This window comes from Notamacropus eugenii, chromosome 2, assembly GCF_028372415.1.
Source record: "Notamacropus eugenii isolate mMacEug1 chromosome 2, mMacEug1.pri_v2, whole genome shotgun sequence".
In the NCBI taxonomy this organism is placed as follows: Eukaryota; Metazoa; Chordata; class Mammalia; order Diprotodontia; family Macropodidae; genus Notamacropus; species Notamacropus eugenii.
In genome coordinates this window covers 70,773,043-70,844,707 of record NC_092873.1, presented here as the reverse complement: position 1 = coordinate 70,844,707, position 71,665 = coordinate 70,773,043, and the positions used below count along the sequence as shown (strand labels likewise).

Here is a 71,665-nt window from a genome sequence, read left to right as displayed (position 1 = left end):
AGAGTTACAAATATTATCTTTCCATATAGGAATGTAAATAGTTCAACTTTAGTAAGTCCCTTATGATTTCTCTTTCTTGTTTACCTTTTCATATTTCTCTTGATTCTTGTGTTTGAAAGGCAAATTTTCTATTCAGCTCTGATCTTTTCATCAAAAAAGCTTGAAAGTCCTCTATTTTCATTGAATGACCATTTTTCCCCTGAAGTATTATACTCAGTTTTGCTGGGTAGGTGATTCTTGGTTTTAATCCTACCTCCTTTGACTTCTGGAATATCATATCCCAAGTCTTTTGATCCCTTAGTGCAGAAGCTGTTATATTTTGTGTTATCCTGGTGGTTTTTCCACAATTCTCAAATCATTTCTTTCTGGCTGCTTGCTATATTCTCTCCTTGACCTGGGAACTTTGGAATTTGGCTACAATATTCCTAGGAGTTTTTCTTTTGGGATCTCTTTCAGGAGATGATTGGTGGATTCTTTCAATATTTGTTTTACCCTCTGGTTCGAGAATATCAGGGCAGTTTTCCTTGATAATTTCATGAAAGATGATGTCTAGGCTCTTTTTCTGATCAGGGCTTTGGTAGTCCCATAATTTTTTAACTGTTTCTCCTGGATCTATTTTCCAGGTCAGTTGTTTTTCCAATGAGATATTTCACATTGTCTTCTATTTTTTCATTCTTTTGGTTTTGTTTTGTAATTTCTTGGTTTCTCCTAAAGTCATTATCTTCCATCTGCTCCATTATTGTTTTTAAAGAACTGTTTTCTTCAATGAGCATTTGAACCTCCTTTTCCACTTGGTTAATTCTACTTTTTAAAGCATTCTTCTCCTCATTGGCTTTTTGGGCCTCTTTAGCCATTTGAGTTAGTTTTTAAAGGTATATTTTCTTCAGCATTTTTTGGGTCTCCTTTAGCAAGCTGTTGACTTGCTTTTTGTGGTTTTCTTGCATCGTTCTCATTTCTCTTCCCAGTTTTTCCTCCACCTCTCTCTCATTTGATTTTCAAAATCTTTTTTGAGTTCTTCCAGGGCCTGAGTCCACTTCATATTTGTTTTGCAAGTTTTAGATGCAGAAGCCTTGACTTTGACATCTTCCTCTGAAGGTATGCATTGTTCTTCCTCATCCAAAAGGATGGAAGAAAATACCTGTTCATCAAGAAAGTAACCTTCTATAGTCTTATTTTTTTTTCCTTTTTTGGGCCATTTTCCCAGCCAGTTACTTGACTTTTGAGTCCTTTGTCAAGTGGAGGGTGTACTGTAGGGACCTGTAAGTTCTCAGTTCCTCCAATGTGGCACAATCAAGGGAGAGGAGTTTGCCTCTCTCCTGGTCTGCACACTGGTCAGGGAATAACCACAAGCAATCTTTTCTGTGCTGGAACTGCAAGTAAAATTCCCTCTCCAGAGCCTCCACCAGCTTTACCAGCCAGTACTCCTGCTCACCCCAGGACTGCCACTTAGGGCTGAGAACTAGATCAGCTGCTCAATTCCCCCAGGGTCTTTAGGCCAAGGGCTCCAAAAATGGATACTGCTGCTACTGCTGTTGCTGTTGCTGCTGCCATCTTGGGCCAGGGCTAGGGGAGGACCTTGCTCCCTTCTCACCCAGGAGAAAGAACTTACTCATTTACCTTTGAAGCTGTCTTTGGCATTTGTGGGTTGAGTAATCTGGGAGCTGCAACTGCTCCTGGGGATGCCCTGAAGGCTGCTCCAGTCCTGTCCCTGCCATGCTGGGGGGCCAAGGCTGGACTGTGCTCTGCTCCACGCCCTGTGTGATAGACTTTCCCACCAGTCTTCCAGGCTGCTTTGGGCTGGAAATTTCTTTCACTCTGTTGTTTTGTGGCTTCTCCTACTCTAGAATTTGTTTGGAGTCATTTTTACAGGTATTTTATGGGGTGGGGGTGGGGGCAGTTAGAGCTTCTATACATCCATCCTTCTACTCGGCCATCTTGGCTTTATCCCCAACATCAGTTCTTTTTCTTGAGGTGGATGGCATTTTTCATCATGAGACTTGGATTATTGTATTTCTATGAATAGCCACGTCATTCACAGTTCTTCATTGTACAATATTGTCATTACTGTGTACAATGTTCTCCTGGATTTGCTCACTTCACTTTGTATCAGTTCATGTATGTCTTTCCAGGTTTTTCTGAAATCATCCTAGTTGCCATTCTTTATAACACAATATAATTTCATTACAATCTTACACCACAACTTGTTTGGCCATTCTCCAACTGATGGGCATCTCCTCAATTTCCAACTCTTAGCCACCACAAAAAGAGTTGCTTATAAATATCTTTGTATGAATAGCTCCTTCCCTTCCTCTCTCCCCCCTGCCTTTTTTTTAAATCTCTGGGATATAGTCCTAGTAATGGCATTGCTGGACCAAAGGGTGTTCACATTTTTATAGCCTTTTGGAACATGGTTCCAGATTGCTCTACAGAATGATTGGATCAGTTCACAACTCCATCAACAATGCATTAGTGTCCCAGTTTTCCCACATCCCCTCCAACATTTATCATTTTCTTTTTTTGTCATATTAGCCAATCTGACAGGTATGAGGTGCTACTTTGGAGTTGTTTTAATTTACATTTCTCTAATCAAAAGTGAGTCAGAGCATTTTTTCATATGACTGGATATCTTGGATTTCTTTATCTGAAAACTGCCTATTCCTATCTTTGACCATTTTTCAAATGGATTCTTATAATTTTGACTCAGTTCTCCATATATGTGAGAAGTGAGGCCTTTATTAGAGATACATATTGTAAAAAAAATTTTCCTGCTTTTCTGCTTTCCCTCTAATCTTGGTTGCATTGGTTTTGTTTGTGCAAAAACTTTTCAATTTTGTATAATCAAAATGATCCATTTTACATTTCGTAATGCTCTCCATGTCTTGTTTGGTCCTAAATTCTTCCCTTACTCATAGATCTAGCAGGTAAACTATTTCATGTGCTTCTAATTTGCTTATGGCATCACCCTTTACATAATAAATCATGTACCTATTTTGACCTTATCTTGGTATACAGTGAAAGATGTTGGTTTACTCTACACCTAGTTTCTACCATCCTATTTTCCAGTTTTCCTAGCATTTTTTTCAAATATTGAGTTTTTGTCCCTAAAGCTTGAATATTTTGGTTTTTCAAACACTAGATTACTATGGTCAATTAATACAATGTGTTGTGTATCTCATCTTTTCCACCAATCCACCACTCTGTTTCTTAGCCAGTACCATATTGCTTCTGAACTTGGCTTAAACCACTTCACTATTTCTTTTTTCTTAATTAATTGTATTTATTTTCAGTGTTGTTCAGTTCACTACCATAGAAGTTAGATTTTCCCCCCTCCCTCCCTCCTACCTTCCTCATCCCTCCCTGAGATGGCATACAATTTTATATAGGCTCTACACATACATTCCTATTAAATACATTTTCACTATAGTCGTTCTGTGTAGAAGAATTGAATGGGAGGAATCATATAACAAACCAAAATGTAATACAAAAGAAAATGATCTCCTACATTCTGTGATTGAATTCCACAGTTCTTTTTCTGGATGTGGAAGGCATTTTGCCTTAAAAGACCACTGAAGATTTTTTTAAGTCCTTGCATTGCAATGAAGTTCCAAGTCTACCAGAAAAAAAACTCTCGCACACTGTGGTTGTTGCTGTGCACAAGTTCTTCTCCTTCTGTTTCTTTTTCTCAGCATCAGATCATATAAGTCTTTCCAGGCCTCTCTGAAGTCTTCCTGTTCATTATTTTTTATAGCACAATAGTATTCCATTACATTCATATAGCAGAATTTATTCAGCAATTCCCCAATTGATGGGCATCCCCTTGATTTCCAGTTTTTGGCCACCACAAAGGGTGCTGCTATAAATATTTTTGCACATGTGGGTCCCTTTCTCATTTTTATGATCTCTTGAGGATACAGTCCTAGAAGCAGCATTGCTGGGTCACAGGGTATGCATATTTTTGTAGTCCTTTGGGCATAGTTCCAAATTGCTCTCCAGAATGGTTGGATCAACTCACAGCTCCACCAACAATGAATTAGTGTTCCAAGTGTCCCACAACTTCTCCAACATTTATCATCTTCCTGTTTTGTCATGTTAGCCAATCTGATAGATGTGATGTGATACCTCAGAGTTGTTTTGATTTGCATCTCTCTAATCAATAGTGATTTAGAGTATTTTTCATATGACTATAGATATTTTTAATTTCTTCCTCTGAAAACTACCTATTCATATCCTTTGACCATTTATCAATTGGGGAATGACTTGTATTTTTGTACATTTGACTCAGTTCTCTATATATTTTAGAAATGATGCCTTTATCACAGATACTAGCTGCAAAAATTCTTTCCCAGTTTTTTGCTTCCCTCCTTACCTTGGTTGTATTGGGTTTGGTTGTGCAAAAATTTTTCAGTTTAATGTAATCAAAATTATCCATCTTGCACTTCATAATGCTTTTTATCTCTTCTTTAGTCAAAAATTCTTCCCTTCTCCATAAATCTGATAAATACACTATTTCTTGCTCCACCAATTTGTCCATAGTATCAATCTTTATACCGAGATTGTGTACCCATTTGTACTTTATTCTTGTGTACTGTGTCAGGCATTGGTCTATGCCTAGTTTCCCAGCCTATTCCACTTGTCTACCCTTCTGTTCCTTAGACAGTACCAAGTAGTTTTCGTAACTGCTGCTTCATAATACAATTTGAGATCTGGTAGCACTAGGCCACCTTCCCTAACATTTCTTCTCATTAATTCCCTTGATATTCTTTGGGTTTTTTTTGTTCTTCCAGATGAATTTTGATATTATTTTTTCCATCTCTAGAAAATAATTATCTGATAGTTTGATTGGTATGGCACTAAATAAGTAAATTAATTTAGGTAGAATTGTCATTTTCATTATATTGACTCAGCCAACCCATGAGCAACTGATGTTTTTCCACTTACTTACATCTGACTTTATTTGTATGAAAAATGTCTTGTAAATATGTTCATATAGTCCCTGGGTTGGTTTTGGCAGGTAAACTTCCAAATATTTCATAGTGTCTACCTTAGCTTTAAATGAGATTTCTCTTTCTATGTCTTGCTGTTGGGCTTTGTTACTAATATGTAGAAATGCAGAAGATTTGTGTGGGTTTGTTTGGTAATCTGCAACTTTGCTAAAGTTGTTTATTATTTCAAATAGTTTTTTACTTGAATCTCTGGGACTCTCTAAGTATATAATCATATCATCTGCAAAGAGTGATAACTTAGTTTCTTCTTTGCCCATTCTAATTCCTTCAATTTCTTTATCTTCTCTAATTGCTACAGCTAACATTTCTAGTACCATATTGAATAACAGTGGTGATAATGGACATCCCTGTTTCACCCCTGATCTTATTGGAAATGCATCTAGCTTATCTCCATTGCATATAATGCTGGCTGAAGGTTTTAGGTAGATATTGCTTATCATTTTATGGAAAATTCCCTTTATTTCTGTGTTCTCCAGTGTTTTTAATAGGAATGGTTGTTGTACTTTGTTAAAAGCTTTTTCTGCATCTATTGAGATAATCATGTGGTTTCTGTTAGGTTTGTTGTTGATATGATCGATAATGTTAATAGTTTTACTAATACTGAACCAGCACTGCATTCCTGGTATGAGTCTTACCTGATCATAATGTATTATGCTCATGATAAGTTGCTGTATTCTTTTTGCTAAAATCTTATTTAAAATTTTTGCATCTATATCCATTAGAGAAATTGGTCTATAATTTTCTTTCTCTGTTTTGTCTCTTCCTGGTTTAGGTATCAAAACCATATTTGTATCATAAAAAGAATTTGGGAGGACTCCTCCTTCCCCAATTTCCCCAAATAGTCTATATAATATTGGTATTAACTGTTCTCTAAATGTTTGATAGAATTCACTTGTAAATCCATCCAGCCCTGGAGCTTTTTTCCTAAGGAGTTCATTGATGGCTTGTTCAATTTCTTTTTCTGAGATGGGGTTGTTTAAGTATTCAACTTCCTCTTCTGTTAATCTGGGCAATTTATATTTTTTAAAATACTCGTCCATTTCATTTCGATTGTTGAATTCATGGGCATAAAGTTGGGCAAAGTAATTTCTAATTATTGTTTTAATTTCCTCCTCATTGCAGGTGAGTTCACTTCTTTAATTTTTGATATTGGTAATTTGTTTTTCTTCTTTCTTTTTTTAAATCAAATTGATCAAAGGTTTATCAATTTTATTAGTTTTTTCACAAATCAGCTATTAGTTTTATTCATTACTTCGATAGTTTTCTGAATTTCAATTTTATTCATCTCTCCTTTGGTTTTCAATATTTCTAATTTTGTATTTACTTGGGGAAGCCTCGGCCAAACATGCCCTAAACATCAAGCTCAAGGCCAGAGACATTGCAAAACCATGTTATCCAGACAGCCCTGGAACTCTCTTGCAAATTGCTGGGAAAAGCCCTTTTCCAAGGTGGCCAGCAGGCCTTCCACCATCCAGCAAGTATCTCTGCCATCCCCTAGCCTCCCACACTAGGAACTAGTGTGATCATAAACTGGCTAGCAGCTGGCCAGCACTCATAAGCAGCTGAGTCATCGACCTGACCCTCACCAACCTATTTAACTTGGAAAGTCCAATTGTATTTTTAAGGACTTGTTTTTCTTTGGTCAATTTTTGTCCTTCTTTTCTATTGACTCTCTCTTGCATATGTCTCATTTCTTTTCCCAATTTTTGTTCTACCTCTCTTGTTTGACTTTTAAAAATCCTTCTTGAGCTCTTCCAAGAAGGCTTTTTGACTGGAGACCAGTTTCTATTCCCCTTTCAGTGTTGGGATGTGGGATATTGATAATGCTGTCCTTTTCTGAATTTATGCCCCGATCTTCCCTGTCACCATAATAAGAATCTATGGTCATTGTTTATTTCTGCATTTTGCTCATGGTGTTTGACTATTTCCTGTCTTTTAAATTTGAGCTCTCCTGCTGGAGTTCAGGGGGAACTGACCCAAGCTTCTTGTGCTGGGAGCCCAGGACCTGGTTGCTAGTTTTGTATGCTGGGGCCTCAGGGGCTGGCAGCTAGAATCTGTAGGGATTTGGCTTACTTGAAGCTGATCTGGGGTCAACAACACTGGAAGTCTCGGAGCAAGGGTGGGGAGTCTGGCCTCCAGGGGATGCTCAGTCACCCCAGAACTTGTATTTGAATGTTTGACTGCTAGAGGATGTCTGCCAGCCTGGAGCTGTGCCTCCTGGTGCCATGCTTCTTGGAGTTGTGCTGAAGCACCAGGATATTTGGCTCCTGGAGAACATCAATCCAGGTGGCATTTTTCTGAGCTGGTGTCTACCAGTTTTCCTGCCTGTGCTGAGGCACTCAGGGGTTCCTGGTGTTGGTGCTTACCTGTTCCACCACCCTGGGCCTCAGGATCCCCCCCGGTTTGCTGAAATGGGGAGTGCCACTGGCTTGCTGGGACACCTCCTGTCCTATACTGCCCCCCTCCCCTATATTGAGAGAGGCCTTTCCAGTATATCCCCCAAGCTTCCTGGGCTAAAAGACTGCTGCACTTCATCTTTCTGCTTGCTCAGTTCCAGGATTTTTCCTTGGGGAATATTTTCTGAGCTTTCAGGGGTCAATAAGGGAGGGTGAGAATCTCTTACTTCTTGCTCCTCCATCTTGGCTCCCAGAAGTGGAAATCCTAATGCTCCAATGATCTCTTAATTGCCAAATCTAATATCCTTCTATTAATTCTCAGCCTTCTTCACACTTCTGCAGTATATGCCACTATTCATTGCCTTCTCTTGGATACCCTCTTCTATCTGTGTCTTTATTACTCTTCTTCAAATTAAATGTTATATTTTTCAGTCAACAAAAATCTACTTTCTCACATGCATAGTTCCAAATTACTTTCCAGAAGAATGAGACCAAGTCAAAGCATTACTAGCAATACATTATTGTGTCTGTTCTCAAAGAGCACCTTCAATGACTCTCATCTTTCCCATTTCACTATCTTTGTTGATATAAGAAATGCAGGGTGGAAACTCGAAATTGTTATAATTTAAATTTCTCTTGTTAGTAAGTGATTCTGAGCATTTTTTAATACCATGTAGGTAGCCTGTATTTCTTCCTTTGAAAACTGTCTTTTGACCTTTAGTTAATGGGGAATAGCTGTTGGTCTTATAAAGATGAATCAGTTCTTTAAATATCTTTATTATTAGACCTTTATCAAAATCACTCCTTCAGAGATTCCTTTTCTGGTTAACTATTTCCTTATGATTTGATTAGCATTGGTTTTGTTTGTGCATAAACTTTTAAAATTTTATGTAGTCAAAGTTATACATTTCAGCTTCTGGCATCTTTTAATCCTTGTTTGCTCATAAACTCTTTCCTCACCCATAGTTGCAAAAAGGCATTTCTTTCATACTTCTGTAATTTGTGAACTTCGAAGTCATATACCTATTTGGAATTGATCAATACTTAATTTCTGCTAGACTGCTTTTTAGGTTTCCCATCAGTTTTTGTCTTATGGAACACTCTGGTGCTGAATTTTTTTTCTTTTTAAATATATTCTTATTTTGTTAAGTATTTCCCAATTACATTTTTTAAAAACCCTAATATTCATTTTTTTAAATGTTTCAATCTGCACTCAGAATTCATCAATTCCCTCTCTGGCAGTAGATAGCATTTTTGATCATAGGTCCTTTGGAATTGTCCTAGATCATTGCCTTGATCAGAGTAGCCAAGTACTTCACAGTTGACCATCCTTACAATACTGATGTTACCGTGTACCCTGTTCTCTTGGTTCTCCTCACTTTATTTTGTTTCAGTCCATGTAAGTCTTTCCAGGTGTTTCTAAAGTCATCCTGATTGACATTGCTTACAGCATAGCAACATTCTATCACAATCCTATACTACAATTTGTTCAGCTATTCTGCAATTGATGGGCATCTCTTCCGTTTCCAATTTTTTGCCACTCCAAATAGAGCTGCTATAACTATTTTTGTGCAAATAGGTCCTTTTCCCTTTTCTTTGATCTCTTTGGGATATGCAGTTTTATAACCCTTTGGGCATAGTTCCAAATTGTTCCCCAGAATGGTTGGATGAATTCACAATTCCACCAACAGTGCATTAGTGTCTCAATTTTTCCACCTCCCCTCCAGAATTTCTCTTTTTCCTTTTCTCATGTTGGTCAATCTGATAGGTGTCAGGTAAAATCTCAGAGCTGTTTTAATTTGTATGTTTCTAATCAAAAGTGATTTAGAGATCTTTGGTCATTGAAAGAGGCCATTGACTCAATTAATTAGTGATTGCTAACTTAAGTAATAAATTGGGAAGCCAAGATGGTGGAGTAACAGCATGGACTTTCTAGAGCACTCCCTCCAAGCCCAGCCAAATACCTGTAAAAATGACTCTAAATTCTGGAGCTGCAGAACCTGCAAAATGATGGAATGAAGCAAATCTCCAGCTCAAGACAGCCTGGAAGGTTGCCAGGAAGTATCTGTTGTGCCACGCTGGGAACAGAGCACAGTTCAGCATGGGCCACACCAGCACAGACAGGACCTGAGCAGGCCTTGGGGAGACTGAATCTCTCACACCTGTGGTGGTTTCCAGACTTCATGACCCCAAAACGCTGAGGAGAAATTGGAAGGTCAGTAGGAAAAGCCTGTGGGACCACTTCAGGAGAGTGGAATGGTCTGGCCCCAGCCCCAAGGTGGCTGAGGGGGGAAGGGGTGGAGGAACCCACAGCAGCCACAGCAGTAGCAGGGGCAGCTGCAGTCACTATTTCTGGAGCTCTAAGCCCACAGATTGTAGGGGGCTCAAGTGGCTGACAGTACACCCTCTCACCCCCACTGGAAGAGAACTACCTTGACAAAGGGCTCAACAGTCAAGTAAATGGCTGGAGAAATGAGCAAAAACCAGAAAAAGAATCAGAATATAGAGTCCTACTTTGGTGACAAGGAAGACCAAAGCATGTAAACAGAAGAAAATAAAGTCAAATCTCCTCCATCTAAAGCCTCCAAGAAACATATATATTGATCTCAGGTCATGGAAGAACTCATAAAGGATTTTGAAAATCAAGTAAGAGAATTAGAGCAAAAATTGGGAAGAGAAATGAGAATGATGCAAGAAAATCATGAAAAATGAGTCAACTACTTGCTAAAGGAGACCCAAAAAATGCTGAAGAAAATAACACTTTAAAAAATAGACTAACCCAAATGGAAAAAGAGATCCAAAAAGCCAATGAGGAGAAGGATGCCCTAAAAAGTCAGAATTGGCCAGATGGAAAAGGAGGTCCTAAAGCTCACTGAAGAAAACAATTCCTTAAAGATTAGAATGAAGCAGATGGAAGCTAATGACTTCATGAAAAATCAAGAAATTATAAAACAAAACCAAAGCAATGAAAATATAGCAGACAATGTGAAATATCTCATTAGAAAAACAACTGGCCTGGGCAATAGATCCAGGAGAGATAATTTTAAAATTATGGGACTACCTGAAAGCCATGATCAAAAAAAGAGCTGAGACATCATCTTTCATGAAATTATCAAGGAAAACTGCCCTTATATTCTAGAACCAGAGGGTAAAATAAATATTGAAAGAATCCATCAATCACATCCTGAAAGAGATCCCAAAAGAAAAACTCCTTGGAATATTGTAGCCACATTCCAGAGCTCCTAGGTCAAGGTGAAAATACTGCAAGCAGCCAGAAAGAAATGATTTGAGTATTTTGGAAATACAATCAGGATAATACAAGATCTAGCAGCTTCTACATTAAGGGATCAAAGGACTCAGGATATGATATTCCGGAAGTCAAAAGAGGTAGGTTTAAAACCAAGAATCACCCTACCCAGCAAAACTGAGTATAATACTTCAGGGGAAAAATTGTCATTCAACGAAATAGAAGACTTTCAAGCATTCTTGATGAAAAGACCAGAACTGAATAGAAAATTTGCCTTTCAAACACAAGAATCAAGAGAAGCATGGAAAGGTATACAGGAAAGAGAAATCATAAGGGACTTACTAAAGTTGAAATGTTTACATTCCTACATGGAAAGATAATATTTGTAACTCTTGAGACTTTTCTCAGTATTTGGGTAGTTGGATGGATTATATACATATAGACAGAGGGCACAGGGTGAGTTGAATAGGAAAGGATGCTATCTAAAAAAAAAAAAATTAAAGTAAGGGATGAGAGAGAAATATATTGGGAATAGAAAGGGAGAAATGGAATGGGGCAATTATCTCTTATAAAAGCAGCAAGAAAAACTTTTTCAATGGAGGGGGAAAGGGGGGAGATGAGAGTGAAAAAGTGAATCTTACTTTCATCACATTCGGCTTAAGGAGGGTATAACATGCACACTCAATTTGGTATGAAAATCTATCTTACACAACATGAAAGTAGGGGAGAAGGGGATAAGTGGGGTGTGGGGGGAATGATAGAAGGGAGGGCAAATGGGAGGAGGGTGTAATTAGAAGTAAACACTTTTGGGGAGGGACAAGGTCAAAAGAGAGAATGGAATCAATGGTGGACACGATAGGATGGAGGGAAATATAGTTAGTCTTTCATAACATGACTTTTATGGAAGTCTTTTGCATAACTACACATGTATAACCTATACTGAATTGCTTGCCTTCTCAGTGGGGATGGGTTGGGAGGGAATAAGGGAGAGAAGTTGGAACTCAAACTTTTAAAAACGAATGTTAAAAATTGTTTTTGCATGCAACTGGGAAATAAGAAATACAGGTAATGGGGTATAGAAATCTCTCTTGCCCTACAAGAAAATAGAGGAGATGAGGATAAGGGAAGGGAAGGGTGTGATAGAAGGGAGGCCAGATTGGGAGAAAGGGTAATCAGAATGCACAGTGTCTTGGGGTGGGGGGAGGGGAGAGATGGGGAGAAAATTTGGAGCTCAAAATCTTGTGGAAATGAATGTTGAAAGCTAAAAATAAATAAATTTAAAAAAATAAAAAAGTGATTTAAAGCATCTTTTTCAGATGACTATTGATAGTTTTGATTTCTTCTGAAAACTGCCTGTTCATTTACTTTGACCATATATCAATTGAGAAATGACTCATATTTTTATAAATTTCGCTCAGTTCCCTTTATATTTTATCAATATTTTTATTTCATTAAATGTTTACCTATTACATGTAAAAAATATTTAACATTCATCTTTTAAAATTTTGAGTTCCAAACTCTCTCCCTCTCCTCCCTTGAGAGGACAAGCAAGTTGATATTGATTATACATGTGAAGTCATGCAGAACATTTTATATTAGCCATGTTGCAATAGAAAACACAGACAAAAGGGGAAAAAAACAAAGTAAAAAAAGTATGCTTTAATCTAAATTCAGAGTTCAACAGTTCTCTCTCTGAAGGTGAATGACATTTCATCATAGGTCCTTTGGAATTGTCCTGGATCATTATCTTGATCACAATAGCTAAGTCTTTCATAGTTGACCTTCCTTATAATATTTCTGTTACTATGCACAATGCTCTGATTTTGCCTATTTCACTTTGTACCACTTCATGTAAGCCTTTCCAAGTTTTTCTGAAAGCATGCTGATCAGTATTTCTTATAGTACTTATGGTATTATTCTAATAGTATTTCATCACCATCAGATACCACAACTTGTTCAGTGATTCCCCAGTTGATGGGTATTCTGTTTTCAATTATTTGCCACCACAAAAAAAAAGCTGCTAAAAATGTTTTCATGTCCTTTTCCCTTTCTTTTTGATCTCTTTGGGATATAGACTCAGTAGTGGTAATGCTGGGTTAAAGGGTACGCACAACCCTATCTATAGAACTTTGGACATAGTTCCAACTCTACCAACAGAGCCTTAGTATCACATCCTTTTCCATATTTGTCCACATTCTCTTCAGCATTTGTCATTTTCTTTTCTGTCATGTTAAGCAATCTGATAGGTACAAGTTGATATCTCAGATTTGTTTTAGTTTGCATTTCTCTAGTAAGTAGTGATCTACAGCCTTTTTTCATATGACTTTTCATGGCTTTAATTTCTTCTTCTGAAAACTTTTTGTTAATATCCTTTGATCATTTATCAACTGGGAAATGGCTCTTATTTTTATAAACTTAGCTCATTTTTCTATTAATTTGAGAAATGTGGCCTTTATCAGGGAAACTTTCTGTAAAATTTTTCTCCATTTCCTGTTTTCCTTCTAATTTTGACTGTATTATTTTTGTTTGTACAAAAGCCTTTTAGTTTTATATAATTAAAATGATCCATTTTACTTCCTGTGATCCTCTCTATCTCATGTTTGGTTGTAAACTCTTCTCTTATTGGCACTAAATCTTTGTTGGTGAAGTTGTGAACTGATCCAACCGTTCTGGAGAACAATTTGGAACTATACCCAAAGGGCAATCAAACTATGCATACAATTTGATCCAGCAATACCACTATAAGGTCTGTGTCTCAAAGAGTTCATAAAAAAGGGAAAAGGGCCTACATATACAAAAATATTTATAGCAGCTCTTTTTGTGATGGGAACAAATTTTATATATATACATACATACACATAAACACACATATATACTGAGATAAAAAGTCCAGAAGACAGTTTCTGGGTAATTAATAATTTATTAGTTAGGCTAGCAAATAATAAATTGAGGTCAGTGGTTTCTCTCCTTACCAAAGATCTCATATGGAAGTCACTAAATGTTTCAAGAAATGTTTAAAAGGGGGTGTCCCTGAGGGTGAAAACTCTGATTGCTGCACAATCAATGAGAGAATGAATATTATAATGAGAGGTGGGCTTTTTCTAATCAGGGGTTGGAGGGAGGGGACCCTGACTTTGATCATATTTGCACTCCTAGCTAATTCTGCTTCCTGCAATCTATAAATACAAAAGAATCTCTTTTCCACTAGGTCTTACTTGAGTTGAATAATGGTGGAATTACAGGTAGAACTCTTCCTAGATAAGAGGGTCTGGGTGAGGGGAACTTTGAGGCAAGGTCAGAAATAGCTTTGAGACACTGGACTTTGAATGAGAAAAGAGAAAAGGGGGTCTTTGGGTCCTGTATATGTAAAAGTGGTTATTAATATAGTAAGAAAATAATGATTTTTCTCATTCATCCATCTATCTCAGCTACAAATTTTCCAAGTTTATCTTTGAAATTCAAATCTTGACCTTTTCCTTTTGGCAGTTGCATTTTTTTTCCTCTGCTGTAATTAGTAACTATGTAAACCTTATCATAACTTTGTCTATGGCCCAGAGTTCATGTACAGCCTCGAACCTTGGAGCTGTCCTTACTCAAATCCTTGGAGGTCTCCATCATCTTGGTTACTTGGCATAGAATAGTTACAGCTGCTCTGTGGGGGCTCAGGCCTCTAAACTTGGACATTGTGAGTTTGAAGAAAACATGTTCTCTCCAGATTAGGGAACTTCTCAGGCTAAAACAGTGGGGTCTACATTTTACTTTCCCTCTCTACTAGCAACAACAAGAGGAAAAAGAAAGTTTGTATTTTAAAGGGGCCCTACTTTCTTACAGATTTCCTGCCAATACAGGGAGTTCTGAGACTAAGGGCAGAGAAAGGAATTTTTGACAGTCTTACCAGCCATTCTTCTTTCCTTATCTTGCCAGTTCCATTTATTGACTTTTACATTTTTTTTTGGACTAGTACCAAATGTTTGTGATGGTTGCTATTTAAAATATTGTTTGAGGTCCAGGTGTGACGTTCTCCAATCATTCCTACCCTTTTTCAGTCAATCAAGGAACATTTATGCACCTACTATGTGTCATGCACTGTGCTGTCCTCAAGGAGCTCACAGTCTAATGAGGAAGACAACATGCAAATAAGTCTACATAGACAAGCTCTGTGTGGGATAAATAGGAAATGATTAATAAAGGGAAGCACTAGAACTGAGGGGCTGGGAAGGCCTCCTGTAGAAGGTGGGATTTTAAGTGGGACCTAAAGGAAGCCAGGGAGGTCACAAGTTGGAGAAGGAAGGGGAGTGTTCTAGGCCTGGGGCAACTTTGGCCAGAGGGAATGCCCAGAGCTGAGAGAAGGAGGATCTTGTTCACAGAGGTCCTTTTCAATTATTTCCCTTGATATCCCACATAATTTCTTTCCCTAAATGAATTTTATATCCCCTTGGTATTTTGGTTAGTGTGTCACAAAATCTGTAAATAAAGTTTAGTAGTGTCTTAATCTTTGTTATGTTGACATGGCCCAGCCATGAGCTCTGGCGTTCCTCCAGATGTTTAAACTGTTCTTTAAGAAACATATTGTATTTTACAATCAGGATAACACAGGATATAGCAGCTTCTACAGTAAGGGATCAAAGGACTTGGAATATGATATTCTGGAAGTCAGAGGAGCTAGAATTGAAACCAAGAATCACCTACCCAGCAAAACTGAATTTAATGCTTCAGGGGGAATAAAATGGAATTTCAGTGAAATAGAGGACTTGCAAGCATTCTTGCTAAAAAGAGTTGAATAGAAAATTTGACTTCAGATACAAGAATCAAGAGAAGCATGAAAAGGCAAACAGGAAAAGAAATCATAAGGGACTTATTAAAATTGAACTGTTTACATTCCTACATGGAAAGATGATATTTGTAACTCATGAGACCTTTCTCAATATTAGGTTATTTCGAGGAGATAGACAGACAGGCAGACAGACATGTAGATAGATAGAGGACAAAGGGTGAGTTGAATATGAAGGGATGATATCTAAAAAATAAAATTAAGGGATAAGAGGAATATATTGAGAGAAGGAGAAAAATAGAGATAGAATGGAATAAATTATCTCACATAAAAGAGGTAAGAAAAAGGTTTCACAGTGGAGGGGAAGAGAGGAGAGGTAAGAGGGAATGAGTGAATCTTGCTCTCAGTGGATTTGGCTTAAGGTGGGAATAACATACATACTCAACTGGGTATCTTACCCTATAGGAAAGTAAGGGGAAAGGGAATGCGGGGCGGGGCAGGATAGAAAATTGGAGCAGGGGTAGTCAGAAGCAAATATTTTTGAAAAAGGACAGGGTCAAAGTTGAAAATAGAATCAGTGGGGTGATAGGATAGAGGGAAACAATAGTCTTTCTCAGCATGACTATTATGGAAGTGTCTTGCCTAACTAATATGTATAACCTATATTGTATTGCTTGCCTTCTCAGTGAGGATGGGTGTGGAGGAAAGAAGGGAGAGAATTTGGAACTCAAAGTTTTAAAAATAAATGTTAAATTGTTTTCACATGCAACTGGGAAATAAGATATATAGGCAACAGGGTATAAAAATCTATCTTGCCCTACAAGAAAGTAAGGAGGAAGGAGATAAGGAGGGGTGCTAAAAGGGAGGGCAGAATGGGGGAAGGGATAATCAGAATGCATGCCATGGGGGGTGGGGAGAGATGGGGAGAAAATCTGGAACTCAAATTCTTATGGAAATGAATATTGAAAACTAAAGGTAAATTAATAATGTGAGAACCATGCTCACTCAACCACAGAATAATACTCACTGTGAAGCCAAGAAAATTCTCTTTTTATGTTAATCAGTTATTCTATATTCCCAGTGAATGGGTCACTCCCTAGAGGAGAGGATACTTGCTCAGACAAATGTGATGCTTTTTATATGGTTCCCAATTTGAATTTCCTGCCTCCTGAACCTCCAGCTTCACGTTCTCCTTCCCAAAAGGTTCCCCTTCAAATAACTCATTAAGCCTGCTTAGAAGCTTCTGACCTTTTACCTCATCAGGAGCCTGGCACTGCTAGGTCATGATTCTGATTAGAATCAGTAACCTCTGACTTCCATTCTGCTATCACTCAAAACTGGGAGGAGTTTTATCCTGTGGAAACAGAATTCCTCCTTTTGTTCCCCACAATAAATTTAAAAAAAAAACCCCAACATGTTGTATTTTGTAATTGTATCTAAAAGTCCCGAATCTTCCAGAGTAGGATGACTTTTAGGTACTTTGTAAGTATTTTGAATACTGTTTAATTTCTAATATTTCTTCCTGGATTGTGTTGTAACTGTATAGAAATGCTTTTCTTTTTGTGAGTTTGTTTTGTAGACTAACTTTTCTGGAGCTATTGTCCCAGTTTATTTTCTTTGTTGGTTTCCTGGTATTTTCTAAGTAAATCATGAGATCATCAGCAAATGGGGAACATTTTGTCTCCTTTTTGCCTACCTTTGTACTTATCCTTTTTTTCTTATTGCTTCTAACATTTCTAGAATCATAACGGATCTCAGTAGTCTGGCAGAGGGAACAGAACCAGAACTCTTTGACCTGGCTTATGAGATTTTTTGATTCTTGATTTCCTTTTTCTTAATTTTTATTACTAGGGGAGGGGATCAGAGCCCTTTCTCCTGGTTAGGAGTCATGGAGTTGGCTGAAAGCGTCCCGTGGAAGCCCAAGGAGTCGGGAAGGATTCTCCCGAGATCCAAACTCGGTTCCCCATGGAGACACTCAGTGAGGTCACTTTCCTTCGGAGATCCTTGGGGAAACCACACCTGTGGTTTCCAAGCACAGTATTGGGGCTGCCCCTCAGGGCCTGGGATGCTCCGGGATGCTCAGCTCATGATCTTTAAGGACATACGGGGTTGTGGGGTTTTTCGTTCACTTGTACAGCCGGCAAGGACAGGCAGACTGAACCAGGAACAAGACCAGCGCTGTGATGTCATTTGCCTCTCCTGGGTCATTTGTTTCGGAGCCCTAAGCCTGTCCCCAATGATGAGGGTCAGGAAAGGTGCAGGAACTGCTAGAGATCCCTGGCAACCTAGTCTGGAAAGAATTCACTGGACTCAAGCAATCTTAAGTAAGCAAAAAAGCTTATTATTTCGCTTTTCACCGGACAGGACAAGAGTTCTTAAGGAACCTCCAATTTAAAGGAGTTATAGATAAGTTTATATAGATTATTCTATAGTAAGATACGGGCCAAGTGTGCTAACTAGATGTTTTGGGGTGGGATTAGGGAGTGGTTAGTTCTTAAAGGAATATGCACTTTTGCTATCTACTGTGCAGGTATTTTACCCAAAATCCATCAGGAAATAGCCCAAGGCGGGGTGGGGGCAGTGGGGGAGAGGTAGGTACATAGAGGTGTGGCTTTGGGCCTGAAAAGTCACTAAGTCAACAAACCATCAGGGCTGACCAGGGATAATCAGGCTCCTCTCATCAATGTCTTGTTAGACAAAATAAATGCAAGGGAGTACACATACACCTCAGTCTAGGATACGTATGATCGGTCAGTGAGCAGAAAATGTCCCATGACAGTGCACAGCCTGATCAGTCAGTACCAGCTGGCTCTAAGTGATAAGTTGTACAGGTGCAGCTGGCTACTGTGGCAGGAAGGGACATAACGGTTCCTGCTGGGGCTGGAGGGAGACTGCCTGGGGTAGTGTTTTGAGGCTAGAGAGAAATGTGATTTTAGAATTGGGCTCCAAGCACCTGCTCCCAAGCGCCCCATTACTCAAGCCCTAGGGGGTTATCTCTGGACGTTTGTCCCTAAGCGGCCCTCTGCCCGGCTCACAACCCTCACAAATAAAGTGGTCCGGGAACCAATGCAAAGGCAATGGGGAGATTAATGACGTCAGGGACCCCTGCGTGGCTCCATTTCGGGGTATTTTCTAAGAGCTTCCTTTGTGGAGTCCTGTTGTGTCCCTCCCCCCCACCTGCCCCCACCCCTCCCGCTTTCTGGACACCCGTGGTTTCCAGGCACAGTATGGGGGCTGCCCCTCACGGCCCGGGTCTGTGCCAGGACCTGAACCCACATCCTCTGACCCCGCAGCCAGCATTGCCCCACCCCGTGCCCAGGCCTTGGGCATTCGGCTCTGCAGGTCTATGGGGACGGGAGGCAAGGCAGGAGGAAAACTCGAGCAGCTCCAAGCTCAGCTTCGGTCTCGACTAAGGGGTTTCCCCAGCCCCCGCCTCCTGTCCCAAAGCGGGGCCAGGACCCCTGGGCTGCCTCGACCTGGTCCACACAGTTCCTAGCGACAGGTGCGTGGGCACTGCCCTCCCGTGCCTCAGGACTACATTTCCCAGAAAGCCCAGCGCGCCGGTGCTTGGCTGCTGTCAAGTCCGGAATGGTTGCCGTGGAAACGCCGGGACGTGACTTCCGCTTCCTCCTCCTGTCCTGTCCGGCCTCGGGTAGGACTCTGGGGTACCTGAGGGGAGCTTCTTGGTCAGTGTCGGTGGCGCCACCTCTCTCGGGCCTGTGGCCTCTGCCTGCTGCCCTCTTGCCCTCCCCCTCTTACTCCACCCTTCCTCTTCCTCCCTCCCTCACTGCTTCCCCTCCTCCCTCCCGCCTCCTCCTCTTCCCCTTTTCCTCCTCCTTCCTTCCCTCTCCCCCTCCCTCTCTCCCTCCTCCTCCTCCCCCTTCTCTTCCTCCCCCCCTCCTCCCTTCTTACCCCTCCCTTCCTCTTCCACCCTCCCTCACTGCTTCCCCTCATCCCCCTCTCCCTCCCCCTCCTCCGTTCCCTCTCCTTTCCCCTCCCTCTCCCCCTCCTTCCCCCTCCTTCCCCCTCCCTCCCTTCCTCCCTCATTGCTTCCCCTCTTCCCCTCCCCCTCTCCCTCCCCCACCTCCTCCCCAACCCCCACCTTCTGTCCCTGGGTTATTGCTCGGCCTTCCCTGTCCTGGGCAGTGGTAATAATGACGATAATAACAGTGGTAAGCACGTCGTGCTTTAAGGTTTGCCAAGCACTTGGCCGGGTGCCATGCCACACTGCCCAGAACCAACCCCCTTCATGAAAGTGGGCTCAGTCGGAGGGCCCCCGAGGACCTAGAAGGCCACACGCTGCCCCCAGCTGATGCTGATGGCCCCAGAGCCCAAACTAGGCTCCGAGGCAGGTGGGGCGTGATAGAGGTGGGATTGATCCCAAGTCTCTCCCGGCTCTCAGTCCAGTGCTCTCAGACTGTACCTTCCTGCCTCTCCTAGGGTGATGGAAGCTTCTGGAGAACAGGACGCTTCTTTTCTGCTTGTATCGCCAGCACCCAGCACCTAGTGCTGAAGAACTGAGGAGACGGCTTTTGCCCAGGTCTCCGGCCCTATGAGGCAGAACCAGCCCCACTCATGGTTTCATTTTCTTCCCCAGCGCTGCCTGCCCAGCTCTCTGCCCTTCCCCAAGAGGAGTGAGCTCTGGATGCTGGAATGGCCCCTGTGCTCCTGACAGACGTGGCTCACCAGGTGAGTGGAAGGTTCCTGCCTCCAGAAATGGCCCCCTAGCTGGGCCCAACACAGTTATGTATTGATAGCTGGAGAAGCCTCAATCATCTGAGCAGCCTGCTCCTTTTACAGATGAGGAAACTGAGGCTGTGTTCAGGGAAGCAGCTTGCCCAAGGACTTAGTCATTGTAAGTTGCAGACCTAGAATTTGAATCCAGAACCTCTGTCACATCTCCAGAGACATTCCAATACATAAGGAGAAACAAGAAAAAATATCTACATGAAACTAAATTTCTGTTAGGTACTTTGTTTATAAAATGTACATTAAATTTAACATAGTAGTAACCTTTCTGGGCTTCTTTTTGCTTTCAAAGACCCACTTTCTGCTGACACACACACACATTCTTGGAGCAGGGGTGTATGGTCACACATCTTGTTCTGAGGTCTCAGAGTTGTAGGTTACCCAGGGCAGCAGCAGGGAGAATCCTAGTTCAGTGGTGATCCACATGGCTTGAGGAGTGTTGGGAAAGAACTATGGGACCCAGACAGATGGTGAGCTCCTCAGGTGGGCAGAATGAGGGAAGGGGGATGGACAGCCTGAGAGCCTGATGTGGAAGAAGACTTGAAGGATCCTCCTTCCCTTGCCTTGGTTGGATACTCTGGGTGGGGGTGGATGAGAGAAGGCCAGGAGGAGAGGGCACCCAGGGAGGGGATCAGTCCCCAAACCAGTGAGGTCCCAGGCCCACCAAAGGGCAGAGCAGCTGGCAGGTGTCCAGTTTAAGGACCAGGAAGGGGGGCCAGGGACTCATGTCATGGGGAGAGTGGTGAAAGGAGACAGGTGTACTTTTCCTGGAGAGGCTGAGAGTTGGGGAGGCCATGATAACTGTTCCCAAGTATTTGTAGGGCATCTTGTGGAGGAGGGTTCAATAGGTTCTATTTGGGGTTGGTGTCAGGGATAGCTCCCAAGAATTAGAGCCATCCAGAAGTACTGTGGGCTTTATTAGGTAGTGAGTTCCCCAGCCCAGAGGGCATTCACTGGAGCCATGCCGACCCCTTGTTGGGAAGCCATAGAGATTTCACTCCTAGGACCTAAGTCTGCCCCTGGAAGGGACCTCTCAGGCCATCTAGTCCATCTTCCTCATTTTACAGGTGAGGAAATAGGTGCAGGGAAGTCAGAACTTAACCAAGGTCATACAAGTTGGCAGTCAGGAATGCCAGACTTGAACTCAGGCCTTGTTCCTCTAATTGTCACTGCACCAAGCTCTCTCCCGTTGTCTCTAGTGCCTCTTCCAAGCTCTGAGGCTCTGGATCCTTCCTGCATCCAGGTCCTTTCCCTTCCAAGCTGAGACTAGAGAACACCAAGAATCAATAAAGGCCAAATATTTGTGTCTTGTGTTTGCCTGGGTTGTGTCACCTGGAGTAGGTGAGAGGTCTGGCAAGCCTCCAGAAAAGGGAGTCGAAGGTTCTCTTACGGGGATCAGGGGCCCCTCTGTTCTATTCTAAACCGAAGGGCTGGGTGGGGATTCATTGAAGTTCATGTTGCCTTAGAAAGCAAAGCCATAAAACAAGTGAAGGGTGACTTAGCTTGGAGCTTTACCCATTGTGGGTTTCAGAGTTGTTTTTCTCTCTAATAGGATTAATATTTTCAGCGTTTTGCTGACCTCATTCACACTGCATCAGTTCATAGAAATCTTCCCAGTTTCTTTCTGAAGCATCCATGTTTCGTGTTTTTGCTTTTCTGCCTTCTTTTGGTCTGAGGTCTTTATGCTCTAAACACAGACATTTTTCGACTTCCATGTGTCTAGGTAGTATATAGATATAAACCCCTTTCTATTCTCATTCAGCAATCGCCAGCGCCCTTATTGTCTTTACTTTGCTTTTCTTTTTCCTTAATATTAATTAATTAATTTTTAGTTTTCCACATTCACTTCCGGCAGATTCTGATTTCTGAGCTTTCTCCTCCACTCTCTCCTCCCCACTCCCCAAGACAGTGTGCAATCTGATATGGGCTCTACTTACACATTCCTATTAAACATATTTTCACACTAGTCATGATGTAAAAAAGAATTAGGACTATTGGGAGGAACTACGAGAAAGAAGAAACACATCTTTCATTTTTTAAGGTTCTACCTAGTTAGATCCTTACCTTCATGCTAATTTTTCTTTGGGTTAGATTTGTCTTAAGTCTCAAAGTGGTGCATTAAAGTCCTCCACTACCATAGCTTTACTGTCTATTTTTGACTTTTCCTTTAAGTATTAGATGCTATAGTTCTTGTGTATATTGTATATCTATGTATATGTTTTTATATTGATTTGTCCTTAGTCATGTCTTTTGGCAGAATGTCGTTTCCTTGTCTTTTTTTGTCTTTTCTACATTAACTACTGCCTTATCTAGATAGTGATCACTACTCTGCCTGTTTTTTAGAGCTCAGTTGAAGCATCATAGATTTTGTTCCAGCCCCTCATTTTAAGTCTGTGTGAATCAATGTGTTTAAAGTTTGTATTTTTATAATTAAAACAAGCAAATGTGTTGTTGCTCTTTTTTCCATTTTATGGAAATCCCACTCGATCGTTAATTGCATGTTTTCCTTAGGTTTCCTCCCACCTCCCTCTTTCTAAATAAGAAGAAAGGAGAGTATTTTCCTGACAATGATAACACTTTAGGGTTTGCAAAGCACTTCGCACAAGTTAAGTCATAAGTGGATTTTGACCTTTTCTTCCTTTCCTTGTAATCCTCCCTTCTTGTTTTGTTTTGTTTTGTTTTGTTCTGCTTCTAACCCTCCCTTATCTGTGCTGCCCTATCTGTTAGATCTCTCTCTGCTCCTCCTTTGCCCCACCTACTCTGGTTCCCTCTTCTAGCTTAATATGTTTCTGTACTGAGATCTGTGCCTTTGGAGAGAGGTGCCCAACCGTGCATCTTCCTTCTCGTTCCTTCTCCAGGTGCACTTCATGTCCCCTGAGGTGAAATGGCAGGGGGCCTGGTGAGATGCAGAATCACCTGAGGACCAGGCCTGATCTCCCCACTGCAGTGTGGAGAGTCTCCAGTACAAAAAGGAGCAGCCTTTGCTTTGACCTCAGGCTTTCCAACTCATATTGCTTTGTGTTAGAGAAAAGGAAGGAGAAAGTCCATAGGAAATGGGACTTCCATCTCCAACTGCACCTGTTTTTCCCATTTGACCATCTGACCACCATCTCCAGCCCATCTCCAGTCTCTTGTGGGAAGGAGTGGTGCCTTCTACTTAATGGTAAACACTGACACACCTGGTCAGACCCTGCACACCCCAATGATTCGGAGCTCCTCTAGTCATCATCTAAACCCCATGTCCTTTCTTTTATCACCTGTTTGCTTATTTCGGTCCACCTCAACCTTAACTCACCCCACAGTTAGATGCCACCTACCTCTCCCAATGTCCTCTGGAATGCCTACTCCATAAGTTACAAGCTGCCCTTCAATCTAAATCTTTTCCTGTCCCACTCCTTCCATCTGCTAGCTATTTATTGCCACCCTTTCCAGTAATGGCCTCACCGAATGAGGCAGAGGAGCTGGGATATTCCTTACTTCCAATTTCTTTCCCCACCTCCAGCACTCAATAATCTTTGCTAGTCTTTTCTACCACCCAGTGAAAATCCTTTAGCTGTTGTTTACAGAGCTCCTGGTCACTCCTCTGCCTTCTTCAATAAGTTCAGTTCTGCCTTCATAGTAGGGGGCTTCAGCATGCACATTAACTCTCCCTCAAACATTGTAACATCTCATTTTTTCAATCTACTCACTTCCCATGTGCTGCTCCTCCAACCCCGCTCAGCCACACACAAAAATGGTCACACCCTTGATCTTCTCATCACCCAAAAATGTTCTACTTCCGTGTTCAAGAGCTCTGAAATCCCCTTTTCTGACCATAATCTAGGCACTTTTCTTCCTCTCCCTCCTTAACAAAACTACTCTTCCTCCAGACTTTCAGACTCCCAATCCCTCAGTTCTCTCCCAGGCCATCTCCCCCATATTAATTACTCCCCTTTTTCCTATCTTGGCCCCTTGGTGAACCAATCCAATGCCACACTGTCTTGTTTTGAACCCCTAGCCCCCTTATCAAATCACCGATTATGCCCAGCCAAGGTTCAGCTTTAGATCATTCCCATCATTTGTCACCCTCATGTCTACGTGTGGTGCTGAATAAAGGTGGAGAAAATCAGACAGACATTGTGATCACTGCAGTTTGATGTTACACCATCTCAGTTGGGCTCTCACTGCTGTTAGGCAATCCTGCTGTACCTCTCTTATAAACTCACTCTCCTGCTCCACAGCAGCTCCTCAGACCTCCCGTGCCCCACCCCTCCCTCTCTCAGCTGAGATCCTTGCCTCCTATTTTACAAAAATTGGGGCTGTTTGCTGTGTCTTATCACCCAGATGCCTTTTGCCACTCTCCTTCTTCACATCTCTGACATGATGAGGTGTCCTAAGTCCAGACTTCTCTACCTGCTTGAATGATCCCATTCCATCCTGTCTCCTCCAGCAGGTTGACCCCTCTGTCATCCCCATTCTATCCCTCATTTACTGGCTCCTCTCTACTGCCCACAGTCATGCTCCTGCCTCCCTATCATAAATAAATCCTCATTTGATCCCTCCCTGATAATTATTGCCCTATATTTTTTTGGCTTTATAGCTGAGCTCCTCAGAAGGGCCATTTATAATTGGTGCCTTCTTTCTCTCTTCTCACTCTATTCTTAATGCCTTATACCCCAGCTTTTGACCTTATCATTCCACCTCTCTCCAATGACCAGTGATCTCTTTGGGCCAAATCCAGTGGTCGTTTTTCTATCCTAATTCTTCATTGACCTCTCTGCAGGCTTTGATGTGTGTTCATCTGTTTCAGTATTGATATTCAGTATCTCCTTTCTAGATTTTCAGGACTTCCCTCTCTTCCTGCTTCTCTGACCACTCTTTCTCAGTCTTCTTTGCTGGATCCTCCTCTGGATCACACCCTCTAAGCATAGGTGGTGTCTCAGGTTCTGTCCTGGGCCCTCCTCTCCTTCTGTCTTACTTTTCCCAGTGTATCCTGGGTCATCTCCAGTCATCCTGATGAATATCTGGTCACTGGATTCAGATGACTCTGGAGGAGAAGTGAGGCTGGTGACCTTGCACAGTCCTCCCTCACTCAAAACAAAGTCAAGTGCAAGTCATGTCATCATTTCTCTGATGGCATGGTCTTCTTTGGCAACAAAGGATGAACACAACTTTACTCGGTGATGTTATCAGTTCTCATGGATTTAATTGCCTTCTCTAAGCTGATGATTCTCAAATCTTATCCTGTCCCAGTCTCTGCTGACCTCTAGTATTGCATTTCCAACTGGCCTTTCAGACATCTCAAACCAGATGTCCAGTGGACGTTTTAAACTCAGTATATCTAAAACAAATCATTTCTTTCCCCAAACTCTCCCTTCCTACCTTCCCTATTAATGTAGAGGGCAGCACCCTCCTCTCAGTTACTCAGGCTCCCAGCCTAGGAGTCATTCCTTGCTCCCCATTGCTCTCCCCCACCCCATATCCAAGCTATTGATTTCTCCTGCCACCCCTGGGTACAGGCCTTCGTTATCTCCTGATTGGACCATTGAAATATCCTGGTTATCAGTTGGCCTGCCTCATCATCTATTCACCCACCAGAGTGACTTTCCTAAAGTACAGGTCCAGATATGTCACCCTCTACCCAATAGAGTGGCTCCCTAGCACCTCTAGGAGCAAATACAAAATGTTCTCTGGACTTCAGAGTCCTCCATATCCTAATCTTCTCTTCCCTTTCCCTTCTTAAACCTTATTTCCTAACATGTACTCTTTTATCCAATAACACTGACCTCCTTGTTGTTAGATAAACAAGACCTCCATGTCTTGGCTCTAGGGATTCTCATTGGCCATCCCTCATGTGTGGAATGCTCTCCCTCCTCATCTTCACAGAGTGATCTCCCTGGCTTCCACTGGAAGCCTTTCCCAACCCCTCTTTATTATTCCATCTCATTTATTTCCTATTTATCTTTCTTGTTTGTACAGTTTTGTTTATTGTCTCCTCATTTAGATTGTGAGCTCTTTGAGGGCAAGAACTGTCTTTTGTTTCTTTTTGCATCTGCTGTACTTAGCATAGTGCCCAGCCCATGGTAGGTGCCTAGTAAATATTCATTGAGAAACTGGCTGTGATTTTACTCAGTTTTCCTTTATCCTATTCAGATGATATTATGATTCACCCCTTCCATGACTGTACTCTGCCTTCTAAAATAATTAAAACAGAACAGAACCATGCACAGACACTCACTTATTTTAACTTTTCTCTATAATTCTTAAAGATATTAGGACTCTGAGAGGATATTTGTGATATCCCCTTTTGACTTGTATACAATTCATTCTCACATATTCCCTTTCAGGTATACAAATAGGTGAAATTTTTTATGTTTTTCATGGCACCTGCATTTCCATTTCCAGATCTCTACTCAGTTCTGTTTATTTTTTCATCAGGAACAATTGGAATTCCTCTCTTCTATTAAAGGTCCATTTTCCGCCTGTAGGTTTATGCTTAAGTTTGCTGGATAGGTCAGTCTTGGTTGTAAACCTTTATCTCTTAACTGTTAGAAAATTCTGAGTTCCCTTTCTGTACTGTTGTGACTGCTAAATCTTGTATAATCCTTGTTGTGATTCCTTGATATTTGAACTCCTTTCTGGCTGCTTGGAGTATTTTTTTTCTTTAACCTAGATGCTTTTGATTTTAGCTAATGTTCCTGGGAGTTTTCACTTTGGGGTTTCTTTCTAGAGTTGACCAATAAATTCTTTCTATTTTCACTTTGCTCTCTTCGTGAATTCTGGGCAGTTTTACTAAAATTTCCTGAAAGCTAGGTTGTCCAGGGTGTAGAGTGCTTGCCCTGGAGTCAGAAGGAGCTGAGTTCAAATCTGACCTTGGACACATATTAGCTGTTTGACCCTGAACAGGTCACTTCTTCTTCATCTGTAAAAGGAGCTGAAGAAGGAAATGGCAAACTGCTCAGTATCTTTGCCAAGAAAACCCCAAAGAGAGAGATTTGAACATGACTGAAAAATGACTGCACAACAACAAAAAAGTCTGATATTTTCTTTTGTTCATAATATTCAGTTTAAGGCTAGGTAAGAAATGAGGCAAAGCGTGGCCTCTTGATCCTCTTTGATAATGAAGAACAAACAATATTTTGATAGTCTAGTCAAGGAGACCAGGTTGGTTGTTGTGGTACATTTTTCCTTCCTTCCGTCTTTCCTTCTTCTTTCTTTTTTCTTTCTTTCTTCATAGTTTTCATTGTGTTGTTGAATCATTGTCTTGTGTACCCTATTCAAAATTTCAGGGCATTCAGTTCTTGTGTGAAGTTTTCTGCCATCTGTTCTAAGACCAGTTTTGTATCTCTTGTTTCATTTTTTATGAGGCTTTCCCCAGTCTTGCTGAGAGACCACTATCATCTTTCTGATTTATCTCTTTATGTTTTTCTCCAACTAATGTATCACCTCATGGTACTCAGTGTTTGCTTTGATTTGCTTACAGAAAGATGAGATTGTACTTTGGTCAAGTTATGCAACTGTAGGCTAGGGTCTGCAGGACCCTGAGTAGAATGGGCCAGGCTAGGTCCCTCCTTCAGTAGACTTTAGGTCTCTTCCTGGGGGCTCCATTCAATCCTAGGTTTCTCATGGGGTTCTTCATTCCTTCTACTGAGCTTGGAATATTCTCATACAGGGTTCTGGCCATTTGCTTCTCAGGCTGGATTTTGCCTGGAGTCTTTCTCCCTCTGAGGTTTCTTGGAGCCTTCCCCAGAAGTTCTGAGGCTGGGGTCTCTGCTTGGCTGGGTTGGGGCCCTGTTAGTACTGGGTTGGCCTCAGGCTCTTTGTTTTAGAGCATTGCACTGGATCTTCCCCAAGGCTAGGAGCCTTGGAATCACCCTGAAGACTCTGCTCTTTGTGCTTAGCTCTCAACATGGCCCAGCAGCTCATTTCTCCCACAGTCTCTAAAAGGAATGCAGGGGACTTTCTGTGGATGCCTGGACTAGATAGAGGTGCCTGGAGATAATTCTTTCTATGGTCTAGCCAGGAGAGAGCCCTGATGGAGCCCTTGTGGGGGGCTTGAATCATCACACCTCTTCCCTGAAAGAACAAAAAGTAGAAATATGAGAATCACTTGATGTTGAATCTTTGTTCTTGAGCTGGAATGATGATTATTAACCCCTGCTTCTTTTAGGTGAGGAAACTGAAGTCTAGGGAGATTGGGTGATTTGTCTGAAGTCACCCAGGCAAAAAATAGCATAGCCAGGATTTGAACCCAGGCCTTCTAACTTCAAATCCAACCTTCTACCACTCTGCTGTTCCTCTCACAGTGATTAAGCTGTTACAGACTGAAACATTGATAAATATTTGACTTGCATTATCGTAAGGCTAGAACCCTGAGAACTACACAGCCCTCCCCCATTCTCTGGGCCCTTTACTCCCAGGTCCATTCGAGGGCTGATCCCTGGACAAACACATATAAAAGCATTTGGTCTTTCAGGAGCCAGTGACCTTCCAGGATGTGGCAGTGGTCTTCACGCAGGAGCAGTGGGCTTATCTGGACCCTTCTCAGAAGGAGCTATACCGGGATGTGATGCTAGAGACCTACCAGAACCTGCTCTGCTTGGGTAAGAACGGCTTCCCTTTGGGATTCAGGGTCTGCCTCCCCCTCTCCAGCCCCCAGAAGTGTCCTTAGGTCCTTCCTTGGTAAAAGGCTTGGAGGCAACTATTTGACCTTCAGAGGATGGGGAATTCTCATCCTCTTTGGTCCAGAGGAATCATTCATTTGTGATTCTGCTTCTTGTACTTCAGCAGAAGTGTGATAGATTTATGTTCTGTTCCTATGTTTTAATTCTGTGCATATCTTTCTGCTTCAAGTATGTATCTCATAAATAATATGTTGATGGCTTCTTACAATTAATAAAATATCAATGATTTCTGGGGGTCTGGATGAGGGTCCTAGGGGGACAGTCAGAGTAGTTTTTGTGTAGAACAGGGCGCTCAGACTCAGGCTGGGAAGGATGCCCAGTGTGGGCATTCTGACCCTAAATGTGCCCTCTTAGTTCAGATTTGATGTTAGCACAGAGGGAGCCACTCGGTCTCATGTGGTGACTTGGGACCCACTTGCATGACAGGAGGAAGCCAAGGAGGATGCCATGTCATCCAGAGGGAGCAAGGGTTCCACAAGAACCAGTCAGTGGAAGGGCAAGGCAGGAAGGGTTGGAACCCAGAACAGAGAAGCCCTTTTTCTATTTTTTTTTTTTTCAGCTAAAACAGGTTTTATTGTATTTATTTATTTGCATAATAAACCCATTTTGCAGTCTGGTGAATTGCTATCAAGAACAATATTTTTTTTTATTTTTTTCTTTCATTTATTTTTGGTGTTCTACAATCACTACCATATAACTTACATTTTTTTCCCTCCCTCCCCCCTACCTCCCACCTCCCTCCTCAAGACGGCATACAGTTTTATGTAGGCTCTACGCATATATTCCTATTAAATACATTTTCACCATAATCATGTTGTATAGAAGAATTAAAATGAATGGGAGAAATCATATAACAAACCAAAATGTAATACAAAAGAAAATGATCTGCTACGTTCTGTGACTGAATTCCATGATTCTTTCTCTGGATATGGAAGGCATTTTGCCTTAAAAGACCATTGGGAATTCCTTGAGTCCTTGCATTGCAATGAAGTTCTAAGTCTACCAGAAAAAATCCTTGCATACTGTGGTTGTTGCTGTGTAAGCCCTTTCTCTTTTGCTTCATTTCTGCACCCATCCTTGTGTCTCTACTGGGACTCAGGGGATTCTGATCTCCTGGGTTTATCCCTCGGGTTGTGTACGCCTCTTCTTTTGGTTATTCATGGCTTCATTCCCCAAACTGAGGCCTTCTGCCTAGGCCAGGCTCTGCCCTCTGCATCCTTCCTGGATGAAATGTTTAGCCCAAGTCCCTTGCATGCACAGAGTCAGGAGATGAAACATCAGGCCAGTGCCAGACTCCCTGACTTATCTCTGACCAGAACATCCACAGGCTCCAGCCATCTCTTTGAATGGAAGTTTTCTCTTTAGTTTTTCTTGAATCCCTGCATTGTCTGGTATTCGTTTCACCTTTGCTGGGGTGAGGTTTGGGGCAACCAAGCTTGATTGGAACCTTTTTTATCTCCATCTTTACCCAAGATTCCCACTTCCTTTGAGCAGGACTGGCCATATCTAAGCCCCAGGTGATCCACCAGCTAGAGCAAGGGAAAGTGCCTTGGATGCCAGAAAGGAGAGTCCCAGGGAGCAGCTGTCCAGGTGAGTGAGTGACTGACCCCCCAGGCAGGGGAATCCTTGACAACAGTGTCTCCACAGGTCAATCAGTGCAATCCCTTCGATAGAGTTGGACAGGAGCCTCTGCTCAGAGCTGCCCTGGCCTCTGGAGAAAAGCCCTCACTGTGCATCAGCCAAAGGAAGTTAGCACACCTCAGTCAGCCACCTCAGCAAATCAGTCTCCCAGTCTCAGAGAAGGCTCTTGGGATCCCAGATGTGGGGGCTGGCAGGGCCCTCAGGGGGCACCTGTTCTGACCCCTTCATGTGACTTGGCCAAGGTTATACAGACAGCCAGAGGCAGAGCTAGCCAACCCCAAAGCCAAGCCAGGATGTATCCTATATCTGTCCCTCCTTTTTGTGATGGAATATCCTTAGCACTCCTCCTGTTTTAATTTCTGTTTCTTTTTTATGTGTATGACTTTGACAAAATCATAACAAATATCTTGCCTATTCATACCATATTGAAATAAAATTAAAATGAAATCACATGAATAAAAGTGTAAAACTTCATGGAAAGTGAAGTTATTAAACTGGGGTTAAGTAATTGGTCAGAATGACAGCTGCCTATCGAAAGGCTAGCAGCAGTGGTAACACATTTCTGTCCTTAATGGGAGGAATCCAAAGCTATTCTTAGATGCAGACTAAGACATCTCTGAATGCCTCCATAGGAGAGGAAAGAGGCATTTGGTAGTTGGCTTACCACTGGCAAGAGATAAGATAAATGACATGGAGATGACCCAGTAATGTGGAGAAAGCCTGCTATTTTCAACTCAAAAAAATTAATGGGAACCCTAAATTAGGACCTCAAGGAACAGGGTACAAAATCATACTCACCTCTGTGATTTACTCATCATGAGGACCAAGAAGGCATTCCCAAAAAGAGAACCCTGTTGGGAATAAAAATCAAAGCCATCCCACCTGTGGGAATTGACCTAGGCAGGAGTGCATCGGACTTGTACAAAGGCAGCTGCAAAATGCTGTAAGTGATAATATAAAACCATGTCGAAGCTAAATACTGAGAGGGAATTCAGTGTTCATAGGTGTCTCCTCCCCCTCCCCATTAGAGTAAAGAGGACAGTGCTTTGAACAGTGATTTGCAGGGCTGTGCAGCCACTTTTGGTTTCTTCTTGTTCCCCACCTCTTACCATGGCTCCAAGAAGCCGTAGCACACACAGGAGCTACACCCTAGTAAACCATCTTGGTAGACAGGTTAGACCAGATTGAGGACAACAACCCATCAGTGAGTTAGGGTGCCCAAGCACATGAAGACTTCCCCTGGTAGAATGGACGGATGTGGACAGTTTGTTTCAGCAGCCATGAAAGCAACTGAAGTAGGTGATGTGGAGCACTTTGAGCTTAGTCAGACATTGGAGATGCCAAGGTCATCCCCTGCCTGCCAGGCCATCACCAGTTATCCTGACTTTTGTCTTGCCACTGGACTTTGATGACTCTGGAAGAGAGAGATGCTGAGGACTTTGTGCAACTCTGCCTCATTTTGATACAATTCATGTGCAAGTCAAGATATCACCTCGTGATGGTCTTTTCAAAATGAAGGACAAACAACATAGAATGCTGTACCAATGAAGATACCTAGGAGTTTGTTCATGGAATTAAACACAACTCTTAAGAAAATTCATGTAGAGAAACAGACAGGCAAGAATTGTAGCAAAACTGAAAACAAAAAGCAGAGCTAGTTACTCCTGCAATAATTTATTAATTGCCTGCTGTGCATCAGTTAATTGCTCTGGGCTTAGTGCTGGGGATACAAACTCTTAAAATGACATTATTCTTACTCTAGGATCTGCCATTTTTGTGAGGGAGAACACATACATGAGCATCAGTATATACACAATAAATAAGAATAGAATATGTATAAAATACATGTAAGGTTGTTAATACAAGACAGTTGAAAAGAGAAGGCAGAAGCAGTTGAAGGAGCAAGAATCCTCATCATGTTGACCATAAAGCTATGTTCATCACTCCAGTATTCATCCTGGCAATTATTCAAATCTAAATTAAAATTTGATCCATGTCTTCAGTAAAACCTACCACTAACCTGCAGTTATGCCTTTGCAAGTCATATACTGAGTTCCCTAATACATAGAAAAGAAGCTGGATTAACTAGTCCCAGTATTACTTTCATCATTCTAAGCAGCAAGAAGACTTAGGATCTGAATCCGTGATTGTCAGTGAAATTGAGGGGCAATCCTGTTGGCCTCCTACTTAATGCAGGCATTTTCCCTAGATAACCCCTGACTGATGGTCATCTAGCTAATGCTTAATTATTTCCAAGCACTTTGAGCTTTGCTGCATTACATGGAGCACAATGTGACAAAGAGACTGTGAGGATGATCCATGTTCTTGTTCTTCTACTAGTTAATTGTGTGACAGTGGGGAACTCAGAACATTTCTCCAGGCCTCAAGTTTTCTGTTAGAAACTATAATAAATATCTTCCCTCCTTTTCTCTCTCAAAAACTTATGAGGATCAACAGAAAGCTTTTTTAAAAAGTGAACTATCAATGAGCATACAAACAAGATATAATTTGGTTTATTTAATGTTTAACAATAATTGTTTTAGGAAGAAGCACAAAATAGGACCAAAGAATATAGCAAGTGGGTATAGAGGATATTTCCATTTTCCTTCTTTCCTTTTTTCTTTTCTTCTTTTTTTTTTTCAGATTGGGAAACTAGGCCTGAAACCAAGAAGTCCGATCCCAAACTGGGCATTTCTGTAGAGCAACTGTCCCAGAACAGACTCACAAGAGATGGATTCTCTTTTTCCAGCTTGAAAGAAGCCTGGGCACATGATGTAACATTAGGGTGGCATCAGAGCATTGAGGAGAAAACGTCTCAGCAAATAAAGATTGCCCAGAGGAAAATTGCCAATGATGTGAGAGGCTGTGAAGATAGTAATTATGGCCAACGCATCAGTCTGGAACCAGAGCTTTTGGTGCAACCGAGAGTATCTATAGGAGAGGATCTTCTCAAATGTGATTCTGGTAGAAAGAATTTCATTCTGTCTGCAGAACCAAGGAAGTGTCATAGAATTTGCTTTAGGGAGATGGATTCTAGGTATAATGAATGTGAGGAATCCCTCACTTCTCAATCAGACTTTATTGTGCATCACAGACTCTATCCTAGAAAGGAACCTGATGATTCTTATGAATATGGGAAAGCTGTCAACTTCAGCCCATATATTAATTCCCATCAGAATGTTGATATTGAAAAGAAAGTCCCTAAATATAATAAACTTGAGAAGGCTTCCATCAAAACTATACAGCTAATTGAACATCAGATAGTTCACACTGGAGAGACACTGGAATATAGTGAATATGGGGAGCCTTTCAACCCTGGTTCTTTCCTTACTTCGCATCAGAGAATTTACACTGAGAAAAAACCTAATCATTGTTTGAAGTCCTTCTTCCAAAGTTCACAGCTCCCTCATCACCAGCCAATTTATGCTGGAGAGAAACTTTTTGAATGTAATCAATGTGGGAAGGCCTTCCACCGGAAAGGACAGCTTACTCAGCATCAGAAAATTCATACTGGAGAGAAACCTTTTGAGTGTAATGACTGTGGGAAGGCTTTCCGCCTGAGAGAACACCTTACTCGACATCAGAGGATTCACACTGGGGAGAAACCTTATGAATGTAATGAATGTGGGAAGGCCTTCCACCTGAGAGAACTTCTTACTCTCCATCAAAGTATTCATACTGGAGAAAAACCTCATAAATGTGATGAATGTGGAAAAGCCTTTAGCCAGAGAGGACATCTTAATCTACATCAGAGAATTCACACTGGAGAAAAACCTTATAAATGTAATGATTGTGGGAAGCTCTTTCGTCTGAAAGAACACCTCACTCGACATCAGAGAATTCATACTGGAGAGAAACCTTATGAATGCACTGAATGTGGGAAGTTTTTCAGACGGAGAGGACTCCTTACTCGACATCAGATTATTCATACTGGGGAGAAACCTTACAAATGTAATGAATGTGGGAAGGCCTTTAGCCTAAGAGAATCCTTTACTCGACATCAAACTATTCATACTGGAGAGAAGCCTTATGAATGTAATGAATGTGGGAAAGTCTTCAGCCTGAGAGGATCATTTACTCGACATCAGAGTATTCATACTGGAGAGAAACCTTATGAATGCAATGAATGTGGGAAAGCTTTCCACCTGAGTACAGAGCTTACTCGACATCAGAGAATTCATACTGGAGAGAAACCTTATGAGTGTAATAAATGTGGAAAAGCCTTTCATGTGAGCACAGAGCTTACCAGACATCAGAGGATTCATACTGGAGAGAAACCTTATGAGTGTAATGAATGTGGAAAGGCCTTCCACCTGAGAGAATACCTTACTCGGCATCAGAGGATCCATACTGGAGAGAAACCTTATGAATGTAATGACTGTGGGAAGGCCTTCCGCCTAAGAGAACACCTTACTCGACATCAGAGGATTCATACTGGAGAGAAACCTTATGAATGCAATCAATGTGGGAAGGCCTTCCACTTAAAAGAACTCCTTACTCTCCACTGGAGTATTCATACTGGACAGAAACCTCATAAATGTAATGAATGCGGGAAGGCTTTTAGCCAGAGAGGACACCTTACTGTACATCAGAGGATTCATACTGGAGAGAAACCTTATGAATGTAATCAATGTGGAAAGGCATTCCATGCAAGAGAACTCCTTACTCTCCATCAGAGTATTCATACTGGAGAGACACCTTATAAATGTAATGAATGTGGGAAGTTCTTCAGCCAGAGAGGACATCTTACTGGACATCAGAGAATTCATACTGGTGAGAAACCTTATGAATGTAATGACTGTGGAAAGGTTTTTCGTCTGAAGGAACATCTTACTCAGCATCATAGAATTCATACTGGAGAGAAGCCTCATAAATGTACTGAATGTGGAAAGGCCTTCAGCCGGAGGGAACACCTTACTCGACATCAGACAATTCATACTGGAGAGAAACCTTTTGAGTGTAGTGAATGTGGGAAGGCCTTCAGCCTGAGAGGATCACTTACTCGACATCAGAGTAATAAATGTCATCCCATATTTGGGAATTAAGCTAAGATTTTGTAAGACCTGAATATAGACAACTATAAAATTCTGAGAAGTGAATTAAGGAGCTAAGTAATTGATTAGGATTCAGTATTCATGGTTTTTCCTGACTACTACAATAAAAATTACTTTTCAAAATAATTTACAGAGTTCATAGAATACTCATCAAAATACCAAAAATTTCTTCAAACCTTTTGATTCAGTTATCCAAGTACTGGGCATATGCCAAGATCACTAGGAAAAAAGTCTCATGTTCTTATTCAATCATTTTAGTTGCATCTGACTTTTCATGACCGTTATTTGGGGGTGTTAGAGTGGTTTGCCGTCTTCTTCTCTAGCTCATTTTACAGATGAGGAAACAGGGTTACACAGTTATTAAGTATCTGAGGGCAGATTTGAATTCAGGTCTATCCACTGCACCACCTATGCCCAAAGGTCCCACAGATAACATTTATAGCATCCTTGTGTATGCAATGGGTAGCAAGAAACTAGAAACAAATTATGTATACGTCATTTGTGGAATGGCTGCACAAATTTTGGGGTGTACTTGAACTAGAATATTACTGTGCAACAAGAAATGATAAATATGAGAAATTCAGAGAGCCCTGGAAAGATTGTATGAACTGATACAGAAAAAAAGAACCAGAAGAACATGAGGCAGAGTGATTACAACAGTTAAAATGAAACCATTTCTAAAATGCTGCAGATTAATTATCTTAACCTACTTTGTTCCCAGAGAAAAGAAGAGGAAGTGGACCTCCAGCTTATCACTAGAGAAGTGGGAGCCAGGGGTATAGACTATTGCATACACTGTCAGATGTGGTTGCTTTGGCTGCTGGGTATTATGTAATTGTTTTCTTGGTTAGAAAAGAGGATCTTATGTGGATGGTATATTTGGAAGTTATTCTGGTGATTGTAAAAAGCATAAATTAATTAATAGGGGGCAATTTGACATAAACACCTCTCTGTCTACATGTCTTAGAACAAGGTATATGTTCTTTTCAGTTGTTGATAGGGTCAAGAACTCTCAGCTAAGTAGAGTTTGGTTGAAAATTGTGTAAATAGCCCTGAACTACATCTAGATTTACTACTTACTGCCCTCGGAATTGTCCAAGCCATTCTGAGTAGTTAACACCAAATAATATGGGATCCCATTTCCACCCTAGAGGAGGAGACAGAGGAGGCCAGTGCATTTCAGCATACCTGCCCTCGTCACATTCACTCTGACCAATGAGAAATGCAGGTGGCATCTGGGATTTTACAGTGAACTAAATGGAACACAACAAAATTGTCATGCCAATAATTGAGGCCATCTCTGACCAAGTTAGTGTCATGGAGCAGATGAGTGGTAGGATTTTGTTGACCTCACTAATGTCTTTTTTCCTATTCCTAGAGCTGAAAGTAATCAGAAGCTATTTCCTTTCACCTGAGAAGGAGTTACACTTTATCATCTGCCCCCAGGCTCTTCATTATATATACTACCATAGTCTGGGGTTCAAAAAGTGGAGCAAGGCCTCACTTTGTGAAGATATCGATGTAGAACATTCCATTGGTGACATCATGTTTGTTGAGCTTGCCAGTGACGTGGTAGCAGAAGCCTTAGATTGTTAGTTAGCCACTGTGAGAGAAAGGTGTGGGAAATCAACTCTTAGACAATCCAGAATCTAGCCTACTGTCAGGTTTGGGGGAATACCATGGATAATTAGTGTAGACACTCCAAAATGAGCTATTGCCATCTGTCTCCCTAGAGTTGGAAAGGGAAGCCCTAACAGTGAATTTAAGTTTTTAGGAAACCCACATCTACTGAAACACCTATAAAACTCCCTTTTTTATTGTGGCCCAAACCAGAATATGGTCTTTAAAGAACTAAAGTAGTCCATCCCACAGTCTACCCCCCTGAGCCTTTATGACTCTGTGTTTTTAGAAATCTCCATAAAGATCAAGCTGAATGGAGTCTGTGGCAGATATCTATGAGTGGCCAAACCAAATGATCATCAGGCTTCTGGAGCTGGGAGCTCCCCAAAATGGCCTGTCTGTGCGGCTTTTGAGAAGCAGTTGTTCAGTTACTGGTCCCTAGCTATTGAGTGGATGGTGCAGGGTTAGACAACACTATCAAATTTGCCTCTTGTGAACTGAGTTCTGGGTAGTTCTGGGCAGCCTCTTAAATGGAAATGGGCTTTTCAAAAGTGCATTTGTTTCAACCATAGGGTGGGATCCCCACCTGCCATGGCAAGCAGGCCAGGGTTGAATGAAGCAATTTTTAGAGCATCTTTTCTAGCCCCTTGCTCACCTCAGGAGGTGAGCCACAAGTGCCGTCCTTAAAAGGCCACTCAGTCATGCAGGGAGCTGCCAAATCCCACTGCTGCTTCAGTCCAGTGAGAAGACAACCCTGTAGCCTGGACCTGTGTGCAGGGTTGTGACTACAGCTCCCAGTATATCCACACCTGCTGTTTCATCATTGGCTTTTCACTACAGGACTTTGAGGTGGGTAAAAATGGCCAAATGGTGTGGGTGATATCTTTTGATTCATGCACAAGTTGGATTTAATTGAGGCAAAGCTGCTCAAAGTGTTTGGCCTCACTCTTCAAGCGATTGAGGTCATGGCAGATCAGAAGTTCAACATGATTGATGATGGCTCAAGATGCTGTGAACGACCTTGGTGTCTTTGATTTCTAACTAAGTGCTAAGTGCTCCACAGCACTTCTCTCAGCCACCTTCATTCATGGCCACTGGAACAAACTTCTTATCCCATTCCACCACAGAAAATCTTCTCATGCTTGGGGTAAACACCCCTCTAGCTCACAACCCTGGTTGTTTACCCTCAACTTCGTTTAGCCCATCTGCTGAAGTGGTTTTACCAGGGTGTGAGTGCTACGGCTTCTTGGAGCCACAGGTGAGAGTTGAGTGAATCAGGTGGACACCAAAGGTGGAAAGCAGCTTTGAAAAGGATTCAGCAGCCCTTGAACCCAGAGGTGCCAGTCTTCCCTGAATACCCTCTAGCCCTCTTTGAGTAAAAGCTATAAAACAATGGAAAATGTTTGATGAGACAGGACCCTTTGGAATTTGAGGACATGGAGCCACAACACAGTGTTCCCAAGTAGTTTAAAAAAAACAAAACAAAACTATGAGAGCAGAATTTATGCCCTACACAGCAAAAACAATGACCAGAATAGAAAGACTTGAATCTGCTATGGCATTTGCCCATTAGTAAATGTTTATTAAATACCTACTATGTGCCAGGCACTTTGCAAAGTGTTGGGGATATGGAAAGAGGCAAAAGACAGTTCCTCTTCTCAAGGTGCTTACAGTCTAATGGGGGAGAAAATGTTGACAAATCTTTACAAAGCAAGCTCTGTACAGGACAAATAGGAAACAAGAAGGAAAACACTGGAATTAAGAAGAGTTGGGGAGGCTTCCTATAGACAGGATGTTAGCTGGAACTTGAAGGAAGCTGGAGAGGTCAGTAGTTGGAGCAAAGGAGGAAAAGCATTCTAGCTACTGGGGCGGCCAGAGCAAAGACCTGGAGCACTCGAGAGATGGAGGGAGTCTGGAGATCTAAGAGGACACGGTGGGGACTAGAAAGCGGGGGGAGGGGGCGGGTGATGAAGGGCTTTGAATGCCAGACAGGATTTTATATTTGTTCCTGGAGGAGATTGGGAGCCACCAAAGTGTGTTGGGTGATGTGTTCAGATCTGAACTTTAGGAAAATCACCTGAGATGAGCCTAGTCTTGTGCCTCAGAGACACTCTCTTTGTACTTTTGGGGGGTTGGCGGGAAGGATGATTTTAAGTTGAGTGTTGTTTCAGTTTTTCTAATTTTTGGAAACGTTTTTCTTTCTAGAATCTCGCTTTGATAAAGTTTCTTGCTTATTCGTTGGTACTGTTTCTATTGAGTCTAGACGTTTTATAATTAAAATTTCAATGAATTTAAAATTTAATTATAACAAACCAGTCATTTAATGTAAAAATTAAAATTAATTTAAATTTTATAGTTTAAATAATTAAAATTGTTTGTCAATGGGAACTTTTTCTTAGGAATGACTACCTCCTTTTGGCTTGCATGGTGCTTGTGGCTGAAGATTCTGAGTTCATTAAGAAATTTTTTATGTTGCTGTTCTTTTGCATATGATAATCTATGAATCAGTTCATAAGCACTTATTGAGTACGTACTGTATTCCTATTCCAAGGAGTAAGAGGCCTCCCCACGTGGGCTCCCCAGTCATGCGCCCTCTCCCTGCGGGGCCCCCACTGGGTAGTTGGGTGTGATGTTGTGGCAGCTCTTTCTTTTGTCTTATCATTTAGTTAATCTTTTATGTTTAAGTCCGTAGACGCCTGCGGTTAGTGTTAGTGCACAGTGCACTGGGCCAGCAGTCAGACAGGGGTTCAAGTCCATTATCAGACTGACTAGCTGTGGGACCTTGAGCAAGTCACTAAAACTTCTGTTCATCTGTCACATGGAGAAAATGCCATCCTAGTGGCCGGGGTGGCTGTGAGGGTCGAATGTGGGACTATTTGTACCGCCCTCAGCCCCCTCCGCCCTCCTCCTTGCTGCGTGCACCGACCCAGCCAAGCCTCCGCAGCCCTCGCCTTGCACCCCCGGGGCAGAGGCTCCAGGAAGCGGGACAGCTCCCGGGGCTTTGGGGGGGTCTTCTTGGGGAAGGTCTTGACAGTTCTCTGGAGTGGGAGGGGGTTAAAATTCCCCTTGCATCATTAAGGTGGAGGGGAAAGGGCCCTTTGATCAGATGGATGGGGGTAAAGGGATGACTTCCTCCAACCCCGGGGAGGCTGCTGGGCTGGGGACCATCATCCTGATGGGGCGGGGGGTGGGAGGGGGTGGGGGGCGGGGAAAGGAGGCGGCTCCTCCCCAGGCAATGGGCATACGCAGATGGGCCCCAGGGTACCGTGGGTCGTTTACTGCTTCACTGCGCAGGCGCAGGCCTCTCACCTCTCTAAGACTTTTGGTCATCAGTCATTCGTGGATAGGAAGGCCCCACCCACAGAGGGCGGGGACTCCTAGGTGAATGACCTGAGCGTTCCTCCTCCCCCCCTCCTCCATCACCATCCTCCTCTCCCTCCTTCCCTTCTCTCGCCCTCACCCCCTGGCCGCATTTGCCTGATTCCGCCTCCTCGACCTCACTTCCTCTCCTTTCTGTTACATTCCTCCTCTCCTCCAGAATCTCCGCCTCTTCCTCCTTCACGCTCCCCCTGCCCCCCTCTCCCTGCCCCGCCTGTCAGCCCCGCGCCGTCATTCCCCCAGCATCTCTCCCATCTTCTCTCCACATGCAAGGGCGCCCCCGACATCTGCTACAATGTTGCTGTCGCCTCGGCCTCCTTTCTGCCTAGGCCCTTCCCCGCCTCGCTGCTGCAATCATCTCCCGGCGCTCGAAGGCCTTGCTTAGAAACCACGTTTCCCATTGTCAAGCCCGGTACCGTCTGGCTCCCGCCTGTCCTTCCAGCTTAGTGTCCATTTTTCCCTGGCAGATCCTCTTGATTCTAGCCAGATGTCAGGAACAGTTGTTTCTAAACTCCAGATTCCATCTACCACCTCCACACATTTGCTTGCTTACTCATTCCTGTGCCTGGAAAGTATTCTTTCTTCACCGTCGTCTTTCTAAATCCGTCAAGCGTCCGACCAAGGGTAGGCTGATTCTTCTGGGAATCCCCCCCACTTGTTGGAAGTTTTTATCTCTTCAGATGACTGCCTTTGTTATCTTTGTACGTATTAATATCTGCTGATGTTTATGGTGTTAGAACCTTAACCGTGTGGGTGATTTCTCCTTTGTCATAACAGCCCTGCTTGTCTGGGTTAGCTTCAGTTGGAGACAAGGTTTGACCCCCAGTCTGTCCTGGCACACCTACGTGTCCTGACTGAATAGGATAAGCTTCTGAAGAGCAGGCCCTCTTTCCTTGTCTGCTTGTCTGTATCTCCATTATCCAGCACTGTGAGTTGTATACTGTGGGTGTTAAATAATTGGGGGGAGGGGATCTTTGGATGTGTGGTCTGATCATGCTCCCACACTTTCCCCAAGGTCTTATTTTCCTGTCCAGCTCTCTGCTCTTCCCCATGACAGCGAGCTCTGGATGCTGGAATGGCCCCCATGCTCCTGAGAGCCAGGGCTTGCAGAGTGAGTGGGGATGGCCTCTTTCTACCATCTTGTGGCAGAAAATCATTGATGTAGAGCTGGGGAAAGACTTCGATATCCCTAAGTCTGTCATTTTAGAGAAAGGAAAGAGTCACATCTATTAGGCATAAATAAGAATTGATTAAGAGGAAAAGCCGTCCTCCAGGTCGCCCATGAACTAGGCAGGCAATGCTGCAGAGGAGAGGGGCAGTCTGCAGCCAGGGCACTGGCATCCAGCCGGACTGGGCTTCTCTGTTCAGGGGCTGCTGGGAGCCTCCTACTAGCCTACTAGGTGATTTGTCCAAGGTCACAATCACAAGTGGAGTCAGGATTTGAACCCAGGTCCTCTGACCTCCAATCTGGCCTGCTTTCTCCCATACTGCTTCCTCCACAGGGAAAACTTTTTTATTACATGATTCAGATGTTACAAACCACAGCATTGATACATATTTGAACGAGTCTCGGTGAACACAGATTTTGGGAAAGCTGGGTGGTGCATTGGACAGAATGCTGTACCTGGAGTCAGGAAGATTCATCTCCTGGCCTCAGACACTTAGTAGCTGTGTGACTCTGGGCAAGTCACTTCATCCTGTTTACCTCAGTTTCTTTTTCTATAAAATGAGCTGGAGAAGGAAATGTCAAAGCACTCCAGTATCTTTTGCAAGAAAATTCTAAATGGGATCATGGAAAGTCAGACACAACTGAACAACAACAATGAGGCCAGAACCTTGAAAACTATTCCTCCCCTCACCACTTTACTCCCAGGTCCATTCAAGAGCTGGTCCCTGGACAAACACAAGTAAAAGCATTTGGTGTTTTAGGAGCCAGTGGCCTTCCAGGATGTGGTGATGATCTTCACACAGAAGCAATGGGCTTATCTGACCCATCTCCGAAAGAGCTACACCAAGATGTGATGCTGGAGACCTACCAGAACCTGCTCTGCTTGGGTGAGGATTCCCCTTGGGACTCTACCTTCCCCTTCCCAGCTCCCAGAGGGGTCCTTGGGTCCTAACTTGACTTAGAAGCATGTGTTTGACCTTTGGAGACTGGGGCATCCTCATCTTCTTGGGTCAAGGAGCTTATTCCCTCACTTAAGAAGCATGTATTAGGTGCCTCCTGGGTGCCCAGCCCAGTGCTAGGTGCTTGGGACACAGAGACAAAATGGTAAAAGTCCCTGCCCCCAGGAGCTTATGTTCCATTTGGAGGGAAAAGCAGGAGCACCATTTAGTAAATACCAATGTATATCAGCAAAGAGAAATACTCTGAGGTGCTGGGAGAGGCACTAGCCGCTTGGGATGACAGGAATAGGCATTGAGAAGGTGTCATTGGACCTAAGCCTGAAAGGAAGGTTGGGATTCTAGCAGAGCTAGGTGAAAAGAGAGGGCAATCTGGGACGGAGGCACAGCCTGAGCAAAGGCCTGGCTCTGGGAAACAGAATAATGATGACTTCAAATAGCAAGTAGGCCAGTTGATTAGGGCATAGAGTGGATTAATGAATGTAGCAGATTGTGAAAGGCTGTGCCAGTGAAATGAAAGAGTTCACCTTTTACCCTAGAGACATTGGGAGCATCCTTTAGGTTTATCAGTCAGGCAGCTATGTGGCCCATGAACTTGCAGGCCCAGGGTGGAAGCAACTACCTCCAGGTGGGCCAACGCAGTTATCTAGGCAAGAGGTGACAATCCAAACTCCCCAGGAGAAGATACATATTGAATGGGAGACTTTGGGAGGGAGGGACAGGAGGCAAGAACAGCTCAGAGCTCAGTTGGGCCTTCAGTAGAAATAGGGAAATCAGGAGGAGGAGAGGTCCAGGGAAAAAGAGGAGTTTTGTTTTGAACTCGTTAAGGCTGAGCGGCCTGGGGGATGTCTCCTTAGAGTTATCTACCAGGCCTTTGGCAGCACAGACATGGAGATCAGCCCAGTCTTTGACTGGGAGTCAGGGAGGTGGTTGTTGTTTGCTTGTCCTTCATTCTCCAAGAGGACCATGACAGGGAGGTGATGCCATGGTGTGCAAGTGAACTGTATTTAAGTGAAGCAGGGCTGTGCAAAGCCACCAGCCTCACTTTCTCCTCCAGAGCCATCTGGATCCAGTGGTCAGATACAGATCAGGATGACTGGAGATGGCCCAGGATGCAATGAGAGATTTTGGACTTTTCAAGCTAAGGTCTACTGTACTGCTGGGGCAGAAACAGAAAAATTTCAAAAAGCCAGGGTAGCAACCATCATATCAGACAAGAAAGCAACAGTAAAAATGAATGTGGTTAAAAAATTACCAGGGAGCCCTCACTCAGTCAGCAGGTGCTCCTGGACCAGGGGACAGTGAATGCCCCTCTGCTCCCTGCAGTTGATCCCTCCTGGCCTGCTCTCAGCTCAGTCCTGAATGGGGGGGACTAGGAGGAAGAGCTGAATGGGGTTCCGTGGAATTGTAAGAAAATGCTTGATCATGGAAACGTGCAGAAAAAGAGGAAAAGGCAAGGGGACCCCAGTGTGACAGGGACATTGAACTGTCTCTAAGTCTGAAAAATCTCAGAAATCCAGTGGAGAGCTTGGGCCTCCTGGCCTTCACCTCCCCAGAGCTGCTTAGCTCATTTTGCTCTGAGACTAAGTTCAAAGACCAGCCCCTGTTTCTCTAGCTTCATTTCCACCCTGGAGTCTTCCACAGATGCCTCACAGGAGCAGGAGGGGGACTTAGCTCTAGCCTTGGCTCATACCCAGCTTGCTCCAGCATGGTGCGTGGTGTGAGGAACTTGGCCTTCCAGCTAAGTCCCAACCAATGAACAAGCATACCACTGCCTCCATAACTGCTGTGAGAAGAGAAGGGACTGAGGTTTGGAGTGAGGGAAAGAGAGATTCCCTCCCCACAGCCTGGTTGCCATTCTTGGATGTAGCCCTCATTCCCTCAACCACCCACTCTTCCTCTTTGGCTAGTGCCAAAGCAGTCTTTTGGAAAAGCCTGGAGGAAGGAAGAAAACAAGCATCCAAGTGCTGTGCTAAATACTTTACAAATATCTCACTGGATTCTCACAATAATCTTGGGCTCTGTTATCTCCATTTTACAGGTGAAAAAACTGAGAGAAAAGGGTCATATGTGAAGGTCTGAGGTGGGATTTGAACCTAGGTCTTCCTAACTCTAGGCTCTATCCACTGTGTGACCTAGCTGTAAATATTGACCTTATAGGATCATCCCCAAATTACCCCTACTCCTACTTCAGCCCAGAAAATCATATCCATTGAGATCTATGAGTGAGGCAAGCTTGCCTGCTATTTTGGATTGTATGGGCTTCAGCTGCATCCTGAGGTGAGGGAATGAGAGAAATAGTCTTTGAGGTCATTGTTCCTTCTCTGTTCTGTGAACTTTCTCTGATTTTGGCATTTGGTAAACAGTTTGGGATTCCCAGATACTTGTTTTGTAGCAGAGGGATGTCATTGCAGTGATTTCTTCCCTTTAAAATGAAACAGACAGGGTGGAGCCAAGATGGTGGAGTAGAAGGATGGACCTACTCTAGCTCTACCCCCATAGTTCATAAAAAACCTTTAAAAAAGGGCTCTAAACAAATTCTAGAGCAGCAGAAGCCACAAAACAGCAGAGTGAAAGAAATTTCCAACCCAAGATAGCCTGGAAGGCTGACAAGAAAAGTCTATCATGCCAGGCTTATAGTGGAGTGCAGCACAGCCAAACCTTGGCCATGCAGCCCAGTAGGGATAGGACTGGAGCAGGCTTCAGGGAATGGAATCATGGGCAGCAGCTGCAATTGCCAGATTTCTCAACTCACAAACACCAAAGACAACTTCAAAGATCAGTGAGAAAGCTCTTTCATTTGGGTGAAAAAGGAGCAGGGTCTGACCCTAACCCTGGGCCCAGGTTGGTGGCAGCCACTGCTGCAGTAATTTCCATTTTTGGAACCCTCCGCCTAAAGACCCTGGGAGAATTGAGCAGCTGCTCTGGGACTCAGTCCTGAGTGGCAGTCTTTGGGTGAGGAAGAACGCTGATGTGGTAGAGATGGTGGAGGCCCTGGAGAGGGAACCCTACTTGCAGATCCTGGAAAGAAAAGCTTGTGGTTCCTCCCAGACCAGAGTACAGGAGAGGAGAGGAGTAAACTCCTCTGCCTTGATCGTGCCACCTTGGAGGAACTGAGAACTTACATGTCCCTAGAGTATGCCCTCCACTTGATAAAGGACTCAAAATTCAAGTAACTGCCTGAGAAAATGCCTAAAAAGGGGAAAAAATAAGACTATCGAAGATTACTTTCTTGGTGAACAGATATTTTCTTCCATCCTTTTGGATAAGGAAGAATAAAGCATACCATCAAAGGAAGACATAAAAATCAAGACTTCTACATCCAAAACTTCCACAAAAACATGCAATGGTCTCAGGTCACGGAAGAGCTCTAAAAGCATTTTGAAAATCAAGTAAAAGACGTGGAGGAAAAATTGGGAAGACAAATGAGAGCAACGCAAGAAAATAATGAAAAGCAAATCAGCAGCTTGCTAAAGGAGACCCAAAAAATGCTGAAGAAAATACCACTTTAAAAAATAGACAAACCCATATGTCAAAAGAGGTCCAAAAAGCCAATGAGAAGAATGCTTTAAAAAGCAGAATTAACTAAGTGGAAAAGGAGGTTCAAAAGCTCACTGAAGAAAATAATTCTTTAAAAATTAGAGTGGAGCAGATGGAAGCTAATGACTTTAGGAGAAACCAAGAAATTACAAAACAAAACCAAAAGAATGAAAAAATAGAAGACAATGTGAAATATCTCATTGGAAAAACAACTGACCTGGAAAATAGATCCAGAAGAGACAATTTTAAAATTATGGTACTACCTGAAAGCCATGATCAAAAAAAGAGCCTAGACATCATCTTTCATGAAATTATCAAGGAAAACTGCCTGATATTTGAGAGTGAAAGAGTAAAATAAATATTGAAAGAATCCACCAATCACCTCCTGAAAGAGATCTCAAAAGAAAAACTCCTAGGAATATTGTAGCCAAATTTCAGAGTTCCCTGGTCAAGGAGAAAATATTGCAAGCAGCCAGAAAGAAATAATTCAAGAATTGTGGAAATACAATCAGAATAGCACAAGATCTAGCAGCTTCTAGAAGGGTTTGGGATATGATATTCCAGAAGTCAAAGGAACTAGGATTAAAACCAAGAATCACCTACCCAGCAAAAGTGAGTACAATACTTCAGGGGAAAAATGGTCATTCAATGAAATAGAGGACTTTCAAGCTTTCTTGATGAAAAGACCAGAGCTGAATAGAAAATCTAACTTTCAAACACAAGAATGAAACAAAGCATGAAAAGGTAAACAGGAAAGAAAAATCATAAGGGACTTACTAAAGTTGAACTGTTTACATTCCTGCATGGAAAGACAATATTTGTAACTCTTGAGACTTTTCTCAGTACTTGGGTAGTTGGACAGATTATATACATATATGCATACATACATACATACATATATATGTATATGTGTATACACACACATATACAGAGGGCACAGGGTGAGTTGATTAGGAAGGGATGATATCTAAAAAATAAAAGTAAGGGATGAGAGAGGAATATATTGGGAGGAGAAAGGGAGAAATGGAATGGGGCAAATTATCCCTCATAAAAGAGACAAGAAAAAGCTTTTTCAATGGAGGGGAAAAGGGGGAAGGTGAGAGGGAAAAAGTGAAGCTTATTCTCGTCACATTTGGCTTAAGGAGTGAATAACATGCATACTCAATTTGGTATAAAAATCTATCTTACACAACGGAAAAGTAGGGGAGAAGGGGATAAGTGGGGTGGGGGGATGATAAGAAGGGAGGGCAAATGGGAAAAGAGAGTAATTGGAAGTAAACCCTTTAGGGGAGAGACATGGTCAAAAGAGAGAATAGAATAAATGGGGGCAGGATAGGATGGAGGGAAATGTAGTTAGTTTTTCACAACATGACTATTAGGGAAGTCTTTTGCATAACTACACATGTATAGCCTATATTGAATTTCTTGCCTTTTCAGTGGGGATGGGTGGGGAAGGAGGAAGGGAGAGAAGTTGGAACTCAAAGTTTTAGGAAGGAATGTTGAGAATTGTTTTTGCGTGCAACTGTGAAATAAGAAATACTGGTAATGTGGTATAGAAATCTATCTGGCCCTACGAGAAAAGAGAGAAGATGGGGATAAGGGAAGGGAGGGATATGATAGAAGAGAGGACAGATTGGGGTAAGGGGTAATCAGAATGCATGGGATTGAGGGATGGAGGGAGGGGAGAGATGTGGAGAAAATTTGGAACTCAAAATCTTGTGGAAATGAGTGTTGAAAGGTAAAAATAAATAAATTATAAAAAAATAAATAAAATGAAATGAAATGGAACTGATCTGCATTCCCACCAAAAAGTTACCAACAGGAAAACAACTTAAAATTATATTTAAAAGCAATGTTGTTAATGAAATAATATCAGTATTTAATGTATATGCACCAAATGGCTGAGCACTTATCAACTGGATGGAAAAATTCAGAGAATTACAGAGGGAAACAGATAGGAAAGCAGTAATAGCTCAAATTGCTCCTTTTAGATCTAGACAAAAATAACAAAATGACAAATAAATCAAGGACTTGAGTCAATTTCAGAAAAGTTAGATATGAGTTCTCTGGTAGTCACCAAATGGAATTAGAAAATAATATACCTGTTTCTCACATCTGCACAGCACCTTTACAAAAATGGACATGCCCAAATGTATAAAAACCACATAAACAAATGTGGAACAGCAGAAATATTAAACTCTTCTTTTATTGACCCCAACATAATAAAAATTATAATTATTAAATGACCCTTGAATAAAGAATTCAAACTTTAATTCCAAAGAATTGATAGATCAAAGAACAAATCATAGACATAATAGATAATTTTGTGAGAGAAGATGACAGTAATGAGGTGGTGTGTTAAAACTTTAGAGATGTACCCAAAGTAAGCCTTAAGGAAATATATAAATCTCCAAATGCTTTCATCTAGAAATAAGAAAATGAACATGCCGATTAATTGGCCATACAACTAGAGATTAGAAAAGCAGCACTTAAAAACCCCCAGCTAAACACTAAAATAGAAAATTTGAAAATCAAAGAAGTTAGAATTAAATACAAAAAATTCATTGAAGTAATATTATTAGGAGCTACTTTTTGAAAGAAAAAAAAAACTGAGACAAAAATAATCTGAAACTAGGGATGAAAATCAAGTTGCCAGTATCAAAAATGGAAGGAGAGAATTCACAGTTGGAGGAAATTATGGAAATTATTAGAAACTATCTTGGACAGCAAAATTTATAATAAGCCAAATGGGTTATTATTTATAAAAATGCAAAGTACTTAAATTAACAAAATAAGAAACAGAGACTTTTAATAAATCTCCAAAATAATTCCCAAAGCAAAAAAAAAAAAAAATTTTTAAAGGAAAAAGTGGATTTACATTTGAATTCTGTGAAACATCAAGTTATCTGATTCTTAAATTATCTTGCCTTGATGTGTTTTCAAAGTCAATTTTTGCAGGTAGGTACATGAATCATTCTTTTAACTTTTTAGCCTTTTGCCTCTGTTCTGGTGTTTCTTATCCCATTGAACTGTTTGCTCCATTCTGTTTTTAACTCTTACTCTTGCCCTTGAAGGCAAACTATTGTTATTATTTGTTTGTTTTTAGTCGTGTGTGTGTGTGTGTGTGTGTGTGTGTGTGTGTGTGTGTGTGTTAGAACTTGGATGTTCTGGATTTACTTCTTTGACTTCCCTTACTCCATAGTTTTTCTTTATTGTATTAGGAGTTTTCATTGATCTCATTCTCTATCCTGAAAGGTTCTGGCCCCTCCAACTCTTGGATAGGTTGCCAAGGCTCTCACCACTGATGGAGCTACTGCCCCACTAGAGTTGTGGGTGGCTACTCGATCCTGGTCTCTCCCCAGCCCTTGTCCACAGCCCTGGCCTGGCACAGAGGACTAGGTTCAGAGTGGACACCCAGTTCCATCTTTGGCAGTATCCAAGCCCAGTAAGACCTTTTAGCTGAAGCAAAGGGCTGGGGAGAGGCATCTTTGATGACAGTGGGAAAAAGAGGCAGCTTGTCTCCTGGTGGCTAGATGTGAAAGCTGGCTCTGTCTCTTTATACAGTCCCTGAGTCTCCAAACTCCTGGGCCCAACATACCCATTATACATTGACCTTTGCTTCCTTGATTCATTCCTTATTAGAACACCTACAGGTCTCCTTGTGTACTGTACAGAGGCTCCTTGATTTTCCTTGACTTTCTGCTTCTCTTGTTCATTTTCAGCTTTTCTGGGGATGATTCTTGGGGATCTGGGCTTGGTTGCAACCTTCTTTACCCTAAAACTCCCATTCCCTCTAAACAGGACTGGCCTTGTCCACACCTGAGGAGATACAGCACCGGCAGTGAGGGAAAATACTTTGGAGACCAGAGAGGACAGTCCTGGTGAGCAGCTGTCCAGGTGAGTGAGTGACTGACCCCTAGGCAAAAGATTCCTTGACCAGTGTCTCCTGGTCAAAGCAAGCATTGGAACATCAGTCAGTCACCAGGGAGCAACCCTGGCCCTGGCCTTCATTGAGCCGAAGCCTGTTGGCTTTGAGTTAGGCCTTTTTCACAGTGTTGTCAGCCCTGTGCTTTGGTTCTAGGCTTGCTAGCTTTCATCACATTTGCTGTTCCTTATGTCATAGTAATGTTCTGTCACCTGCCTAGACGATCAGCAGCTCTTGGTCCTGCAGATTATTCTGCCATGAAAGTTTTGGTTCCTCCATCCCTTCCTGTCCTGTCGCTCACCACCCTGGGGACATGCCCAGAAGTGAGTTTCCTTGATCACAGGGACTCTGAGACATTTTTCAGAGAAGCTGGAGCCATTCCCAACCACACTGGTGGCTTATTAGTGGGTTGGGCCTCAAACACTGGCTTTTTTCATCCACCTTTTACCCTCTTTGCCAATATAAGAATGATGATGATAATAACAAATAGCATTCAAATATTCTATTGTATTAAATTGAATTCCTATGTGCAAGCTTGATCCTCACAACAACCCTGTAGACGAGTGCTGTTATTGTCATTTTACAGATGAGGAAACTGAAGCAAGCAAATGTGATGTGACTTGCCCAGGGTCACACAAGTAGAAAGTAGCAAATCTTCCTGACTCCAGACCCTACCCAGTACTCTATCTGCTATACCACCTAGTGGCCTGTAACGTGATGAGTGTCAGGCTGATGTCAGACAATTAATTCCAGTTCTCTTATGGAGGCTTCAGAACATTTTTTTTTTCTGAGAAGTTTCTACAGCTTAGTTGGTGGAAAATGACTTAATTTTATAAATATATGGATGCCCTGTAGATTTTGGATATTAGACTTCTCTGAATTGTTTGATGCAGAGATTTCTTTTTTCCCCCAATTCATAAGTTTTCTTGTTCTGAATGCATTTTTATTCATGCCAAAGCTTTTAAATTTAAGTGTAATATACTCAAAATTGTTAATGGGTCTTTTATAAACTAATACATGTCCAATTATAAATTTTTGGTCACTTAGTTGGGGAAAATAAGACCTCTTTTCTTCAACTTTTAACAAAAGGAATGAGATCTTTTATTCCTTGGTTATTTCCTTTAGAATGTATTATATTGTAAGATGTTGGTCAAAATCTATTTTTGGCCAAAATGTTTTCTCATTTTCCCTGCAGTTCCTGTTAAATAAGAGCTCCTCCCCTAGTAGTTTGTGGTTTGTGGCTTATTGAACACTATCTTACTGTATTCATGCAATTTGGCATATTCCACTGATTTAGATTTTTTTCACCAATACAGTTACTTTTGATGATTACTACTTTTTAATATATCTTCTCTTATAACCCCTTACTTACTGGTAGGTGATTCAGAAATCTCCTCAATCCCTCTTACTTCCAGGATCAATTTCTTTCCACCCCCTGCCTCCCTCCCCCCATTCCCCCTGCTCTTTCCTCTCTCTCCTCTCCCTCTTTCCTCCCTCCCTCCCTTCTCCCCTCTGTCCCTCTCTTCATTCCCTCTCTCTCCTTCCTTTCCTTCCTTCTCCTTCCCACTTTTTCCCTCTCTTCCACCATCACTCAGCATCTTCTTCTCTTGAGCCAAACCTATCACTCAGTCCAGATCTTGGTGCCCACTATATATTCTTCCCCCCTACTCCACCCCCAAGACATTCTCTCCTCTTTCTCAGTGACTTTCATGCCTGCCTCAGGGTCTCCTTCTCTGCCCGCTCCTGCCCTCCTTCCAAGAATGACAATGCATATCCAGTTCCTCACTCAGTTCCTCCATTATTCCCAGGAATGGCATCACCTTTGATCTTACCATTTTTTGCTACCTAGACTTCCCAGCCCCTCTTCCTTCCAGTGCCCTCCCTCTTGGTCATTTCCCATTATCCTGTTCACAGCTCTCTTTGTCTGTACTTATTTGCAAATTACCTCCCCCATTAAATGGGGAGCTCCTCAGGGGCAGGGACTGTCTTTGGCCTGGCACACAGTAGGTGCTTCATCAATGTCGAGCAACCCATACTGCATCAGCACAGTCCTACTTCTGCCTGATTGATTCTCTACTGCTTACCCCAGCAGCTCTTCCTCAGGCCTCCCTCCATGCCTTCAGCAGTCAAGGCCATTCGCCACAAGCCACCTTTTCTCCCCATCTGCACATCTCACATCTCTCTGACATCCTCCTTTATTACATTCCCCTCCTCACCAGGACCAGCAATCTTCAGGTATCCTCAATCCCATCCTCTCCTTCTGCTCCAATAGATTGCTCCCTCCTTCACCTCCCCCACCACCCCCAGTCTTTAAGCTGTCTTTTCTTATCTGCTGGTTACTTCCCCATCCTTAGCAAACCCTCACTTGATGTTACCATCCTCTATGGCTGTTGTATTGTACCTCTCCTCTCCTCATCTCAACATGGCAAAGCTATTTCCATTTCTTCTCTCATTCTCTTCTAAATCCCATTCAACAGAAACTGTTCTCTCTAGAGCCCCCAGTCTACTGGCTTTTCCTTGGTCCTCCTTGTTCTTGGCCTTTCGGCAGCTTTTGACACTGGATCACTCTCTCTTCCTGGATATTCTTTTCTCACCTCTCTGGATTTTTGGGCAACTGTCCTTCCCTTCCCTTCCCTTCCCTTCCCTTCCCTCTTCCCTTCCCTTCCCTCTTCCCTTCCCTTCCTTTCCCTTCCCTTCCCTCTTCCCTTCCCTTCCCCCTTCCCTTCCCTTCCCTCTTCCCTTCCCTTCCCTTCCCTTCCCTTCCCTTCCCTTCCCCCTTCCCTTCCCTTCCCTCTTCCCTTCCCTTCCCTTCCCTTCTCCCTTCCCTTCCCTCTTCCCTTCCCTTCCCTTCCCTTCCCTTCCCTTCCCTTCCCTTCCCTTCCCTTCCCTTTCCTTCCCTTCCCTTCCCTTCCCACTGTAGGGTTCCCTCCAGCCTATCCTGGGTAAATACGCTCTTCTTGTTTCTCTCCTCTCCCATTTGGTGACCTCATTAGCTGCCATGTCATCAATGACCATCTCTCTCTGGCTGACTCTCAGATCTCAGATATGTGTATATATAATTCTCTTAGTCATGGTAGGACCATATTTGTGGATGCCTGTTGACCCTTTGTCTGTGGGAGGATGGCTTTTGACTGTATGCATTTGGGTCAGCTCTCTGTCTAGAGAGATAAAGATATTTAATACAAGTTCTTTGTCTGTGGCTTAAAAATACTGATTGATTGATCTAAAATAACTTGAGATAAGGCAGTGCTAGGCTCCTTGCATCTCTACCTTTTTTATTAATTACTCAAAATGCTATATCTGTTATTAAATTTTATTGTTTTTATTTTTTTGCAAGGTATCCCTCTGGCCATTGAATTAGTATATACCACTGAATCTGTAGATGAATTCAGGTAACATCCTCCTTTTGATGAATATCTTGCCAATCATTTGACCTTCTTTTATTTCTATAAACATTGCTTGTAATTGTTCATCATTAGTACGTTTATATAAACCTTGAATGAGAAATGGGGAGCCAAGGTCAAGGTAGCTTGGTACTCTGGAGTCCAGGTAGCTTGTGGAAGCCAGGCCGGCCCTTTATGATCACTTTTTCTAGACATTGACTAACCGTTCCCTTGATGATACATTTTAAAGTTTTGCCAGAAAATGGAGTTAAGATCCTTGGCCTATCATTTTCAGCATATAATTCCCAGCCTTTCCTTGAAAATCCTGAAATCTGCCATTCCTCATCTCTGCCAAAAGTCTTTGTGATCTCTCAGACATCTTTGGCAATGACATGGTACTCTCATTTACCATGCTTTGTTATTTTGTTTTTAATCCCCTAAGTTGTCCTTACCTAGGATGACTTAAACTCCTCAAGGGCAACTAGTGAGCTGCTCTCTTTCTCTCTCCTTCATCTTGGCTTTATCAGCTTTTCTCTGAGCCCTTCTCTTTCCTTCGGAAACAATCAAACTCACTACTCCAGGGTTGGGTGAACACAAACCACTGGATGAATCACTCCCTATTTGACAAGAACTGTAGGGAAAACTGAAGAGCAGTTTCCCTGGGTATGGGCATAGGCATGCATTTTATACCAAATACCCCAAGAGCACCAGTAAAGATACTACTTAAATATTAAAGATCCTACCAAGAGGGGAAAAAAAAGAGGAGGAGAATGGAAGGAGATGTACCTTCACAACTCAACAAGCAATGGAGGTGATCCTAAACAATAAAATAGACAATTCCGATTACATAAAATTCAAAAACTTTTTCAGGAAAACATCTGGATGCACACTAAGACAAGAAATTCTCATTGGGGGAAAATCTTCACCTCAGATCTGTGTGACAAAAGTCTAATATCTAAACTGTGTAAGAACTTAACTCAAAGATAGATGGCCAAAAGTCATGTGGTTAAAAGGCATGATGAAAAAGAGTGACAGTCCATGTCGTCAAGCTTAAATTGTAATGGGAAAGACTGATGAGTTCTGGGTGCACCTCAGGAATGTTGAGATGCTACCTGAAATGATGAGGAATAGACCTGCAGGAACTGTTGTCCTGAAAATATTCACTCAGACAATATCCAGGTTAAAGAAAGGCCTTCATTCGGATGGCACCCAAGCGGGCACCAATTCCCCCATGAGAGAAACAGAGCTTAGGTGGCAGGCCCTCCCCTAAGGGAGCCCTGTTTCCCGTAGGAGGCAAAGGCAGTTAACCAGATTAAAGATATGGTTTAATACAATTTTATGGAATGGGGGAAAGGGGACAAGAGAATGGAAGGAGCCTGGGATATCAGGTAGCCTGGAGGTGCTTATCATAGATAATCACAGAGCATAGGAGAAGATAGGGGAAGAGTTGTTCTGGAATTGAGGGTGCTTTGTGAAAGCACACAGCTAAGTCTGTGGTAGGGGGGTTTCCGTGCATGGTCTTTGATCACTTTTCTGGCTGATCACACCCTCATCTTATATCTCATATTCTGTATCCTGCTTGCTCCATTTGCCTCAAGCACTCCTTTCTACCTCATTATTACAACCAGATATATATGAAGTAAGCTATATACAGGTTAAATGGGAAATAATTAACAAAGAGAAAGCACTAGAATTGATAGGTTATAGAAGGCTTCCAGTAAAAAGTGGCATTTTAGTTTAGACTTAAAGGAAACTAGGGAGGTCAGCAGTCAAATCAGCAGAAGAACATTCCAGGCACCAGGGATGCCTGGAGCCAGAGAGAATGCCCAGAGTCAAGAAATGAAGTGTCTTGTTGGTGGAACAGCCAGGAGGTCAGTGTCACTGGATGGGAGTATATGTTGGGAAATAAGTTATAAGAAGACTGGAAAGGTAGGAGGGGGCTGGGTTATAAAGGATCTTGAACCCCAGAAGTGGATTTTGTATTTGCTCCTGAGTATAGGGAGCCAGTGAAGTTTATTGAATTGGGAGGTGACATGGTTGGACCTGTTCTTTAGGGAAATCACTTTGGCAGCTGAGTAGAGGATGGGCTGGAGTGGGGAAAAACTTCAGGCAGGAAGATACCCCCTCACCTCCAGCTACTGCAGTAGTCCAGATGTGAAGTGACCAGTGCCTGCACCAGGGTGGGGACAGTGTCAGAGAAAAGAAAGCAGTACATGTGGGAGATGTTGCAAAGGTGAACTTGACAGGCCTTGGCACCATATTGGATATGGGAGGTGAGAGACAGTGAGAAGTTGAGGATTACTCCTAGGTTGGGAGCCTGAGAAATTGGGAGGGTGTTATTGCCCTCTAAAGTAATGAGGAAGATAGAAGTAGGGGTGTTAGGGGTAAAAATAAGGAATTCCACTTTGGGTGTATTGAGATTAAGATGACTATAAATCCAGTTTGAGATGTGAGACTGCAGGGCAGCAGAGAATTGGGGGTAGGATAGATAGACTTGAGAATTATCAGCATAGAGATGGTAATTAATGGGAGCTGATGAGATCACCAAGTGAAGCAGTATGGAGGGAGAGAAAAGGCCCCAGGACAGAACTTTGAGGGACACCTATGGTTGGAAGGATCCAGTAAAGAAGACAGAGTGATCAGATGAGTAAGAAGAGAACCAGGGGAGAGGGGTGTCCCAAAAACCTAGAGAGAAGAGAGTATCAAAGAGGACAGGACCACGGACAGCATCCAAGGCTGCAGAGAGGTCAAGGAGGAGGAGGGCTGAAAAAAGACTGTTGGTTTGTGTTTAAGAGTTCATGGCATCCTTCATACCAAAAATGGAACATGTATTAGGGCACAAGACCCTTGCAAAGAAATGCAGAAAAGTGAACTTTTTTTAAAATTATATTCCCCCAAAGGAACTTTGGATAAAGAGTTTAAAATTAATTCAAAGCTAAATAATTTAATCCTAAAGAATTGGTAGGTCAAGAAATAAGTGATAGAAACAATAGAGTTGGATGTTTGTCTTCCCATTAGACTGTAATTTCCTTGAAGATGAGGACTGTCTTTTACCTCTTTTTGTATCCCTAGAACATGGGAGAGTGCCTGGCACATAGCAGGTGCTTAATAAATGTTAGCTGCTTTATCAGTTTAAGAAAATAACAACAACGAAACAACATTCCAAAACTTTCAGCACTCAGCTAAGGTACACCTTAATGGAAATTTTATATCTCTAAACACATTTCATCCTCGGGAGTAAAACAACCCTGGAGGGGGGGGTGGGGGTGGAACTAAACACCAAAGTAGAATTTTGAAAGATCAAAGTGGGGATCAACAAAATTGAAGAAAAAGAATTGAATAGATGAATGAAAGGAGAAACTGGATGGGGGGGAATAACAAGATATGAACCTCATCTGATTGTTTTTTAAAGAGAAGCAAAACAATATAGGTATCAAAAATCATAAAGGAAAATTCACAGTCATGGAACATAAAATAAACCGTCAGAAACTATTTGGCTCAATTATATTCCAACAAACCTGATAACTTAGGTGAAATGCATAAATATTTACAAAATATAAAATGCCCAGATTAACAGAAATAAATTATTTCAGTAGCTCAACGTCAGAAAGAAAGTATACATGAACTCCCAAAGGGGGAACAATCCAAGACAAAATATACTGATAGCTGTATTTACATTTGTTCTATCAAACACTAAGAGGACAGTTCGTTTCACTCTATGAGAGGGATGGACAAAGAAAGCCCTTCAGGAAGGAGACAGCCTGTGCAGTGCGTGGAGTCTGGAGCTTTTGAAGAGATCCATTGAGGGAGGTGGATAATTAGGTAGTGCAGGGTCCTTCCTCAAGGTCCCAACCTAAGTAAATTCTGAAGTGGTTGGGTGGTATCCTCGGAGATTCTAGAATATCCCCCAACTCTATACTGTACGTGCCCTTAGACCGCTTGGGCTTACTGCCTTCTAGCACTGTCTACATCCCTAGGCACGCGCCTGGGGGGAGGGGCAGCTCCCCGAAGCACGCGCCCGGGGGGGAGGGGCGGTCCCTGCGCACAGCTGGTGGCTCCTGGTAGGTCCCTGGGCCAGGTGCCCAGTAGGTGCCCAAGTGTTGAAGACTGCTGCCTACGAAGATCCCCTGGGAGCAGGGGAAGGACGTGGGTACGAGCACGTGCGTACACGGGGGCAGGGATTGGGGAGAAGCCCCCGAGGGTCACCGAGTCTCACTCTCCGGAAAGGAGGAGAAAACGCCCGGCAAAGAGAATGGGGCGGGGAATTGGGTGACGCATGCGCAGAACGACACAGGGCCGATGACTTGTCCCGCCTGCGCACTCTAGGGCGCCCCCCTCCCCCGCAGAGCCCGGTTTCCCAGAAGGCTGAGCGCCCTCAGGCCTCTTTTGCGCCCCTCTGGAGTGGTTGTCATGGAGACGGCCTGGCTGGGCGGGACGTGGGAGCGTGCCCTCCCAAGCAACTTCCCTTTGGCGCTTATTTCCCGGGTCGCAGTCCTCCCAGGGAGAGGCCGTGCCGGGTCGCGGTCAGTTCTGAGGGGAGAAGGGACGTAGTGGCCAGGGGGTCACAGTGCCCCCCACCCTGCACCCCCTGACTTCCGGCCTTGTCCCTTCCCCCGCTTCCCCCGCTCTCCCTCCCCGCTCCCAGAGGCGCCCCTCCCTCCCATTCAGGGCGCTCCCGCCTGGCCTGGGCTCCTAGGACGGATCGGAGCCCGCCGGTGCAGATCGCGCCCCGTCTGCCACCTCCCCAGGGCTGCCTCCCTGAGTGGCAGCTCGGGGTCTCAGGGGCCCCCCGCAGCCCCTCAGATGATCCCCCTGGGGTTTGCACGCGCCCCTCCTGCTTCGCGTCCTTCCTTTGCGCCCCATTGCCCCCTCTTGACCTTTGGAGGCTCATATCCAGCCTCCATGCATTTGCACAGGCTGTCCCCCCTCCTCCATCCTCTTCTTGGGTGGTTTTTGCCACTTCATCTTATGATCTGGCTTTCATTACCATTGTACCCGAGGATAATAACAGCTGGTGTTTCTCGTGCCAAAGCACTTAGTTCTTTCTCAAGAGAGCTTCATGAGAACACTGGGAGGGCTGAGAGGGTGGAGAGTCCACAGGTGTGGAAGGAACTTGGCTCACACCGGCCCATTTACCAATGAATTCATCTGTCTGGCTGATTTCTTTTCGTCCTGTTTTATAAATAAATCTTTGTTTCAGAGGATGGCCCCCTGGCAGAGGGTAGCTGGAGGGATCCAGGGAGAAGTCTAGCTGCTAAAATACCCGACTAGTAAAATCCTATTTTTAAAAATAGTTGTGGGACTTACATGTTCTTTACCCCCTTTTTCTGGGAGAAAGTGGGGCTCAGAGGAGATTCCATGACCTGCCCGTGATCTTGCCTCTGGGGAGAGATGGGATTGTGTCCAAGGTGGCAGTGTGGCCATCAGGGGTCCTGCCTCCTCTAAATGTTCTATTTTCCAGCTCACTCAGCTCCTGGAGACTAGGAGCTGGTATTTTTTGTCTTTGACCTACAAGGGTTACTGTTCTTATGCTCAGTTGGTGGGAATGAGTGGGAAGGGCGCACCCCAGGGTTGGAGTCTCTAGCCTCTTCCTCCTGTCCCCTCCTGGCAGGATCAGCTCTGTCTCCAGCCCCACTTACCCAGCTTCCCCATGACAAATGGGGAATGGGCTTCTCTAGCCCTCCCCTCTCCCTCAGAGAACCAGCTCCACTCATGGCTTATTTCTCTCCCCAGCCCTGCCTGCCCAGCTCTCTGCCCAGCTTCTCCATGAGAAGGAGCAGGGGTCTCTTCCCCCTCCAGTCCCAGCAGGACCAGCCCTGCCAGCTCTCCCATTAAGTATGGGGAAGGGGATCTAATCCACCTCAGCCGGACCATCCTACTCATGGCTTGCTTCTCCTCCCCAGTCCTGCCTGCCTAGCTCCCTGTCCAGCTTCCCCATGAGGAGTGAGCTCTGTGGATTCAGGAGTGGCTCCTGTGCTCCTGACAGCCGGGGTTGGTCAGGTGAGTGACCCAGACCTGGGGGATTGCATCCTCCATGTAGCTCTGCGCTGGCCCCCTCACCTGACAGTAGAGGAAACTGAGGCCTGGAACAAGAAATCTACCTGCCCATTCGAATGGGTCCATTGCCCCCAGCTGCAGCTCTGACACCTTGGTCTGCAGGAGCTCCCTCCCAGGTGAGGAGCGATTTAGGGAGCATATCTGCCTGGCCTTGAATCCCTCCTTTCTGCACCCACCTTGTGCTATGAGGGAGGCAAAAGAATAGGACATCTTCCCCTTGTAGCTCCAGAGCCATTCATAACTTGGGGTACAAACAAGGCCATCCCCATTTTGCAGGGGTTTCAAGGGAAGAGGCTTGCCCAGGATCCTAGCATCAACAGGAATTCAGGAAGACCTTAAATGCCTTCCCACATGCAGGAATCAAGGCCCTCATGGTTAAAGGTTGGACCACATCTGGTATTGTGGAATGCAGTGGCATCAGTGTACAGCCTTATCCCAGGGTGCAGTCAGGGAAGCTTGTGGGTTGTCTCCAAGGTCACTGTCAGCTCGCCAGCTGAGGGCTGTGGCAGCCAATACTGCTGCTGTGATCTTGGGCCTTGGCTGGGAGGGGCCAAGGGAGGAAGAGACAGTCTGCTCTCCCCTGCCTTGTGTCAAAATATTTTAGAGGAACCTCCCCCCATTTCCCAGAGCTAAGACTCAGCAAGCAGGCTGTGCCCTGAGCTTGGCATATCAATAATCCTTTGTGTTCTGGATGATCTCACCCCCTGGCAAAATGTATTGCTTTGACCAGCACAAAGTGTTCACTCGCTGCAACATCCATGCTGTTTCTGACATGCTCACAATCTCTGTTCCTTGTACTCCTGTGGCCATCACAGAACTCTGATTCTGTACCCCGCAGAGGAATCGTGATCCCTGAGACTTGAAACAGTCAACCTAAGAACTGTCCCCTCAGGATCCAGGAACTCCACGCACGAGCCTGCCATGGGAACAGCCACTCGAGACCTAAAAATGATTGCTCCATGGTCCAGCCCAGTATGTATATAAATTCTGTCTTTCCCCCAGCAAGATAAACCCACCTTCTTAGGAGGAGGCCCTTCCATCTGCAGGCATCAGAAGTTAAATGTCTCTTTGTGTCCCAACTCCTGCCTCTGGCCTGCTCTGTTTTGGCTCCAGCCATTGCCAGGCTACAGGATGGTTCTTCTGTGATTGACACAGGGACTGCCTTGCATCCTGAGGGGGGTCTGCTCACAGAAAATCCTGTCCTCCTGTGATTAGTAATGTTGGGTGTGTCCCCTCAAGTAGGATTCTCTGGGGCTGCTGGGGTCCTCCAGCCCAGGCCATTACAGGGTCCCTCCTGCAAGTCCTTTTCTTTTCCAGAGGAGAAGTTGAGGCCCAGGTGGGGAGGTGACTTATCCTAGGTCACAGTCAGGAGCAGAGATGGGATTTGAACCTCATCTCTCTCTCTCATCTCCAGTCCAGTCTGCTTCCTCCCACTCTGTGCTGCTTCCTGTATAAGGGCAATTCAGAGGCTGTTAGAAAACAAAGCACTGATAGATATTTGGATGGATATCAATGAGGCCAGGACCCTGAGAACCTCTCCCTGTCCCTCACCCTCTGGCCCTTCACTCTCAGCTCCATTTGAGGGTGGTCCCTGGACAAATACAAAAAGGCATTTGATGTTTCAGGAACCAGTGACCTTCCAGGATGTGGCAGTGGTCTTCACAAAGGAGGAGTGGGCTTACCTGGACCCTTCTCAGAAGGAGCTGTACCGGGATGTGATGCTGGAGACCTACCAGAACCTGCTCTGCCTGGGTAAGGACAGCTTCCCCCTGGACTCAGGCTCTGCCTTCCCACCCCCCAGAGGGCTCCTTGGGTCCTAATTTGGTAAAAGGTTTCAAGGCAACTATTTGGCCTTCAGAGACTGGGGAATCCTCATTTTCTTGGGCCAAAGAGGTTCATTCCCTCACTCATGAAGCATGCATTAGGCACTCCTGTGTGCCAGGCCCAGTGCTAGGTGCTGGGGACACAGAGATAAAAGGGTAAAAGTCTCTGCCCTCAGGAGCTTATGTTTCATTTTAGGAGAACAGAAGGAATGCCATTAAGTGAATGCCCCTAATTTGGGGGGATGGATGAGTGCTGGGTAAAGACCCTGGCCCCTTTCAGGAGATCAAATTAACATTCATATAATGGGCTCATTCTGCCAGGGTTTGGGGTTTAGGTTTAGGTCATTTTTTTTCCTTTTGAATCTGTGCTTCCCCTGGTCCTCAGTTTCATCTTCTCTGGGGTGATTCTCAGAGAGTGAGGCTTGATTGGAACCTTCCATAGCTCCATCTTTACCCAAAGCTCCTTTGAGCAGGACTGGTCGTGTCTAAGCCCCAGGTGATCCACCAGCTTGAGCGAGGGGAGGTGCCTTGGATTCCAGAGAGGAGAGTCTCAGAGAGCAGCTGTCCAGGTAAGTGAGTGACTGACTCCCCAGGCAGGGGAGTCCTTGACAGCAGTGTCTCCACTGGGCAGTCAGTGCAATTTCTTCCATAGAGCTGGACAGGAACTTCTGCTCAGAGCTGCCCAGGCTTCTGGAGAAAAGTTCCCACTGTGTATCAGTTAGCCACCTGAGCAAGTCAGTGTCCTGACAACCCCCCATCTTGGAGAAGGCTTTCGGGATCGAACCTAGATACAGACCTGGCAGGGCCCTCAGGGGCCACCTGTCCTGACCCCCTCATGTTGCAGTTGAAGAAACTGAGGCCCAGAGAGTATAATGACTTGGCTAAGGTCACCCAGGCAGCCAGAGACAGAGCCAGCATCCAAACTCCTGGCACAGCCACCAACCTCAAAGCCAAGCCAGGATCTGTCTTATATCTGTTCCTCCTTTCACACTCTCTCTGGTCCAGGGTCCCTGGTCTGGTCGCTGGTCCTTAGACAGGACATGGTGGTTCCTGCCCTTGTATTAAGGGGCTTCCTCAAGCACCTCCAACTCCTATTCTTTCCCTCCTCTTCCCCCTCTCCTCCATCCTTGGTCTTACCCATGTCCCCCATCAGTGCCCCTCATCCATGCTGGATCAGAACATCATCTGACTCTCATCTGACCCAGCTCTCCCCCTCTCTGGATTAATTCTACCCACCTGTTGACTGTCGCTCTGTATGTCTCCTCTTCTTGGCTCAGAACCTTGAAATACCCATGTCCACTGAGCACTTGATTTCTTGGCATTTTCTCGGTCAGACCCTCTACACTCAGGCTTCTGACGTCATCACCCAGCTAAACCAGGTCTTTCCATAATTGCCCACAATTTTTAAATTTCCCAGTCTGATGGTGTTTTTCAAAGGCTCTTCTTGAGCTATCTTAAGCATTAGACAAAAAAGAAATAATGCCAGCCTACAAACCTGCATTGCAATTAGTCATTGATTAGTCATTAAACCTTTGGGGTCAGACAGCGGATTTTTAAATGACAAAGACACTAATAGCCCGTAACTTGCCCGGGTTCTTTCACCCTCTTCCCTCTTGGATGTGCTTTAAACAAGACCTTCCATCTCCCACCTCTGACTGTACCCCTTGCCTAGAATGTTCCCCCTCCTCATCCACATCTTCATCCTCCCAGCTCAAAGCCCACCTTCTGTGGGAAGCCTTGCCCAGCTGCTCTTTATTCTTTCCTCTGAGATTATCTTCACTTTGCCCTGTTTATCTCTTGTGTGGACAGAGCTGTTTACCTCTTGCCTGTGAGCCCCTTGAGGGTAGGGGCTGTCTTTTGCCTCTTTTTGTATCTGCAACACTTAGTACAATGCCTGGCATACAGTAGGTGCTTAATAAAGGCTTCTTTCCTTATTGACATATCCAAACCTACAAGATGCTGACAGAGCATTTCTCAGAGGTAATTGATGTCATGGCGTGTCTGAATAAGACAAATAAAAGTGAATAAGTGACTTCACATCATGAATCAAAAGACCAAATTACTTAGAGGTAACATGATGCTGTATCTAAAATTTAGCTTATCTCAACTAAAAATTTTTTACAAAGATCATAGCTTAAATCACTAGGGTCGCCCAGTTAAAAATTAAAATCATTATTATTATTTCCTAGAATAAAGATCAATAAAACATAAAAAAACTAGAATCCCTTTGGGATAGTAAAAATTATTCCATTTTTAGAAATTAACTGCTTAAGAAGTCATAGAATCTGCATATAGGCAATTATAAAATAACACTACATGAAGGTAAGATGAAATAATTGGTAGAAATTAAATATTCAGCAATGAGTCAGATGAATATAGTAAAAAAAAAAAAAGGAAACAGGCCTTTATTAAGCACCTACTGTGTACTAAGCACTGTACTAAACATTTTACAAATATTTAACCCTCATAATAGATATGAGAGTTAGGTGCTTTTATTATCTCTTTCAGAGTTAAGGAAACTGAGGCAAACAGAATGTTAAGAGACTAGCCCATGGTCCCACAGTAAATTTCTTAGACCAGATTTAAATTTGTCTTCTTGACTTTAGGTCACCTAGCTGCTTCCTAAAAGGATAATACTCCTCAAATTAATTTACTTATTTAATAACACACCAAACAAAATAATTGGGTTTCTTTATTGGATTTTATGAAAATTTATAATGGAACTAATAGAACCCCACAGAGAAGCATTACATAGGAACCCCGAAGAGAGTATTAATGTCTCATTGCTGTCAGTGCTTGGGATGCAAAGACCCAAAACGAAACCATCTCTGATCTCAGGAAGCTGACCTTTTCTTTGGGGAAACAACCCCTACATCTGTAAATCTCTGTCAGCATATACATATGAATTATATGTTCCAGTGTGTACATATATGCACACACACAGAGAATCTGTTCGTGTGTGCATGTGTGTGTGTGTTGTTCCTCTGGCCTCCAATAGAAAGCCTGACTCTTGAGAGCAGGGATAGTTTCCTCTTGTCACTTTCTCCCAGCACTAAGCCCAGGGCCTGGTACTTTGTAGTGTCAGGATACAAAATAAATCCTGGGCAGGTAAGGGGGTAGCTTACTAGGTGCTGATTGATGAGAATTCCTCATCATACCTACAGTGAAGCCTCACCTTAACTCGTCACCTCCATCTTCATCTAGGCTCTATAGTATTCAGATCTAAATTAGACTTTGATCTGTGTCTCCAAGAACACATATTGTTAACCTGTCATTCTGCCTTTGAAGGTCATATACTGAGTTCCCTAGTATCTAGATAAATGGAAAAGACAATCAACCATATTGTAAGATGTAGAGTCCAGTCTAATCACTATGCCTCCACTTCTGCCCCTAGCTACATTTGAAGGTAGGAATCCCTCACTAGGTCCTCCCTCACTACGTCATCCAGATAACATGAACTGACTTCGTTATGAGGAAGTAGCAAAAAGACAGTGAGGATAGTGATGAGGAGCCCCATCTGCTACTGGCGATCTGTGGGACCAGATTCAAGTCATTTCACTGTTTGGAAGCTCAGTTTCCTTTTTGGAGCCTTAATAACTGTCCTTCCTCACGAGGTTGTTGGGAAGATCAACATGAAAGCTTTTTGTAGACCATAAGTGATGTATGTCTCAATAAGGTATTCTTATTATTCTTTCCCCTAAAGTTTAGTGAAATTATGATTTTAAGAAGAGAAACAGAACTGAGCTAAGTGTATAGCAGTTGGTACAAAGGGACATTTCCATTTTCTTTATTTCTTTCAGATTTGGAGACTTGGACTGAAAGCAAGGAGTCAACTGGAAAACTGGGCTTTTTGATGGAACAGTTAGAACTGAACAGACTTATAGGGGATGTTCTCTGCCTCTCAAGTTTAAAGGAAGACTGGGAAAGTGATGCAACATTAGGGAGGCACCAGAGTATTGAGTTTAAAAATTTTCAGCAAATAAAATTCACCCAGACAGAAACTCTCAATGAAGTAAGAGGCCATGAATGTAGTAAATACAGTCAAAGTGCCAGGCTAAAACCAAAACTTTTTTCACATTATAAAATATCTCTAGGAAAGGAACTCCATAAACTTGTTATACACAGAAAGAGCTTCCTTCCAACTTCAGGCTCAAGTAAATGTAATAGCATCTGCTCAAAGAAGGTATTTTCTCTGTATAGTGATTGTGGAAAATCTTTCACTTCTCAATCAGACTTTATTGAACATCTTAGATTATATCCTGGAAAGAAAATTAATGAGTATAAAGAACATGGGAAAGACATAAGTCTCAGCCTATTTATTAATTGTCATCAGACAATAGATATTGGACGAAAAAACCCTAAATGCAGTAGCATTGAGGGGGTTTCCCCAGAGAGTATACAATTTATTCAACATCAGAGAACCCATACTGGAGATAAACCTTATGAGTATGATGAATATAAGAAGCATTTCCATCATAGCTCATCCCTTCCTTCCCATGAGAGGATTTCCACTGAGAAGAAATCTTATGAATGCAATGACTGTGGGAAGGTTTTCTTTGAGAGTAGAAAGCTAACTCATCAGAGAATTTGTATTGGAGAGATATCCTATAAATGTAATGAATGTGAAAAGGCCTTCCCCCAGAGCTCAGAAATCAGCTATCTTCAGAGCATTAATAATGGAGAGAAATTTTACAAATGTAGTTATTGTTGGAAGGTTTTTCACCAGAGCGGACAGCTTACTGAACATGAGAGAACCCATACTGGAGAGAAACTATATAAATGTGAACATTGTGAGAAAACCTTCCAATGGTGCACACACCTTTCCCAGCATCAAAGAATTCATACTGGTGAGAAATCTTTTGAATGTAATCACTGTGGGAAAACCTTTTCCACAAGACGGTCACTTACTCAACATCAGAGAATTCATACTGAAGAGAAACGTTATAAATGTGATCAGTGCGAGAAGACCTTCTACCAGAGTGCACATCTTTCCCAACATCAGAGAACTCATACTGGAGAGAAGCCTTACAAATGTAATCATTGTTGGAAGGCCTTTCGCCAGAGAGGGCAACTTACTGAACATGAGAGAACCCATACTGGAGAGAAACCATATAAATGTGACCAGTGTGAGAAAACCTTCTACCGGAGCGCACACCTTTCCCAGCATCAAAGAATTCATACTGGTGAGAAACCTTTTGAATGTAATCGCTGTGGGAAGACCTTTTCTGCAAGGCAATCACTTACTCAGCATCAGAGGATTCATACTGGAGAGAAACCGTATAAATGTGATCAGTGTGAGAAGACCTTCCACCAGAGCACACACCTTTCCCAACATCAGAGAATTCATACTGGAGAGAAACCTTACAAATGTAATCATTGTTGGAAGGCCTATCGCCAGAGAGGGCAACTTACTGAACATGAGAGAACCCATACTGGAGAGAAACCTTATAAATGTGATGAGTGTGAGAAAACCTTCCACCGGAGCACACACCTTTCCCAGCATCAAAGAATTCATACTGGTGAGAAACCTTTTGAATGTAATCGCTGTGGGAAGTCCTTTTCCACAAGGCAATCACTTACTCAGCATGAAAGGATTCATACTGGAGAAAGACCTTATGAATGTAATGAATGTGGAAAGGCCTTCCATGTGAAGAAAGAGCTTACCCAACATCAGAGAATTCATACTAGAGAGAAACCTTATGAATGTTATCACTGTAGGCAGTCCTTCTCCTTGAGTGCACAGCTTACCCAGCATCAAAGAATCCATATTGGAGATAAACCTTTTTTATTGCAATCACTGTGGGAAGACCTTCCACCTAAGCTCACACTTGATCCAACATCAAAAAATTCATACTGGAGAGAAACCTTATAAATGTAATCATTGTTAGAAAGTCTTTTGCATAGAAGGCAAATTATTGAACATGAGAGAACCCATACTGAGAAAAACCTTATAAATGTGAAAAGTGTGAGAAGATCTGCCACCAGAGCACACACTTTTCCTAGCATCAAAGAATTCATACTGTTGAGAAACCTGTTGAATGTAATCAATATAGAAAGGCCTTCTTTGGGAGAACACATCTTACCTGACACAAGAGAATTCATACTGGAGAGAAAATTTATAAATGTGATCAGTGTGGGAAGATTTTTGGCGAGAAAGGCAATCTTACTCAACATGAAAGAATTCATATCAATGAGAAACCTTATGAGTGTAATCAATGTGGGAAAGCCTTCCTCATTGACCAAATCCTTATCTGACCTCAGAGAATTCATACTGAAGAAAAATAAATAGTATGAATGTGGAAAAGCCATTAACTGATGTGACTGTCTTACCAAGCATAAGAGAGTTCATATTCAAGACCTCATCAACATAATCAGTGTAGGAAGGCCACTGAAGATGCATACAACTTAATGCAGCTACAAAACCTTTATACAGGAGATAAACCGTGTGAGAGGAATTAAAAAGGTTTTGTGTGTGTGTGTGAGAAAACCACTCAGCATCAGACAGTTCATACTGGAAGTTTTGTGAATGTGAAAAGGCTTCTCATGTGAAGAAATGACATGATAATCTTTATAGCAGAGAAAAATTTTATAAATATATTCTGTATGGAATGTCCTTCAGCCTGAGCACAGAGATGACTCTATAACAGAGAGTTCATACTGGAGAGTAACCTTGTATATGTAATCACTGTGTCAAGGCTTTCAATTTGCTGATATCTTAATTTGCATCAGAGAATTCATATTAGTAAGGAACTTCATGAATATAATCAGTGTCATGAGGCCTTCAGCCATAGAGGCCATCTATTTGTATATCAGTTAATAAATATAGGAGTAAAGCCCCATTAACATAATTTGAGAAAGTCTTCTGCTTTAGAGATCTCCTTATTCTATACCAGAGAATTCATACTGATGACAAGTCTCATAAAAGTAACGAATGGTGGAAGGCCTTCCAAGTGAGGAGACCGCTAACGCAACACTTAATTCATACTGATGACAAGTCTCATAAAAGTAACGAATGGTGGAAGGCCTTCCAAGTGAGGAGACCGCTAACGCAACACTATGGAATTCATATAGGAGAAATTCTACTGAACATATTTAATGTGGGAAAGCTTTCAGTCTGGACACACAGCTACCTAACATCAGTGGTGTCATTTTGGAGAAAAACCTTATAAACATTTACTGTGAAATTAGAATGAAAAATAATTTGCTGAATATAACTGAGTGTAACTTCATAATTGTACTGAAGTGCTCTGCTCCTTGAGTTGATACATCATGAATGTCACAATGAAGAAAAACAATGTTTATGTCAGGAACAAGGAAAGACCTTTTTTTCAAAATACAGAACTTTCTTCAAGAGTATTCATTTCAGAGAAACCTAATATATAAAACTGTGGGCAGACCTTCTTGAATGTGTAGTGATGTAATAACAGAGAATTCATTGTGGACGGAAATTTTATGAATGTGGAAAGTCTTGCCTGTGAGTGCACTGCTAACTTGCTATCCTAGAATTAATACTAAAGGAAATATTTTGACTATAAGAAATAACTTTAGCAAAAATGTAAAAGTTCTTTTACATTTACAAGCTCCATTTTTCCAGAATGGAGAGCTTGCCTGAAATCAGTGCATTTATTCTGAATACTCTGTGTCTGTAACAAATGTGGGAAGACTTTTCTTGTGTGTCAGTACCCAGCATATGCAATGTCGGAGAGTCTATACCGTTAGAGATTATGAATGGAATTTGTGATAGGCATTCTACCATGGTAAAAACTGTATGCAACACCATACAGTTCTTCCTCTAAAGAGAAATGTGATAAATCCATCCATGAAAAGTCTTAGTTTCTTTGTTTAAAAAAGTATATACATTTTTTAGAAATTAAAAAGGGTCGTTGCATTCATGCAGATTTTCTTTTCTGATCTGTGAAAACATCTATGAACTTTCAAAACATTTTCAGCTATACTTACATTAACTTGAATATTTATAGTTTGAGATATGTTTAGATGTCAGTGTTTTACTAAAGAGATTTATTAATATAATTTCCCAGTGAATGAATAAGCATTTATTAACCATAAATATTTGCCAGATCCTGTGCTAAATTTTGTGTATACAATTAGGAGCAACTTCCTGCCCTCTAGGAGCTTACATCATAGTAGGACTAGACCACACTTGGTGATTGCCCCAGAGGGGTTTTAGTCTGGGCACTTAGAATTGTTGAATGGAGCCTTAAGATAATTAACTGATACATATCTTTCTAGAAAATTAGTGTTAATTTTATTTCAAAAATTGATTTATTATGGAAATACACTTCAAAAGGATAGGGACAACAGGTAAAGAGCCAGCAGATGGGGAGAGTTGGAAGTTTGGAAGAGGTGGGAAGGGAGGGGATTGATAACAATCTTCAGGAGAAAATGGGATGGGATGATGTCGCATAAAGGGATTAACCTTGTTGAGGAGAAGGGTAACTAGAATAGAGAATGCTTTTTTGATCTAGAATTAAATATGTCCTAGCACATAAAGTATTACAAGTCTGGAAAACATACTGCAATATTCATATCAATAGTTCTGTGGTAGCAAAAACCTGGAGGTAAAATGGTTTTCCACTGTTTGAGAAATGACTGAACAAAATAGTTTATGAATATAAGAGGTCACTTTTGGTGTGAGAAACTATGAATATACTAATAACTTTATAATAATTATAAAGCAGTAATCAAAACAATGGTACTGGCTAAGGAATAGAGTGGTGGACAAAAACTCATTATTTGACAAAAATAGCTAGGAAAACTGGAAAACAGTACAGCATAAACTAGGTTTAGGTAGACAAAGGTTTTTAAAATGCAGATTCAGCTCATCAGTCCTTTTCTATTTTCATGTATGTTTATAAGGATGTGATTTTCACCCTGTGGTATGCTTAAAGTTCTCTAAAGGATGTATTAGGTATTTCTGCCTTTTTACATTTGTTTGCAATATTTCTCTATATTACTACATGGTCACTTTTTTTTTTAGTTCCATGTGGTGTTGAGAAATGTGTATATTCTTTTGCTGCGCCATTTAGATGTCATCAGCCTTTTGAGTCTAGGTTTTCCAGCTTTTTTCAGTTCCATATTTTAAATTTTATTTTTCTTTCTATTAGACTTTTCCAGAACTAGGAGAGGGTTACTGAAGGCTCCTGTCATTATTGTGTTGCTGTCTGTATCTGCTTGTAGCCCAGATAATGTTTTCTTTATGTATGTGGATGTTAAGGCATTTGGAGACTATGAGGTTTTTTTTAACTGATATTGGCCCTTTTTATTTTTTGAATGTTTTTGCTTTATCATAGCATGATTACAATAGCTGTTTTTTTGAATTTGCTTGATGCATAGTAAAATTTTTTCTATCTTCTCATGCATCTTTTTTTTATGTGTTTTAAAGTTATGAGTTAGGTTAACGTTTTACTCCATCTGAGGAATATTGGGTTTTTTCAAGTTAAAGAATTTTTCATTCTTCTGCTGGGTCCTTTCCTCTTGTTTGTTAAACCTTTCCCTTTGGTATTTTGTTTATAATTTCTCTTTTCTCTGCTACTTCCATCTGGTTAAATAATTCTTCCTTCTCTCTTTTCTTCTCAGTTAGTCAAGTAGATTACCCTACCTTGCACTACCTCCCCCGCACTAGTCTTTTTCATATATATGTTTGTGTGTATCTCTTTTCTCTCTATTCTTTATGTAATTAAAGCTTCCAAGGTATCTATTCTAAATTTTTCCCTCTAGGCCCTTTCTACTCCTTCCTTGTGGGAGTATCCCAGGGATTTCCCTTTTCCATTGTGCCTTCTAGAATGATATTAGTTACTGTTGGTGTTGGAATTAAGGTTAGAGTAGGGATTAGGAAAAGACAATGACTGTTCTATATGCATGAGAAAAAATGCCCCTAGCTAAATGCCCTCAGAGAATTTATTTGGCAATATATGGATTGTTGGAGGTGGGGGACACCCTCAACAGAAAGGTGAACTTTTGGAGTTTCACATCGCAAATTTGAGACACATCACTAAAAAGGAGGCCCTTATCTGAAGCATTAGATGCTATAAATTAGGACCAGCTATGAGGACAGGAGTAGAAGCCTGGGAGTGAAGACTGAAGGTGATAAGGGAAGCCACCTACATAATGACAGGCAGGCTCTCCAGGGGCTTTTCTGGGCTTTTGGAAGAGAGGCTTTGCTTTACTGAAATTTGATTGGCTGGGGAAAGTTGGAATCAGCTGAGAGGTGACTGAAGCCAGATAGACTTTGCAGCTGTTTCTGAAGAACTGGGCTTGTTTCCTTTTACCA

General features: G+C 42.6%; 2 protein-coding genes across 6 annotated transcripts; both read left to right on the top strand.

Annotated features, from left to right (window-relative positions):
* The first annotated feature begins 19,003 nt into the window (after nt 1-19,003).
* LOC140525457 (uncharacterized) lies at nt 19,004-35,650 on the top strand. 5 transcript variants are annotated; one of them, XM_072640873.1, is made up of 5 exons: nt 19,004-19,069; nt 20,015-20,106; nt 28,622-28,748; nt 30,324-30,419; nt 33,114-35,650. In XM_072640873.1, the coding sequence occupies exons 2-5, from the start codon at nt 20,071-20,073 to the stop codon at nt 35,513-35,515; spliced, it is 2,661 nt and encodes an 886-aa protein (XP_072496974.1). In that variant the 5' UTR covers nt 19,004-19,069; nt 20,015-20,070; the 3' UTR covers nt 35,516-35,650. The 5 variants fall into 5 exon arrangements, with proteins under 5 accessions (XP_072496974.1, XP_072496973.1, XP_072496976.1 ...); XM_072640872.1 differs by having other exon boundaries at nt 19,030-19,103; XM_072640875.1 differs by lacking the exon at nt 19,004-19,069 and adding an exon at nt 23,025-23,329 and having other exon boundaries at nt 19,449-20,106.
* Nucleotides 35,651-40,515: 4,865 nt separating this feature from the next.
* Nucleotides 40,516-69,266, top strand: LOC140525456 (uncharacterized). Its single transcript, XM_072640870.1, is given in 11 exon segments — nt 40,516-41,223; nt 42,452-42,577; nt 49,988-50,083; nt 53,449-58,017; nt 59,398-59,667; nt 59,828-59,932; nt 60,390-60,523; nt 61,177-61,303; nt 61,848-61,943; nt 65,175-67,156; nt 67,158-69,266. Coding segments are annotated over 5 exon segments (2,361 nt in total). The 5' UTR covers nt 40,516-41,223; nt 42,452-42,577; nt 49,988-50,083; nt 53,449-58,017; nt 59,398-59,667; nt 59,828-59,932; nt 60,390-60,472; the 3' UTR covers nt 67,263-69,266.
* Nucleotides 69,267-71,665: the final 2,399 nt, after the last annotated feature.

Coding starts and splice junctions, on each gene's coding strand:
- LOC140525457 (XM_072640873.1), top strand. CDS start 20,071: ATGGCCCCTGTGCTCCTGACAGACGTGGCTCACCAG. Junction 20,107..28,621: donor TGACAGACGTGGCTCACCAG/GTGAGTGGAAGG, acceptor TTGGTCTTTCAG/GAGCCAGTGACCTTCCAGGA. Junction 30,420..33,113: donor CCCAGGGAGCAGCTGTCCAG/GTGAGTGAGTGA, acceptor TTTTTTTTTCAG/ATTGGGAAACTAGGCCTGAA.